Source organism: Apteryx rowi, unplaced genomic scaffold (genome assembly GCF_003343035.1).
Source record: "Apteryx rowi isolate R43461 unplaced genomic scaffold, aptRow1 scaffold_1312, whole genome shotgun sequence".
NCBI classification, from domain to species: Eukaryota; Metazoa; Chordata; class Aves; order Apterygiformes; family Apterygidae; genus Apteryx; species Apteryx rowi.
In genome coordinates this window covers 134-70,161 of record NW_020447545.1, presented here as the reverse complement: position 1 = coordinate 70,161, position 70,028 = coordinate 134, and the positions used below count along the sequence as shown (strand labels likewise).

General features: G+C 39.2%; 6 protein-coding genes across 7 annotated transcripts in view; all 6 read right to left on the bottom strand.

The window, feature by feature from the left end:
• Positions 1-6,522, bottom strand: part of KRT20 (keratin 20) — a 7,574-nt gene extending 1,052 nt beyond the window's left edge. For both annotated transcript variants that reach the window (XM_026056472.1, XM_026056473.1), the window contains exons 1-6: positions 6,088-6,522; positions 3,590-3,672; positions 3,030-3,186; positions 1,785-1,946; positions 1,575-1,700; positions 1,188-1,408 (exon numbers count right to left, since the gene is read on the bottom strand). In XM_026056472.1, coding sequence (XP_025912257.1) covers positions 1,188-1,408; positions 1,575-1,700; positions 1,785-1,946; positions 3,030-3,186; positions 3,590-3,672; positions 6,088-6,522 — 1,184 coding nt within the window. The remainder of the gene's footprint in view (positions 1-1,187; positions 1,409-1,574; positions 1,701-1,784; positions 1,947-3,029; positions 3,187-3,589; positions 3,673-6,087) is intronic.
• A 12,600-nt stretch (positions 6,523-19,122) lies between these two features.
• Positions 19,123-30,566, bottom strand: LOC112961368 (keratin, type I cytoskeletal 23-like). Its single transcript, XM_026056468.1, is given in 10 exon segments — positions 19,123-19,226; positions 19,985-20,016; positions 20,937-21,157; positions 22,440-22,565; positions 22,658-22,819; positions 24,554-24,710; positions 26,168-26,250; positions 30,008-30,457; positions 30,460-30,533; positions 30,536-30,566. Coding segments are annotated over 10 exon segments (1,440 nt in total).
• A 5,274-nt stretch (positions 30,567-35,840) lies between these two features.
• Positions 35,841-39,625, bottom strand: LOC112961372 (keratin, type I cuticular Ha6-like). Its single transcript, XM_026056475.1, has 7 exons — positions 39,170-39,625; positions 38,583-38,665; positions 38,000-38,156; positions 37,344-37,505; positions 37,118-37,243; positions 36,480-36,700; positions 35,841-35,979 (listed from the first exon to the last, which is right to left on the bottom strand). Exons 1-7 carry the CDS (start codon positions 39,623-39,625, stop codon positions 35,841-35,843), a joined length of 1,344 nt encoding a protein of 447 aa, XP_025912260.1.
• Positions 39,626-41,581: 1,956 nt separating this feature from the next.
• On the bottom strand, positions 41,582-46,795 carry LOC112961371 (keratin, type I cytoskeletal 15-like). The gene is made up of 8 exons (XM_026056474.1): positions 46,208-46,795; positions 45,287-45,369; positions 44,202-44,358; positions 43,511-43,672; positions 42,993-43,118; positions 42,632-42,852; positions 42,165-42,190; positions 41,582-41,670 (listed from the first exon to the last, which is right to left on the bottom strand). Exons 1-8 carry the CDS (start codon positions 46,793-46,795, stop codon positions 41,582-41,584), a joined length of 1,452 nt encoding a protein of 483 aa, XP_025912259.1.
• Positions 46,796-53,975: 7,180 nt separating this feature from the next.
• LOC112961369 (keratin, type I cytoskeletal 19) lies at positions 53,976-57,905 on the bottom strand. Its single transcript, XM_026056471.1, has 6 exons — positions 57,444-57,905; positions 55,547-55,629; positions 55,032-55,188; positions 54,611-54,772; positions 54,332-54,457; positions 53,976-54,200 (listed from the first exon to the last, which is right to left on the bottom strand). The coding sequence occupies exons 1-6, from the start codon at positions 57,903-57,905 to the stop codon at positions 53,976-53,978; spliced, it is 1,215 nt and encodes a 404-aa protein (XP_025912256.1).
• A 10,380-nt stretch (positions 57,906-68,285) lies between these two features.
• The window catches only part of LOC112961367 (keratin, type I cytoskeletal 14-like), a 1,869-nt gene continuing 126 nt past the window's right edge, over positions 68,286-70,028 (bottom strand). The window contains exons 1-5 of the mRNA XM_026056467.1: positions 69,973-70,028; positions 69,454-69,579; positions 69,116-69,342; positions 68,463-68,554; positions 68,286-68,332 (exon numbers count right to left, since the gene is read on the bottom strand). The exon at positions 69,973-70,028 is cut by the window's right edge and continues 126 nt beyond it. Of these exons, the coding sequence (XP_025912252.1) occupies positions 68,286-68,332; positions 68,463-68,554; positions 69,116-69,342; positions 69,454-69,579; positions 69,973-70,028 (548 nt within the window). The remainder of the gene's footprint in view (positions 68,333-68,462; positions 68,555-69,115; positions 69,343-69,453; positions 69,580-69,972) is intronic.

The following is a 70,028-nucleotide window of genomic DNA, read 5'->3' as shown; positions in this document are numbered from 1 at the left end:
CCCAAACTAGGCCCCGAGCCACAATTGCTATACATGGAGGGGGAAGTATCACTCTCTGCTTGCCCTGTTCTATACTTTTGCGTAGTTGTCTGCTTTTTTTCACTACAGGATATGGGGTACTGGAACAGCTGAACCTTTGGTGACGGCTCACCTGACCCTCTTGCATTTTTAAGTAGCTTGGCCGCTAGTGACCCAGGTAGAGCAGCAGAGAATCCAGTGCGGGCTGCAGAATGTGCCGTAGACTGCAAGTGAAGGTCAATATGCTTGTGCTGAATGCCTTGCTCTAATGTCACTAGGTGCCTGCAGTGTCTAAACCAATTTAAAAAAATCTAGCCCTGCTTAGCCCAGGCCTGCAGAAGCTACAGTCATTACAGTTATGGAAAAGTCGATACAAAATTGCATCACTGATACCTGATGCATCATTTCTACCCTCTAGTTTTGCTTCTAACTTGTCAGCTTATGGGATGCCAACACCTGTCTAGCTACTTAGCTCAAAAAGAGTAACAGGACATAGCGGTGCAGAGGTCGATGGCTATAAACTCAACTGACTTCCACAGCAGCCTCTCAAATAGAGCCGGAACTGCAGCCTGCTCTGTATCTATGGTAGAGAACTGGGCAACAAACACACCTTTTTTTTCCCCAAAACCAGTTGCCAAATGGCAGATTTTACCACTTTCACCCTTAGTGAAAGTGTATGCATAGGGTAGTGCCACTCATGTTGTTTCGGACATTGAATAGTTCGAGATTGTAGCCTAAAAGACATCTTACAAAAGGAAAAGAGAACTGTTGTAATTATTATTTTGCTATTGCTATTTGTGAGAGAATTTTAAAAATTAGTTATTGTTTTAACATGAGGAAAATTAAACCACATATAGTAATGATTCTGTTTTAGAGTATTAAAGATTCTCAGTTTACATTTTCTGACATTCATTCTTACTGATGTTATCCAGACAGAGAATGCAGCTATATCAGTAGACTATCCCATGTCAGCAGTAACATACTTTAAAATGAAGAAGCATCTGTAACCCTTTTATTATGTTGGTTACAAGAGTAAGTCTTCATCTTTCTTTCTCCTCTCCTTTCTTGGGGTTACTATCAGATTTACTATAAACAGTATTTACAGTTTTGTCTGCTGTCAGATGAAACTGAACTGATAAGCAAAATGCATTTAATACTCAGTTCCTTACCCGCTGTCCTCTCCTTCCAGGAGGCGGCGGTACGTGGCAATCTCCATCTCCAAACGCGTCTTGATATCCAACAATATGCTGTACTCATTATTCTGACCTGCCATGTCAGCTCGGATTTGTCTCAGCTGAGCCTCTACATTGGCAGCTGCTTCCTGTATTTGAGCTAGTTGATAACTATAATGTGCTTCAGTTTCAGCCAGGGTATCTTCTAAAGACTTTTTCTATAGCCGATGAAAAGAACAGGAGATTTTAGGAGATGTATTATTCAAGAGGATACATTTTTATGTTAAAATTGCATTTAGACTGAAAAACCTCACAGTTTCTGTATTTATCTGTGTAATTTTCTGCTAAGCACATCCCTGATTTCAAGTACTGCTGATTATTTACCATGTTAAGGTGGGACTGTAATTCTAGCTCCAGGCCCTGAAAGGTCTGTCTCCGTTCTGTGATCTCTGTCTTTTGGTTTTGAAGCTGTTCAGTATTGATTGCTACTTCCTGGTTCAGTTCGTCTATCTGAAATACAAAAAATGGAAGGACTGTAACCCAGAACTAAACATGCTTGAGGATCTTGCTGATGTTTAAGTAACTGAGCATTACCTGTTTTTCAAATCGTTCTTTGGCTTCTTCACGGTTCTTTTCTGCCATTCCTTCATATTGCAATCTCATGTTTTCCATAATAGTTGCAAGATTGATACCTGGAGCAGCATCCACCTCTACATTAACTGAGCCACCCACCTGTTTGCGCAGTCGGTCAACTTCCTACAACAATGAGGATTGTATTAGCATCAGTTAAAGTGAACTTTTAATCCTGAATATTGGAAGGAAATTCAAAATCCACAGAAACAGAAGTAGTTCTTAATTCTTAAATAGCACCTCAGGATAAGATAACTTAATCACTTCGTAAATATTGTATATTGCATCTTACGTTAGAAATTTTTACTTATTTTGTAGCAAGAAATCTTATATCATAGATAAACATATTATAAAAAGATGATTTCCTCAGGGCCCGATCCATGAAATGACTATAGAAGTCATGGTTCCCATCTGTATGCTTTTGTGTTTAGTAACAACTCATAAAACACAAATTATTCTTAAGGAAAACCTTTACTCCTTAATTTTTGGAGCTGTTCAGCATTTGATGCCTAATAGCTGGGATGTAGCTTAGTGCCACGTAGAGTTATACTGCTTCTGGAAAATGTACAAATGCTTCAGTGAAGCACAGCGCAGTTTTAAGTAGGTGCACCAGCTTTTTTTAAATCTAGGTTGGCTATTTCTAATACAGAGCTTAAAGAACATTTTTTCTGCAGTGTGACAAGGAATTTACAAATATAGAGCTGATACTATGACTCTTAATTACTAAGGCTAGCAATCTCAAAGGGAAGCTTGGGTATATGCTGTAATTCTGATTGTGTTAACATTTAAGAGTCATCTTTAATGTAACATTTCTGTTTGTGTCTTTAACTTAAAAAGGGGCGATAAATAGTGGTTGTTGAACCTTCTTATCTTTGTAGGCCTTTGAAATTATAAATGTAATGCTAAGGGTGTGATTCAGTTTGAGCGTAGACTCCTAGCAGATACCTAGTGCAGTTATCTAACTTGCTGATATCTGCATGAGCCAGAGCTCCTGTTAAGCCCACTACAGACCAAAGAGCGCATAGCATTCACACAGATAGTATACAAATAGGCAACTAAATTTTGATGTGTTAATCTTGAGCTGAATCCCACCCTAAGTGTCATATTCTTTCAGATTAACCATGAAAATTTCATTATTCCTAGTGGGGCTGAATTTACGTATGCCATTGAAAAAATAATCGCTCTGTGATGGTGTTCTGCTGCTCTCACCTCCTCGTGGTTCTTCTTAAGAAAAACTAGTTCTTCATTCATACTTTCAATCTGTGACTCCAGATCAGATTTCGTCAAGGTCAAGTCATCACGGACTCGGAACAGTCCATTAATGTCATTCTGTACATTTTGCAAGAGCAAGTGTTCATTCTCAAACCTGTAAAATAAGGCTTGCTTTGTCACCATCAAAATGCAACTGGTTGAAGAAATGTTGGAATGAATAGCTACTGCTGCTTTAGTCCTCAAGTTTTTCTTTTACTAACTTTTGTATTAGCAAAGGTTTGCCTCAAAGTTTTGATTCTAATAGTTAACTTTCAAGACAAAGTACAAATTTAGCCTAAGTATAGCAAATGCATGTAGAATTTTTCGAGGGAATGGAGCAAATGACATTTGCACAGTGCGCCTATTCTGTGTTACTATTTAACTGTGTTTTGTAAAAGGGATTTTAGTTCATATATAAAATTTTTTTTTCTCCCTTGAAAAATGAAACTGGCTGTCTAGAAGCTTTCATGAATAACAAGAGCATAAAAGAGAATGTGTGGAATGATCATGGAACTTACTTCAGTCTAAAATCATCAGCAGCCAGTTTGGCATTGTCAATCTGCAGGACAAGCCTTGCGTTTTCCAGCTGGGCAACACCAATCTAAAAAAGAATGGTTAAAAGGGATGACGCATTGGTGGTAGAATTAGCAGACAAAGCTGATAGATTCTTAAAAGTTATAGAAGATAACATTGTTTTACATTTATAAACACTAAATTTCTACCAGCAACCAGATTTTTGCTATCTAAGGAATGATTGTACAGGTATATTATATTCTTCTGTGTGTTATGATACTGAGAGAAGCCATTCTAATTGAAAATTGGAAACAAAAGTTCTGAGGGAGGGGGAGAAGAGAACAAGAATCTTTGCACATAAATGTACACTTTGTCCTTTCTTGGAAACCTCATTAATACTGCATGTGGCCTTCATCATCTCACTTAACTTTACTGTCTGTTAGTCATCTAGATTTAAGCTAAATTCCCTTTAAAGTGCATGGAAAGAAATAGTCTTCTCCGAAACGTGAAGTATGCTGCCATAAGATAGGTTTCTAAAAGAGTCAAGATGATCTGCACTCTGGAAGACATGTGTTTTTAAGGGATCAGTAATAGAACTAGCGAAAAGTAAGAGGGGAAGGATTTTGGTAACTGGAAACATAATTTGAAAGACAAATCTGTCAGCTGGAATAACCTGCAAGCAGGTTATTTTTTATAGTGGTAATTTACTGTTTCAAGCAGTGATCTATTGCTTTTCTGGACATTTGGTAGTCTCCTATTCTGAACATTTGGAAAAATGGCCACTTTTTCCCATATAATGATAAATCGTGCACTGGAAAAGCAGAGCTGAAGCCTGTCTTACTGTAGGGTTTGTGTCTGCCCTAGAAAAAAAGCGAAAGGTACCGAAGAACATTAAGTAAAATTAAGCAACTGGTAAAAAGATAATGTACCCTTTTGAAAAAAATTGGGAAGGTGTACCTGAGATCTAGCTTGAGAACCACAGATGGAACTGTTGTATTAAATAAGGGATCTTATAATAGGAATAAATGTATCCTTCATTATACCATAGTTTTAGGAGCCATACATTCTTTGACATATTTGAGAAAGTTATTTTCTTGAAGGTATGAAAATAGACGTCTCTGAATTTTGGCTTTAAGCCAGATGGATTTATCATACATGGAGGACAAAGTCTAGTAGCTGATTTACTGTAAATAAAAGCCATACCTCATTTGATCACCATCATAGTCATAAAACTGCTTCCCCCCTAGTCTACCTTTTCAGATAAGATTATAAACCACGATTGCTTTCTGGATATTTGCAGTCAGAAATCTTTGAGAGATGTTTACACAAAGATATAATATGTTTATCTAACAATACGATCAATTTAAATTATTTGGGCAAATTAGAGGAAATTATACAGTGGAAGAGAGAGTTTTGGATTTGAATGTTCCTCACTCAATTTCTCCTCTCAGGCAGCCATCAAATGTATTACTTTTCAGGCTGCAAGGTAGAAATTCAGATTAGAATAACTACATATTATTATCTCCTCTCTCCTACCTGCCAAAAAGGTAAAGGTCTGAAAATCTGTTATGGAACCTCACAAATGTAAGACAATTTCTGGTCATAAATGAAGAGTGTTCTATAACTCACTCCATTATATCCAGGCAAATAAAATGCTGTAACTTGGGTCACCTTTGTAATAGACCATCTGGGATAAATTACAAAAGTAATTTCACTATTAATGCTAAATTCCTTCCTTCCTAACAATATAAATGATATTATTATTGACATTTGCATATGATATGAGGTGATTAACAATGAAATTGTATTTGTTTTTGACATCATAATAATTGAGACACAAATTATGAGAGATAGCAGCAGCACTTTCCAAACCTTTCATTTTTTTAGAGCCTTAGGTTTAGTCTACTTTGTCAAGCTGTTCTAAGAACCTGTAGAATAATTAAATGACTATGAAGACTTAGCTTATATTTTTCATTCTGCAAGGATACTGAGGAAAGAATTCAATTATATATTATATTCCTTTCAGGAATGCAGTTCACTTTACACTGGGGGCCAGGATGCACCAATGTTCCACCCCTAATGCTGCAGCTGTCCTACTTTGTAAGTTAATTTCCATGTTTCCACTTACTTAGACATTAAATAGGAAAAGATAATCTTTTCGAAAAAGCTCTTTGAAATCCACAGATACCAAATTATATTTTAATATTTAAAGAACCCTTAGTACTTTCGCTAATTAAGCTTGCCCAAAGCACATGTAATAGAAGAATTAATTCAGTTTCCAAGATTTTTCAGGTTTTAGATTACTCACATCTGTAGACATATATCTACTAATATAAATTATGTAAAATCAGTCACCATCTAATTTGTATCCAATCAAAGTAAAGTATTGTTCTTAACTGAGACAATTACAGTTTGAAAAGTAAATTTTATGCAAGTAGATTATTATCTTTCTCCCCAAATATTTGAAATACATATATTTATAGATGATTATATGATTTCTTACCTTATTTCGGAGCTCTTCAATTATTTTGAAGTATGGACTGTGGTCATGACTTATGTCTGAGGTGTTCTTCTCATAATACTCCCTGATCTGCTTTTCAATCTGGGAGTTTGCCCTTTCTAGAGAGCGCACCTTCTCCAGATATGAAGCCAAACGGTCATTTAGATTTTGCATAGTTGTTTTCTCATTGCCAGTAAGCAGTTCGTCATTACCAGTAAGATTAAGTTGGAAGTTATTGCTGAATTTTCCACCAAAGCCTTGTCTGTAGTTGGTGCTGGTAGATATGCGGGTACCATAGCCACCAGCTCCGCCATAGACGCTAGGTGCTTGAAATTGTTGGATGGCTGGTTTCCTGACAGTTAAACCAGTGACACTGGGTGTAGGAGGATAGAAACGGGGGGTTGAACCCCACTGAGAGCTTTGGCTAGAGAATGCCATTTGTGTTTTTCTTCTTTGTCTAAAAGGAAGTAGCTACGTCTCCACAAATTTAGGACAGCTAAAGTGAAGAGCAGCGTATGCTCTGTAAACCTTTGTACTGTATTTCAAGGAGGAAGCACAACGGCTATAAACCCCACCTCTGTTGACACCCAGTGTAATTGGTGTCAGCACAGATAACATGCAGGAAATTGCCCCCACAATCTGTGGGATGTAAGGGGTTTTTACTCTGTTCATCTGTGTTTGAGAAAAACTCCTCAGGTAGTTTGGCTTTCTTTGTGATTATTTTGAATAAAACATAAAACACAAATAAGCTATTGAATGATTTATAACAGTATACGTGCAGCTGTAGTTTGTGTGGTGCTTTTGAATGAACAAATAGATTCTTACACCCATGTGCAGTTTATGAAATTAAAATGAGAGTTGATTATATGTGACAGGGACTTAAAATATATGTATTTACAATCAAGTATATATTTCTGTTGATTAAGCAATACTCTGGGCCTCAGAATGGTCTAGAACAGTGTATAAATTATTAGAAAGATAATAACTACCATGTTAATTTTATAGTAAGCCCAAAATGCTATTCATACTGTAATCAGAAAGTGAACATTGTTGGGAACTTGCACTGAATATGCATTCACTTAGTATTAGAAGCCCTTGCATGTTGAACAAGCTTTCAGTGCAGTCGAAATTAAACAGAAATGGTATTGCTTTGGATAAAGTAGTAAGAAGAAGAATATTGGAGGTCCTCTTTCATTTACATTTGAGATGCTGAAGTCCATGGAGTGATCTGAGGTGTTGAGATCAAGCTTCCAGCATGACTCGCTTCTAGCACTGCTGTGTGGCTGAAATTAAAGCAACACCAGTAGTTGTTCATTAAATAATCCCATCTTACTTTATATACTCAGATGTAGTTATTGTTTGTGCAGGTGTGAACCTTATTTTGGTGACAGCGCTTAGATCCTACCTTGTCAATATTCTAGACAAAAATGCTATCAACTATATATGCATTGGTATTTGACATCTTGGAGATCACCTAGCCTCTACATTCGATAGCAGCTTTTCGGAGTGAGTGGAATCCTTGCAGAAGCCATCATCGTAAGCTGTCACACTCACAGGATTCAAGAAAATGAAAACTTGACTTTCCTGCAAACCTTCTCCCTCTCTGGGAACAGTCTGAAGAGTTGGAGTTTTCTGTACAAAAGTAGTTGCACTATGGGGCGTTCTGTCAGAAAGGAGATGGTATCTGCATTAACAGGAATTTGACTGCCTTTGTTAAGTGTATTAAAAAACCTAACAATCCTATTTCTAGTGGCACCGAGGTTCCTAAACTGAGGATGGCGTGTACTTTTGACAGTTTAAATAGAGAGAGAAAATGGATAGCAAAGGAAGAAGCTGATTGCTGAGGGGATCATTGGTGCTATTGGAAAGTGTGTAGCAGGTGTGCACTGGAACAGATGGTAGGTGTAGTTCCTTGGGGCATTGCACTTATAGTACTTCAGTGTATTGTTAATGCAGAGCTAGTCAGGTAGAACAATTAACACATATTGTTTGTACTGGTGGAAAACAGCTGCTCTGCATACTGATTTCAGACCTTGAGGCAGGGAAATTGATGAAATACTACACTTTGGGGCCTAAAACTGTGTCTTGGCGGTATCTTCAAACTGCTGAGAACCCCTAAGTCTGGAGCATTAGGAAACCAGTATTGGTAAGTTTTAAAAGTCACTGATGCTATCTAGCTTAGAATAAAGTTGCCTACAGATTATTCTAAATAGTACTGGGGCAAGGCAAATTGTTAAGCTGTCATGCTTAGCTATTCTGAACATGAGTCTTCCAGAGCAAATTGATCAGTGTGCAGGGCAGAACGTTTTTTGCAGGAGGATGCTGTTCATCTACATGAATTGTCTTTGGACCTTGAACTTTTTTGGGTGGAACTGATAAGCGTAAATGACAGAAGAACGTTTACGACAGTTAAAACCAAAGTGCACTAGCCAGATTATTTGGACTGTAACTATAGAAACTCAAGGCAGGTCTTTTGTTTATTAAGAATACTCAGACTGAGTAAGAATCAATAGAGTTAGTAGGACAAAGCATACACGTTAAAGCTGTAAGAGGAACACAGCAGATCCAGGGGATCCTGCTACAGGATCCTTCTCTTGGCTCTGCCTTTCACTGCCTGCGTGTCTGGCTGTAATTCCTGATAACTTATTTAATAGTAAACATTCTGCTTTGTTTTCTTAGCATTTATTCAAATTAGTTTCCCTGTTACCTTGATGGTGTTTTTTCTAAACATCACTATTTGAACGTTCCATTTTTTCTTTTATTGAGCAGAAGCCAAAGATTATTTGTTAACTTTCCTGTTTGCCTATAAACATAACAGGTGTCAGCAAACCTCTGGATTGGCTTCTGTGGGCCAAATTCTCAACCTTTGTATTTGCAGCTATCCCACCTCCAAATGGATAAGCAGCTACATAGTTTAACTATCAAAAAAGCAAATTGTATGTGTTGCTAAATTAGTGTCGCATATTTGAAATTTACAGAAGTTGGATACTATTTAGAAATATAAGAATAATATAAAATACTTACATTTCAGATTGATAGTGAAATAAAATGCACTGATACATAAAAATTTCTAAACTTTTCTCTGACTTCACATTACACAGTGATCTGAATCAAAATGGACATCAGGACTAGGGCAGACATTTGTCTTGGCTTCTGGCTCTCCTAGTTTATGTCTAGATGAACCTTGAACATTTTTCTTTCCTCCAAAATCTTTTTGATTATTAAGCAAAACCATTTAAGGCATATGCAATTGGAAGTACAGAGCAATAGTATCATGTACACTTAGGATTTAAAGATATTGGGCTGACTTTTCCTAGTGTTCTTTTTCTTTTCTTCTCCAAATTATTTCCTGACAATTTCTCTGGTCTTACCAGTTTATATACACTTCTCAATCTCAAAGTAAGCTGAAATATGAGCAAGAGTATTTACTAAGATAAGAGCAGATATAATTCATGCCACAGGTGGGTTTTGCTCCTGTTTTTGGGGGGTTCATTGCAGTTTTTTGATTGAGTATATCTTGAATGGTTGTATAAACCACCGAATACTGTGAAGATGAACAGCAAAGGCTGCATCTACACTGGTAAACTAAACAAGGGCAAGGCCCATAGAGCGGCCCGAGAGTGAGGGGCTTGGGACGGCTGACATCTGCACAGCTGTCCTGCTGTCCGTCAGGAGCGGTCACCGGCCAGCAGTACCTCTCCAGCTACCCCCCGGCATTGCCTGGAGGAACAGTACCTGGCACAGGCCAAGTCTGTGAGGGGGATGATGGTAATGGTAGAACAGCATGGATGTCTGTGTGCCGGGGTCTGAACCTGTGGGCTGCCTTATTCACAAAATGGTTGTAACAGAAATTAGTCTGAATAGCTGTTTAGAAACTTTAAAAATATTATATTTTCTGATCTCTGTAGTCTTGATCAGTGTTAAGGAAGTACCATTAACACTTGCTGATGCTTTGGTGGGACATCTTCCCACTCAAGACTCAGTTGTGAATATGCTGTAGAGGACAGCGTAGATACACGCAGAGCATTTCCCTTCAGTGGTGTGCACAGTCTGAATTGTTCATGTGCAGCGAAAATAAAACATTCCTAGCAGCACTAATAATGTGTTTATTCCATGAAGAACTCTCACCTGCATGACAGAAGTTTAGTGTATAGTAGAGAGCAATGTAGATAAGTAATGCGGGGTTGCAATAAAGTGTGCATGCCAGTTAGTATTACTCACCATTACTAACCAGTCATGGGTAGCCAGTCATGGGAGTTCAAGGAAGAAAGACACACCCAGCTTTGCTTCCGCATTTATGCAACTTTTAGGTGTAACATATGCTTTTCTTTTGCCTGACTTTAAAGATTTAAGTCTTTCAGTTCAGGCTTTAGTAATGGTCCGTTTTAATAGTGAACAAATCCAATGCTGCCTATTTATTAGTGCCTATAACTACATTGCTGATAAAAATTCAGACTTTTTGTCATAAGAATTTGATTCCTGAAGAACTCTTATAGTACAGTTCTGAATGGACTTCCACTGTAAAAAAGGTACTCAAGGAAGACAGAGTTCCTTGTTAAATATTCCAACCATATTCCAGTATTCAATATTTCTGTTTCTGAAAAATTCCCCTCCTTCTCTTAATCTATTTGTGAGAAGAAGTTACTTCCTAGATAAATTTATGGTATATAGTGGCTTTACAGTAAAGGGAAAAGTGGTAAGACAAACTTTCAGGGGAAAGTAAGAGTCAATTTGTCGTGTGGGTTTGAACCAATAGCATATTTCAAATTCAGATTTTTCTGCCTCAGTGCAGGCAGTCAGCCCTGTATGCATTGCTATTTCTTTTAGTCCTAATTTGGGAATCTAGAGTGATATGTTTCATAGTATGTTTGTCATAGAAGTCTGTGGCTGATGCACTACAAGAAGATGGCTGTTTGTGATTATGTTTTATTGTTCTCGATCTGTTTTGCACTGGTGTAGCCAGGAGGCAACTGCCATGAATACACATGAAAAAAGGACAACTCTATAGAAATTATTGAAGTATTTATAGCAAGTGTAGTAAAAAGATAAAGGTTATAAAAGTACACAGTCAGTTTTAAATACCTCATTTTTTTTCAACTATTTTCCGTTAATTATTTGCATTGTGGGATGAATAAAAAAGAATACTTAGGACAATTCTCCACCCTGAAAACAAACTATCTTCAAACCATTTGTTAGTGCAAATGCTGCACCCTGGAATGCCTCTGTCTATAAACAGCACACAGTTGTTTTGTGTTTTGCACACTGTGATCCAGGAGTAAGTACTGTGCAGCAAGACAGACTGAGAAGGCATGAGTTCCTTGATCACTGAAACTGCAGGGAACAGTGATCCCTGTAATCTGTAGGAAGATCTCTTCCTTTGCACTTGTAGTTAGGATGTGTCCCATTTTGGTCTCTTTTATCTGGGAGCCGCTACATGGGAATGGTATGACTGATTGAGGTTCACTGGAAGAAAAAATGTTTTCTCACTATTGTCATTGCTTTGATCGTCTTAGGAGAAAGTTTAGGTTCTTCCACAAAACCAGTGGTTGATGCTTTTCCGAGCTACAAAAAGAACAATGACCAGATCAGGCAGGAGAGAAAGGACCAGATGATGTCATTAACTCAACTGCCTTCACTTAAGCCCTGAACATTTGCAGTGCAAGATCTTGCACTGTCTTCCTCATATATATGTATATTTTTCCTAACTTCCATCTCCTTTTTGTCTTTCATCCAAAGAAAATCTGTCTTAATCATCAAAACAGTTCACCTTATTTCTTTGTTGCTGTGAGCTTTGACCAGAGAGGTAAATTGAAAACATTACTTTAAATTGTATAGTACTTACAGAAGCGTGCCAGATCTCAGAGTGGTGCATCAGACAGTGCGTTGGATACATCCTTTCCTAACCACAGGTTGCAAATGAAAGTCAGGAGCTGCCTTTCCTGTCTTTGCTGCTCTCTTCAAATAGAAACAGATATTAGGGCCAATGATAACAGCTCCAGGCCATACAAATGAACCTTCTCTTTTTTTCTCCCCTGAAAGTATCATAAATATCCCCTTTAATATAATCTGAAAGACTACCAGGCAGGACTTTTTCCTTGTAAAAATTATGTGCAATTGAGGTGTCAGTGGACTGAACAAACCAGTAAGCTGGAGAATTTTACATTTTTCCCAGATGTGGCAGCGACCATTGCCAATACTTGCTGAACTTTTGTGAACACGAATTTGTGGTTTGTATATCAAACAGTTAAACCTAGTATAGCACTGGGATAGTTCAGTATCCATATGAGCATATTACATATTTGTATGATACAGTAAGCAAATACAATTTTCATGGCCTTCTGCAGATGTATATACACACTAATAGTACAGCATAAAAGATATAAAGAAACACACTGTGTTGCACACAGTTGTGTTTGTGTAGAATACTTCCCCAGCTATTTTAAGAAACAATCCTGCTGGTTGCAGAGACCTCCCTCATAGCAGGCTTGGAACCCCCCAAACCAGGAGAAGCAATCCTCCTTCTTTCTCAAAGTTTAGTCCCAGTCATGATGGTCATGAGTTGCCTGGCAGTTGCATGACTGCAGCTTTTTGTTTGGGACCACAATGGTGAATCATCCTTTCAGTATATTCTGGTGGCTGCATGGCATCCCTTCTCCCAGGATTTATATAACCAGAGACACACTATGGGCTACTTGCTTTGTAAGGAGAAGCAACCTAGAATATCATCATCCCATTGCGTCGGGTGGTGCAATATGGAGAAAGATAAGGAAAAGAGGGCCACAATACATCTCAGTAGGACCGTCAAGAAAGTAGCCCACCTTTCAATACACAAATACTTCAACAGAAATTTTCAGTTAAAAATTTTTACTTAGCCTCAGGAGTCTCAAAGTATCTCTTAGATAGCAAAAGTAGTGGTTTCTGTGGTAATGCTTAGTCATATCAGTCTGATTTTCATGCCGTTTAGAACAGAAATGTATTGTATATATATGCATTCGTCACTAGAGGCCACCACATACCTTCTTAAAACAGCTACATGTACAAATTTACATATTATTTACTGCAGCTAGAAAATCCATGCTGAAACTTGAGTGTGGTTAATGAAATCCACGTTATATAACGAAATTTTATATATTACCCACTTCTCTGGTCCTATATCTAGAAGAAAAATTTTTTGCATAACTCTTGTGGCCAAACTTTTAAAGTAGTATTTATCTGCACAGTCACAAGCTGTAATTACAAAGAGCCTGGCGTTATGTATGACAGTGAGCTTGTAAGCAATGGCAACACGTATCATCTATCTTTCTACACCTTGAAAGCTGTATTTGTAAGGACAGGAATATTCTTTATCCTTTAGAATGATGCTCCTTGCTTTATGATTGATGCTCAAGTATCTTTTAACTTTTAGATAACAAAAACTTTAGAGATTAATGGAGAGGTTTTGGATTTGCTTGTTTCTTTTTTCCTGCATAGTAGCAATGTTATCTGCAGCAGAATGCTAACATTCACCAAATGTCTTGGTAACTGGTTTGAGACTGTTCTGTGGTGAGATTGACGAAGAAATAGAGCCTGGGCTTTGAAATGGCTTCAAGAATTGGTTAGTTGCCTCAGTAATGTGTTCAGAAAAGGAAGGAAAGAGGTGATTTTTTTTTCTGTACTTGTGGTTTTATAATCACAAATTTCTGTCCACTTGCAGCAGCATCACATATTTATTCCTCTGAAATTGCTCTAGCAGGAGTTGCTTCCTTTTCCAGTTTGTTTGTTTTATGCGTTTTATGCTTTAATTTCTTATAAGAATGATTCAGGAAGCATAAATTTGAGCCCAAAGCTAATACGCTTTCTCTAAAAGTATCAGACTATTAACTTCTGTTTATTTTCTAAAGAAAGAAGTACTGTATCGTTACCATGTCTCTCTTTTGTCAGCGTCACGGGCCTGCACTCGGCGTAACGCCACAGTCAGCTTGCTTCCATCTTCTTTTCCCTGCCTGTTCCAAATACTTATTCCTCTAAATTAAATTTTATTCTTCTCTAATTAAATTACGTTCCTCATTTTTTTTACTCTCACTTGAGCCTAATAATAGCCTATCAAAAGAACTCCTTTTGACTTGTCCTTAGCATACTGCAAAGCAAAAAATTTACCCCTGCAGTCCAGATAGTTATTGAAACTGTCTCCACCACAGCTGATGTTATGATTTTATGCCTTTAAGCTTCTGATGCATATTCAAGCTTTTAAAAGGTAATTTAATATGTTTAGAAGAAGCACAATGCACCGCTCTCAGCAGTAGGTCATGTCTAGTACTTTATCATCTATGAGTTTCTTTAATAAGGAGAGTCCAAAACTCAATTATAAATCCATTGATACTTGTGTTTAATGTAATATTTTCCAAACAATTATTTGATGCCAACCCCTTGATGTATGGCTCAAGTAGGTCATTTCAATATAGTCATACAATTAAAAATGCCTTAAGAATGCAACTTCAAAAGAAACACCTGCAGAATTTTACACTGCGGAAGGAATTATGAGGAAGTGATACATAGTACAGGCCCCAAATTACTTCTCATTTCACAAAGCCGAATGTACACATACAGTCAATAATTATGATGCTTTCGCTGAATAATTTAGGAAGTGTGTGTTGGGGGGGGTGCAGTGCAGGCCTCCCGAGCATTGCTCTTTACTTGCTTTCTGTTTATAGATCCTTCCCTTTACTGAATGATTCACACGCGGGAACCGGCATCTCCCAGCAAAACTCTAGAAACCTTTATAGGTCAGGGTGTGGACATTGTGAAATGTTTTACTGGCTCTTCCACCTATTCTCTGTTTTGATAATAGCATGCAAACTGTGTTTTTGACAGTGTTGTAAATGCTAGTTTTTTTCTTCTGTTACTGAAATGACTTGATTAACTTTTGCTGCCATCCATATTAACAAGGCAAAAATTTTGCATTCTAGAGAAATATCTTGTTCATAAATAAGAAATAAACATGCCGATGTGTGGCTACATCACCAGAAAAAATATATGATTAATAACACAAACCATTACTGCATTACCTCATTGCAAACTTCTTCCAAAGGATCAGCAATTCACTTACCAAAGCTGCTTGTTGTAATATACCTTAATAACTTTTAACATTTCTACAAGTGAAATGAGCCATGACTCATACACATTCTGGAGTGCATTCAAGTCTGTTATAAATCAGGCTGGAGGATTTAGTGCAGGACTTCCTTAAATGGCAGGTGAAACTACAAGAAATGATTTGTGAACACTGATGGTTTCAGCCTCCTTTTATAGACTCCTTAAGTTCATATGTCTTTTTAGTTTGCAAAAGTATTGTTGCATCATTTACTAAGACTTAGAAATTACATTATCTCCTACTGACATTTTCCTACTATCCTGCACCATTTGCCATTATTTCTATATCCCATTCCTGCTTATATGGGAAATAGAAAATGTTCATTTTGAGTGTATTATTTCTTATGATACTTCAAACTTTAAAATTGCAGTTTTCTTTGGGCCTGGATCAGTCACTTCCTTGATGCTGAAACAGCACTTCTGCGTATATTTAGTATCAATGTAGAATAAACTCCAGCTAACAGACTGTTCAAATAGTTTTAAAGCAATAAAATAATAAATATAATAATAATTTTGAAAGCAATACAGTTCTCACACCCCTGAAGATTTCCTTGATCTAAAGATGCTAGAAAGGATGCTATAGGATACATTGGTTTAAAGGTTGCTGTAGTATTTCACAGTGATAAACTGAGCCTTTAGTTAAAGAGGCATTCAGGACACTGAACCGAGACTAAGAGAAAGAAATGCATACATCATCTCTTCTTCAGAGTTTCTCAAATACTACAAAATCAGCAAGGGTATACAAGCGTGGTGTTTTGTACAGGACTAATTTTTTTAGTGCTGTTGACACCTGTAAATTTAAGAACATGATCAAATTATGTGCAGGATCTTGACCAGCAGTACACACTTGAAATGAATCAATTAAACTATCTCCTAAGTGCAATCAGATACAGAAGGGATTGCTGTAACCGTAGAATGGCTCTTCACGGAAGTTGTATTATCTAAGAGCTGAGGTAAGTAGAAGCTGTGAAGTGATGAATTCTAATTCAGTCTCTATCAGTGACTTTCTCTGCAGCCTTGAGGAAGTTGTGTCATCTCTCTTTTCGATTTCTCAAGCCGTAAAATGGAAATGATAATACAATCCACACTCATTATCTTCCTAACTTCATCTCTCAGCGTGTTGTGAGAATTTAATGTTAACAGTGCATTAAAGTGCTAGATCATTAGTATCATTATTTATGATTTAGGGTGCAGAGCTAAACTGGTACATCTGTGCATGCATGACCTAGTTATTAGGACACAAATTCTGAAATAATGAATAATGGCTAAATTTAGTACATTTATTGGGCAACATGTGGCCAGTGATACAATATCATTAGCTATTTAACAAGAAAGAAATCAGCAATTGCATGTAGTATTTTAAAGCCATTGAAAATTCTCCAGGAATAAGAAATAAGCAAACAGAATGTGGTGTGGGTCTTACTTGTGTGGTTAGGGACTAATTGGCTGATTTCCCGTGTTAGAAGACAGCCACTGAATCGTGCTGCTAGAGCCATGCCTGAACGGTGATGTTAGAGCGGACTAGGAGATCAGTGTTGTGAGCTACACTGGTCTGGCCATTACAAATGCAATGACATAGGGGTAAGAGAAGGTTAAAATCTTCAGAGCAATGGAGTGGAATGGGAATTCTGCCCAAGTACATCTTGACTGCTATCATTTGGATAACAGCAGAGTATAACTCAGGAATGCAGAGAGTGCACGTCACTTCTGCGCAAGAGGATGTTGGGACAAAACAAAGCCAATGAATTGTTCAAGAATGTGAAATAAGTATAAGCTTGCTCTATCAAATACTGCTAATTTTTCAGTTTTCTTTCTTCTTTCCTTGTTTAGTACTATGAAAACCTAATGCAAAACGTAAATCCTTTCCTTTGATTTAGAAATAAGGAGCTACTTAGAAGTTTTTATAATGATTCATGTTACAGCAATGCTGGTACGCTCTGTAAAACTGATAAACAAATATAGCTTCAAATGACACAGAAAACTACTCAAGATCACCTAGACACCTTCTGTCCAGGTGCCATAAACACCAGGTCTGGCTTGTTGGATCTGGTAAGCTATAAGGAAGGACACTGTTAATTAGCCAAGAGTTACTAATCCTGTATTACAAGTTTTACCCAATTTGAAGAAACCATTAGGTAATCCATTCACTGCTTTTGGGATCTCTTTGTGCAACAAGGGTGGAGAGTGGGGGGAGGAAAGGGGGATCACGAACTGGTCCTAACATGCCAGTAAGAAAACATTATATCACAGAGATAGACTTTATTTTTTAAATCTGCATTTTCTTTGAAATGTTCACTCTTTTGTGAGCCTTGTTTCAAAGCAAAGCAGGTAACGAGAATCCCTTATGAAAATCCCTTATGAGGACATATGAAAGAGTACAATGACAATTTTGCTCATTAATGTGAGACTGCCCAGAACGTATTGTTCTGTATGCAGACATTAACTTTGGAACGCAGATCTGCACAGGCACTCGTTATGCTCCGTTTTGGCTCTTTTCCTTCATTCTGCTTTCCAGTCTTCCTTGTATAAGAACTCCTAATGATAGTTCTATTTCTCTTACTCAGGTTTTATCATTGCATATCACTGGAAATTTTCTCTTGGGGTCTCCTTTTGAGTTGGTGAATGGGCTGATGTGAGAAAGGGGAAGAAGCTTTGGGCCTCATTTTTAAATGCTGAAGTCCAAAATTCCTAAACTTCAGAAACAGGTTAAAAAAATTTGGTAGTCTTTCTCCACACTATTAGGCCTTGCTGGCAAAAGACATGCTTGCAATATTTTTGATGATAAAACATTATGAAAATAGTGTATTTTCTTAGAAAAATGAAACCCTTGGTACTGAAAATATTTCTGTTTTGGATTTGGAGCTCTTCTCTCCCTTCTTTCTCCTCCCTCCCAAGTCATTTTTATTTGAAACCGTGTTATGAGGGAAGGATTCATGAAAAACGATTGAAAAAGAATTTGTAGTTTGTGAACTGTCTCCTCTTCCTACACTGACACCTTAGTATGTGTTGCATGTATCAGTTTATCCTGACTATAGAACCTGTCAGCTAAAACAGTGAACGTTAATATGAAGGCAAATAGGTGAAATGGTGTTTTGAATGAAATAGGTCACTGAGAAAATATGAGAGTGTCTGCAAAAGTACTTATAACCTTTAAAGAAAAAAAAGTAAAGATACTTAAAGAAAATTTCTCTAAAGCTGTAAAAGAAATAAACGTTTCTAGTGTGCATATTTTAATAAAGTGTACTTTATAACAATACTACTAATAATGCTGTTTTAAATCATGACATTTAAAAGTTGTACATAGGAAAGCCTAACAGTCTTGCTCGTATAAATGCCAGGTATAGTAGTGTACCACTTTGTGTCACCTCTTTTGTTCTTATTTATGTCCTTCCAGTTTCATGTGTGCTAAAACAATAAGGCTTTTGTAGTCTCTTGGATTCAATAACACTGACTATGGGCTGGCACGTACTTCATAAAAAGCAAAAACAGAAATTCCAAGCAGCAGTACAAGTAATGGAGAAGAATTTATTGGCTGCAGTGAGGTGTATGATAAGAGACCTAAGACCACGAGAAAAGTAGAGAGATTATTCATTTTAAATTATAGTTAATTTGGAGAGTAATAAATGAATCACAGGTGGAGGTTCATGCCGTGGTGAGGTGTACATAATACATGTATTACCAGCTCAGCCAGTCATTTTCATTGAAAAGTTTGTCTTCAGTGTTTTGGTGACTAAAAACTCTTCAAACTAACAATATCAGCTATGTATGGCACTTTTCATTATTGGACTGCAAATCATTTTACGAAAGAGTTCATTATCCGTATCCCCGTTTTACACACAGGGAGACACTCGGAGGGATTGTCGCAGGCTGCGCATCAGGCTGTTAGGAAAGCCAGTTAGCAGAACGTTTAACTCATGCTTGCTGGTGGATCTCGTTGATGGTGGAGGATACCACCTGCCCATTCACGCTGTCATGTACGATGGCTTTGATCTTCTGATTGGTCAGCCCCGCATGTTCTGCAAGAAAATGAAGGATTAATCATGCCAGAAGCAATGCTGAGAAGAGATGGTGCAGAGAAAGCTTCATTTACACAATTTACCAGCTACCTCCTCAACTGATTTGTCTTTCTGTGTTTCCCTTTAAGTCAATACTTATTACTGCTCTTTGCAAAGTGTACTGCCAGAAAGTTACCCTGGCCTCGTCCAGGTCAGGGCAAATGAATAATACCAGGGCAAATGAATAATACAGCTACATTCCAGCCAGTGCAGTCTAATTTCAGAGCAGATTAACCTGCCTGATTAAATGTCTGTAGGTCATACTCACTCCAGAGTATGAATTTCCAGACATGCAGATTTTCTTGTTGCCCTCAAGCCCTGACACCGCAGGATGACTTCCATGTGTACAAAGCCAGCTTTCTGTGGCTTAGTAGAAGCTGTTTTAGTCACCAAATGGAGTCACTGTGCCTCCTCGTGCAGCATGACAGCTTTAGGCTCACTCTGAGTTTTGGACAATGTATTTCATTGGCAGGAGCCAGTCTGTAGAGCAGGCCAGAAGCCGACGGCCCCCGCCAAATGTGCTCTCTGAAATGCTGTCCTTCACTAGAACCGCGAATCACTTACATTATTCTGAAATGCAGCCTACCTGGGAATTAACTGTTACATAAACCTTTCATAGTTCCTTTGTGCAAAGTTAAATTCATTCTGAGTTAAATTTGATTAGAAATGACAAAACAATTAAAAGATTCACTATAGAGAACCAAATAAGGGACTTTTACCTTTAGCGTTTGATTCAGATTTTCTTGTTGTCCTGTAAAGATAATGAAATGGAGGCAAAATAATGAGTATACTCATCTGAAGTAGTTATTCATCCCCTTCATCTTAGTGATATTCTAAGGAGACCTTATACCAATATGAAAACAAATAAAAACAAACAAAAAAACAATGACCTTTTTGTACCATGAGAACTTTTCTTCTTCAGTAGTCTCGGATACAGATACCCTCGCCTGAAACCCTTCCCTTATGCTTTGATTATTGCTTCTATTGTGGAAAGTTGCATTGTTCCTCATATGTTGTGAACTTCTCAGGTTGGTCCCATTTTGTCTTCTGAGAAATAGCCCGATACTTTGTGCCACGATGTCCTGCCTCCCTGAGACTTTTAGTTATAAATGCTGTTAATCTTCCTTTTCCTGATTTTGTATAAATAAGACATGCTCTGTATGTAAGATGAGAGAATAAAGAATTGAGAGGCCTGGAGATTTCTGAATGCAGAGATTCAGACAAGACAGAATGGGAAACCGAAAAACCCATCAGCAGAGGGGCGTACGATAGATTGTGTGTGCTGATATTTGTAACTGCAGATGGCTGACCAAAGATGATCTAAACTTGTCTCCAAGTTTCTTTTTGATCTAGAACTCATTTTGAAAATATAAAATGACTATGAATCTTACTGAAATTGGCAGTTTTTCCTGAGCTGAGTTAGGCATGATGTGGAATGTAGGAATTCTTATTTTTTAAGTTGTTAAGTCAATTTAGGTAATCAAAATTACATTCCCTGTGTACTAAGCAGCTAAGGCTTTTTATCATGATCCATCGCATTAAAATACCAACCCTTCATATAATGCTGTGGAACTCACAAGCTTTGATTAAATGTAAACAAACAAACAAACAAAGAACCTGAATATGAGAAGTCTCTTCTCATCTATACCAGTCAGGGCAGATTTGCCTTACCCGTCAACATTCCCCTCCAGCAGCAGGCGATAAGTGGAAATTTCCTTCTCCAGACGAGTTTTGATCCCCAGAAGAACCTTACATTGGTTATTTTGATGCTTGATGTCTCGGCGAACCTGGCTTAGCTCTTCCTCACATTTGGAGATGATCTGTTGCATGTTTTGAAGTGCAAGAGCATAGTAATTCCGGGTGTCAGCCAAGGTGTCTTCCAGCATGTGTTTCTGACAGAGCAGATAATACCAATTCTATGATTATTATTTATGTGATAGGTATAGTGCAGAAATGCCAGCAAATTTGATCTCTAGCTAGAAGATTACAAAATTAAGGCTGTGGTCATTTAAACACTAACCACTTGCATGACTATTCATGTAAAGACAGCAAAATCATGAAGCTGTGTTGTATGCCCCTAATTATATGCAAAATTTGATTAATTTATCTCTTCCATATTCTTTATGTTCAAAAACAGTGCTCCTGTAACTCAGTGTGTCTTTAAGGAAGTTTTTGAATTGATTTTTGCTCCCATCTGGCATAAGCTCTGATAGTGGTAATCAATGTTACACACAGTCTTCACAAAAACATACAAAAATAAATGACAGCAGTAATATGATACCACTTACATGTCTATTAGGCTTTTCTCAGTCAGTAAATATTATCATCAGTTTGAAAGTTGTCCCTAAAGGACAATACAGAAATAAATCTTGAGTAAAATCCTGAAATGCTAATCCTCTTTGTAGGTATAATAGTGCATTTGATCGTCAAAAGTCATATTTGTTTCAGAAAGGTGAAATATTTGCAGTTTGGTTCTGAGAATTTCGTGGTGAATACTTGAGGGACAATTTGGCAAGATGGAAGACGATAGTCTTCCAGTAGCTTATGAAGGGGCAAATGTATGCTTGATGAAATGGTTTATCAAAAATATTCCTGACCTTTGATTATTTTTTAAATCATGACTATCTCTCTTAGTGCTTTTTAAATGACGCTATTGTATTTTGTAAATAACTCATTTTCAACTCTTTTGTCAGTTTCTGCTTTTATTGTACAGAATTGTTCCAAACTCTCCAAGTTATGGATGTGTGAGCTTTCACCTGTAGGAGAGCTGAGAATATTTTTTAAGATTCCTCATTAACATTCTTCACGGCTCATATATTTCCTGCATATAATAGGGGTTATTAATATGAAATTTGTATAACTATCTGTCTTCTTGGACATTCTTTCCTTCTAGATCGTCTAGTCAGCTGTCCTGTCTCTTCTTTATCTTCTCCCCCTATGCTGGTGTAAAGGGAGACATACCTTTTTTACATCTTGGTGATAGTTGCTCAATCTATTTTGCAGATTCTGGCAAAGTCAAGTACAGACCAAATTCCAGCTTCACTTACACTTTGATAACTACAATAAAATTATGCTAGGTGATATGCTGTGGATATAAATAAAGAGTTGGTCCAAGGCAGTTTTGGAGAATGTATGAAATAACAATGACCAGCCAGAGATGTCTGCAGCAGATACCTTACTCATCTGTGCCTGCAGCTCGATCTCCAGGGATTGTAAAGTGCGTGTTAGATCCTTGATCTCGTTCTCACTGCTCTGTAGCTGTTCTGGATTAGGAATTGCTGCCAGAGACATAGCTGCACTCTGTGGAGCGAAAGCAAGGGGAAAGCTTACTGATGCTGCTCAGTCGCATACAGCAACAGGGATCTTCAAAATGATCAGAAAATAGCTGTTACCTGTTCTTTGTACCAACTGTCAAGGCTTTTACGGTTCTTTTCAATTATAGCTTCATAATCTTCTCTTATTTCTGCTAGAATCTTGGCTAAATCTTCTGGTGGTGCTGCATTTACTTTTACATTGACTTTGAAGTCCTTTGATGAGCAATGTGCATCCATATCCTACCCAGAGGAGACAAGCAAGGTTATTTATGAGAATGGAAACAGAGTTTTCATTCCTGTCTTGTCTTCTTCACTTCCATCCTCTCAAAATGCCCAACATATTTTTTTTCTTTATGGTAGGATGATTGTTATATATATTCAGTTGACACAATTTGGAAATTTTATATGTGGATAATACTGTGACATGAGTTAAACCGGTAACCTACAGCTGTTTCCATGGCAGAAGTGTGCTAGAGAACTCAATAAAAAACATGTGAGAAGATGTTTCTTAACTTCTGTTACAAAATTTCTGGAAGATATATATGTAAAGAAGAAGCACTGACATTTTAAAATTATTTATCTGCTAGGAACCTAAAACCTTTCCTGCAAGCCTAACAGTAATTTTGTCTTACCCTCTATGTTAATATTTATGGAACCATAACTAAGTTTACAGGAGAGTCAGTTCTGTGTAATTGTTAAAGGAATAATTGGATTAAAACATATAATTACTGTGTAAACAACATAATTACAGAACAAGTCAAACAGGTGTGGTAACATTCCTTTCGGTGTAGCATAATCTTATGTGCTAGGTACCATTTTCAAGAGCACCCAGGCAAAGTATCATTTCGGGGTATGACATCACGGCCTCTGAAATGCAGATCAACTGGACATACTGATGTTTCTGTTGGTTGTCCTGCTTCCAAGAGCTGTTTTATTATAGCTATTCAGTAGTCTACAGAGTGATCAGCCAAAGAAAGTCTCATCTACTGCTAGGTAACCCTTGGATTTCTGTTCTCCTTTTTAATAATCCGCAAATACGAATAGGATGTTTGGTTCTGCATTAGGTAATAACTGAAAACAACATCAGGTCAAGCAAAATGAAAACAGCACGTTGTCAAGCGGTGGTAAAATATGTGTGGGAATAGCAGAGACCACTGTGCTATAGCTTTGTAAGAATCCGGAGCAGAAAGGTTTTTTGACAAGGATTAAATACTGTCTAATTAATTGTGCTTAGATTTTTGCAAGAATAGGTAGTTTTACTTGACTTCACCAACCTTTTTTTTTTTTTTGATCCTTTGAGAATTCAAGAGCTGTGTTGTTCCCTCTAGCAACAAGTTTTAAAATTATATAATGTGTCTTAATATCCAGATGGATATACTCAGTCAAAACTCTACCTAGCCCTGCATCTTATTTCTGGCAATGGCCAGGAACAGACACTTACGGGAAGTGTTTAAGAGAAGGCACATTTAGTCTGGTCCACCTGAACTTCCAGCTTTTTAAGAAAATCTTTCGAATTTGGAATTTAGGGATTTTCCCAAGACCTGTCCACAGAAATGATATATCCAGGGTCAAGGGGAAAGTGTGCATTTAAACCTGTCAGTGAAACTCTAGAGCACCAAGTAACATTTCCTGTTTATCTGAAATTTCTGTGTATGTATATTTAGGTATTTCTGAGAACATTTCTGTTAGATGTGAAACTTATTATTAGCTATGTATGATAAATGGGTGGTTGACTAGAAGAGAGTTTGTTCTGGGAGAAAATACAGTAATTTATTCTCCTTTCTGAAATCCCAGTTTAACTGTTGAAATAGAACACAAACTTCATGTCTGATCTGATTCTCATTGGTTTCTTTTGAAACATGATTGGGTTCTGAATCATCTATCCCATTTAAAGACCGTGGATCTTACTCAAAGTTAATTACACGGTAGCAAAGATTTGTATGATATGATTTTAGCAAGTGGAACTTTTTTTACCTCCTCATGGTCTTTCCTCCTGAGGATGTGCTCTTCTCTCAAGCCTTCAATTTCCATTTCCAGATCTGTTGTAACGATGGTGAGGTTGTCAAGCTCCTTGCGCAAGTTCTCAACATCAAACTGCACTCCCTGCCTACGAGACTTCTCTGCTTCATACCTTTATCAGGAAAAAGCAGATAAAACATGCTTGTTGAAAACAGACCACTTCCAGCCTCCTGTATAAGTAACACCAAAGAGAAGTGGATATGCTTAAGTCCTCTTAGGAAGGAACTAAGGAGAGCAGAAAAGCAAGGAAACAAATTCTCCTTCTAAAATACATTCTTTGATAATTCTTGAATAATTTTAACAGTAAGATGCTTTTCTTTCTTCCTCACAACTACTCCTATATGATAAGGAAGAATGAACTTTTTCTTTTATTTTCTTGTTTGCATTTTAGCATTCGTCAGGTTGTGAAAGATCTGAGAATGGGATTCTCAAAAACTTGCTAATAAAGATGTCAAAACAGCATCCACAATCAATGTTTTCTGTATTTTCTTTTCCAGAATGATCACTTTTCAGTCCTACAGAAAGGAGGAAAAAGGTCACAAAAGTCAGTTATTAACAGATGTCTATGACCTCTTGCAGTTTGCCAAGGTGCGGCAGTCAGAAAAATACTGCCACATCTTCCCTTGGGCACAAGGAGCAATGTTTCTCTTCAAGCTCAAAATCTCTCCCTTTATTTCATTTTTTGTAGGCTCTATTGATGTCTCTACATTCATTCATTCAATCAGTCAGGCTCATTTCCAGAAGTGACAGTCATGTAGAAGGGCCCTTATTGATAACATTCCAGTCTGTTGCAGCAGATGCACAGTTTCCTTTTTATGACACTATGGAAAGACAGGCACGGCTAGGTAAGGCATACGGTGTTCAGAGTCTTTCAGTTTGTTACAGTATTACCAAAGGCTGAGAGGTGTTTTAATAGCTGATTGTCTGTTGAAAATAAGACAGCTGCTTGTGACTTCTAAGAAGTCTAACTTACAAAACTGTAAAATCCTTTCCCTTGCAAAGATTTGCCTGGAAGTTTACCATTAAAACGTTTTGGCTTCTTTGACAGTTTGAGGACTCTCAACAGTGTACTGAGCAATGAAACTGTGTACTGATAGCCAAGGAAGTACTGGCTCATTTACTGTGGCAAAACCTCCGAGAGTCCAAAACAGAAGATACTGAAGGATAGGGATTTCCTGTGGAGCGGGATGGAAGAGAGAACTGCAGGAAATAGGAAGATTTGGCTGGACTGGGGAAACGTATGGGGCAGAGACGGATTAATTTGTATTCCCAGTTGATAATCTTTAAATACCTTTTGTCACAAGTATTAAGTGTCTGCCCTAAAACCTGCTCTTCAGGACCTGAACTAAGTATCATAAACAGGGTGACTCAAGATTGTTCGGCAAACGTTTGTGTTTTTAACATCCTTCCTTATCTTTTTTTCCTTTGTATTTGTTCTGTATTCATTTTATTTATCCAATATCACCAAAAAAAATCAGAAAAATCAGTTTCTTACTGGATTGTCAAGAAAAAGAATTATTTTGCTTAGCCCTCTTTCAAACTTAATCAGGAAACCAAAGAACAGCTTACTTGAGCCTGAAGTCTTCAGATGCCATGTTAGCATTATCAATTTGTAAAAGGATACTGGCGTTGGTGATCTTGCGATCCTCAATCTGCAAAACACAGAATCCAGCAATAGACTCAGCGATGTGATAAAGTGACGGTGAATAACCTTTGCTGCTTGGGACTCCCTGCTGGTTGTATGAAAAGTTTAGAATAAGCTTTTCAAAGCATCTAAATGATAGCTGAAGTCTCATGTTAAGGAGAGTAGGTGAATAAAAGAAGCTTAGATTCATGATTCATTTAGATGCTTCCACAATTTTTGCCCATAATCTTACTTTTCTCTTTGTCTTACTTTTCTGGAAATGATGTAGGAGGAATCATCTTATTGCTAGCCAGGTAGAGAATATGAATAATGTTACACACGTTTTATTGTATATTGTAGAATAACAGTCACTCACTTTCTCCTTTTTTGTAAACTGATTTTGATTCTGTTTAGCATTGCTGGAAAAGCAGCCTTAGTCAACTTTAGGGCAGATTTCAGTAAGAAACATTAAGCTGTGTCTGAGTACCATTAAAATACTGGAATTAATCATGTGGTAAAAATGAAGCATGTGTATAAACACCTTGTTGAATCAGGGCTGTAATGCAAAGGGGTAACAGTGATGGCAGCAGCAAGTCATGAGCAGGACCCCTCGTGTCCACCACACGCTTCAGTATGTACTTGCATGGATTGTCATTTTGAGAATAACACTGGCATCTAGCTGTCATGATCCATTCAATTATTCACCTGTAACTGTACTGATACTTCCAGCAACTTGGAGCTAAGTATTCATAGTTCTGATGGTGCTTTGTGATGTTGAAACTTGCCCTAAAAAGGGCAGGAGAAAGTGCATCACATCTTTCATTCAGCGTACTCAGTGTGCACTGAAAAGATTTTAAGTCCTTGTCAACATGAAGTAGCTTTGATCCATAGATCTGAATACGAAAAGCTCAGTATTCCATTCGAAATCTTTGACAGTACTCTAAAGCCTTATTTGTAATTAGCAGGAACTAATAATTGTGGGATGTCATGTCTTTTTTTACTGAAGAGGAAAAGAAGCGTGGTTGCAGTTCTAACAGCTGCCTTCACTCAACGCTTACATAGCTTACAGAGCAGAACAAGGAGAGTTATGGCCACAGAGAAATCACTTGCCATTTAGAGAGCTCTCAGCACCCTTAAGTAAAACTTTCCGCACCTGAATGAATCACAGAGGAACCAGGAAATGACAGAATCGTCCCGAAGTGTCAAAAGTTGACCTCTCTTGGTAAAAAAAGTAGGTGTCTGTGGAATGTATTAACTAATCAGGAAGACAGAACAAACTGTTCATTCTTAAGCAATTACCATCACACCTTGGGTATTGCCTTGGGACAAGATCACGGCCAGCTGAAGAGGTGTGACAATACCCTAAGTGTATGGCTGCCTGGATTTGTTGTCAGAGAACCCATCTTCAGAGAATGCTAAATTTCACTCTGGAAGGTAGTAACTGAGAGGCAATGAGAAAGCACTATTTGTGTTCTTAATTTTGCACCATTTCATAATAGTACAACTGAGCAACACGCATATATATAAATGCTTCATGACTCTGTGGAGTCTGAAAGAATAAAGAATACAACAGAGCAGTTACAGTTGTCATTGTTTTGTCAACTGTTGCACAATTTTGATTGCTATGCCAGTTAACAGTGCTTTTGAAATGTGGATGTTTATTTGTTTAGAATTACACTGATTTTTTCAGTATGTCCATCACAAATATGGCCACGTCTCTAATGTCAAGTCTTAGGTAGAATCAGCAAAATGACAGATAACTCAATTAAGAACTCACACTAAATACTATACTAAATGCACTCAAATTACTCAAATTCCTTCTTGAAACACTTCTTTTTTTCAAAAAGGCTTCCTGCACTGACTTGTTCCTCATCGTATCTTGTGTCTTAGGGCGCAACTGCACGCATACTGTCTCCCTGAATGTTTTGTAAATTAGTTTGCATATTTATCAGTGCAAGATGTTTGAATATGACCAAATAATGTACTGGCATTTACAGGAAGACGGAGCCTAGAAACTGGGCTGGGAGTCTAAGGAACTGGTGCTGTTTTACTTCATACCTGGATTAGAAAGGAATTCGGGCCGGAGCCAGACAGCTTGCTGCACCGTCTGTCATGCTCATCCTAAATTCAGATGTCCAGGGAAAAGTGTCGTCCAAAATGTAGGTTCTGGATGAATTTATTTGGCTCTAAGTTTAGATAGCCTCTGCATCATGGGCTTTCTGGGTTATTGGCTATAGGATCCTAAATTCTGTCTAAAGCTCATTTTATGTACTAAATTAGTCTCCCTAGATCTCACGTTTTTAACTAGTGTGTTAATTTATTTAGGTTTAATAATTATATGTTATATTTTTGCTCATTTTACTGGCAGACATGGCACTAATTGTAGTAATTTATAGAGAAAGTTAAAAATTCTAGGTTAAACAACTGAATTGTACCCTGTAAATTATCCTTTAATAGCCCCTTCTTCCCCAGTGTGAACACCGCATTAAATACGTACTGGCGGGGAAGGCCATGGGTCTAACAGGTGCTCGTAATTGTTGGGCAGCTATTTAAGCGGTGAGTGTTAGAAATAAGTGTTTCAGGTACAGCCCATTCAAAAGTGAGGGCTTTACCCCAATCAGCATTAGGCTTCTAGTCTTCCTAAATCTTTCTGATTTATTAATTCCGGATGAATGTGAACACATTTATATTGTTGGAGAACAAATATTTATCCCTGGATCAGTTAAAAAAATAAGTGCTGAAGTGACAGGTCTGGAGATTGATGACCTTTCTTTATCCTTAAAACAGAAATAGGTGATGACAATTCTGGCTCTCCTTGCACATTGGCTGTGGTCAGAGTGCCTCATCTTCTGCCTGGAGGCAACACATTTAACAGTGAGGAGGGAGTCTGATTAAGTCCCTGACCTCAGTCAGCAAAGGTGCCAGATAATGCCATTTTCCAAGCCCTTTTGAAAAAAAAATTCTCAGGGTCTTGAGAATGCCAAGTAACCGTATTACAAAAAGGGGGGGAAGCTACAACATCACATTATGGAATAGCTTTGCTTTTTGCCTCATATGGCTATGTAAAGTTAATTGCTCTGATTAGTCACAGAGATGGTTACAGTGCTAAATATGTTCATTATGAATACAGATTAATATTATGCTTAAATTTGAAGATACGTGAGTTTGGAAGAATGAAAGAGTTACTGTTGAATGTTAATATTAACTACTGGCAAGAACCAGAAATTCTCCTTTTAATTATAGTGAAAACATCCATAAGGAATTTGTTGCTGCTGTTTTCTTAATTACAATGAAGTATTTTTCCATCTGGTTACATAAGCTCGTTGGACCTAGAACTCCTGTAGTTCCATTGTCTGCTGCCTCAGGAATCAAAGAAATGAAGCACAAGAGTACGTCTAAAGACAGCATGCATGAAAGAAGGCAGTCTCTTCATTTCGCCTGCTTTGTAATTTGCTGAATACATGTGCAGTCAAAAAGACCAAATTCTGCCAGACATAGTTGCTCAAACCACGGTTTCATGTACAGAAATGAACACTTGGCAGCATGTAAATCTCTTTATACTATCGGTCTTTGCAGAATCCCCTCTGTCTCCTTCCAGCCTTTCTTTCTTACCCCATTCTCCTCCTTGAGAACACAAAGGATGTTTATGCCCAGGTCCTGTAACAATTTTCATTAGTATTTCTAACATTTAAAAGTTTTTTTTTCATTTCCTTTAAAGACTAGCCATCAGCATAAATGAGTACCCAGCGTGTAGAATGACATAGACCCTTATAGCTCTGACTTACCTGTCTTTGCATGTCAGTGATGCTTTGCTCGTATTGGTTGAAGTCATGCCTCTTGCTGTGAGACTTTGTCTTGTGCCACTCTTGGATGCAGCTTTCAAGCTGAGCATTAGCTGCTTCTAAAGAGCGGACCTTGTCCAGATAGGCAGCCAAACGGTCATTCAAGTTTTGCATGGTCTGTTTCTCATTCCCACCCAGGAAGATGCTCTCCCCATGGTGCTCGCCGAAGCCTCCCCAAGATGCCCCTCCTCCAGTAGCCAGCCAGAGGGGTCTGGCAGAGGAAGAAGGGATATGTGTGCTGCTGGCACCACCATCTGCACTTGAAGGTCTGTAAGAGCTTCCTTGCTGGGCCAAACCACACCCTGAACTACCCCTGAGGGACCCAGAAAAAAACTGAAAAGGGCCTTGGCTGGTACTCATGTTTAGCTCAGTTATGGATCTAACCCAATGTTTCACTGACTAGCACTCACTGAGCAGCTTCTTAGCCTCCCCTGAGCAGCTTTATGCCTTTTCCTGTGGGAGTTCCCTTCGATGAATGACTACAGCAACAAGATTGTGTCATCGTGAAACGTGCTTCCTCTTGGTCAACTCTGAAGCGTTTATGAGCCTGCACACACTGTTGTTATTATTTGGAATCGCAGCCGCATACCAGATTGCTTTCCTTTTGGTTGGTTTTTTTTCTTCTTTTCATATTATAATAGTGAGGTGTGGCTAAAAGCAGTAGGTGTGGAACAGGATCAGCTCTGCCTCAGATTTTTTTCTAACCCTGTAGTAAATATATTGTATTTTCATGTTTATGAGGGGAAAAATACCTTCGACTGTAGAATATATGAAGAACTAGGGCAGGGACGGGTCTCCGAAGACACTTGTAATTATCTGCCTTTTTTGGTTCTGTAAATCTCAGGCTTTAGAATTATAGCAGTTTGTGAATCTTGAAACACAGCATTTCCTATCAAGCAGTCATTAACATACCTGACAGCTTTAACCTGTGTGAGACAGTGAGGCTTTAATGAAGTCATCCAAGCTCTATCTTTTAACTAAAACTCCAGCCCAAAGTGAGTAAGGCTTAGCTATTCCAAGGTTTCTTCTTCCCCTTTAGCTGCCTATTTCCCATTGAAGTATATGGGAATTAGATACCTAACGATCTTTTCTACTGATTTTTTTTGTGCTTCAAGGTGCAGGTCAATTTTCAATTTCAATAGTCATGTTGAAATAGGTAGTAATGCAGGAATTTACTGCTGTTATTAGTATTAATGCTATTAAAATATCTATGTGTTTAAGATGTAAAAAATATTTGGAATATGAGTTTGTAACAATACTCCAAAGATTCAAGTGATTAGTTGAAGTTACTGGAGCCTAAAAATTGATATTGCAAAAATTGATATGTGCAATTGTGTGGGTTGAGTTTAGGATTCAGTTTTAGAAATGTGGAGATGTTCAGACTGAAAAAACACTAACATTGTTCAACACAGTACAGTTCCAGAAAATTATATTTAACTAGTAAAAGAATCACAACATTAAAAACAAGATATTATAGGGGACACAAACTGCAATTTTATAATGACAAAGTGTTTCTTCCATATAGATACTATTTTGGGATATTTTTTCCTTCATTCTTTCCTGCTAGAGTAATTATCTATTACCCTAATATACTGTTTTGGATTACATTTACCTCTAGTAAATGAACCTGAAATGTTACTGTCAAAGCATTTATGTGTAATTGTTTTCTGTGCTCTGTTATATAGGTACATAGATGATTGATATTGCTAAGCAGTCACTGCTTCTGTAAAGTTTAATCATTTTTAGAGAAAATATATTTTTTGTGGTTTAGGCTTCTGCAAAGATCTTCTCATTCCTCTGGCAGATGGACCCATCATCTTCTTTGTAATGATGGTGAAAAGAAAAAAGGCCAGCAGAAAATCTTGAATTCATTCCATTTTGCTGCCTTCTTGTGATTCTCACACCAGTATGGTAGATTAAAATTCATTTGTATTATGTGTAAAAGCATTTGATCTTATAACACTTTCTGTGAAAAAGATGGCAAGAGAAATCAATCTTTTTAGAAGATTATTAATGTCCTAGCTAGACTAATTGCACACAAAGTTTGGCACCAAGAGTTAGGCTAACTTTAGGGGGAGACTTATTTCCTTTAAGTCAGGTTAGGAGTTAACACATAGTCAATGAATTTAACTAAGCCTAAGTATGGCTGTAATCCTCAACAATTCCAAACAATTTGGATATAAACATAATGGAGATAAGTCAGTGATTACACCCAAAATAGTGATGTAGTGATCATTGTTTTAGGATAAATGTGTGAGGTATGATGCTGAGATAATACACTCAAAGAGAAACAGGACTACGTGCTGATAAGCTGTCATAAGTTATGAATGGTACCCTGGGGTTATTGAGTTTACATTTTCTTTTTCATAGTAGTTCTACAGCAGGATTGATGGATATGATAGAGGAAGAAGATTTGGGAGGAAGTGGAAAGCAGTGTGTGACAGCGACTGGGAGTGGGCTCTCTGAGAAGCGGTACAGCATTTCTTCTCTACAGCTGTTGAAGGCTCAGCTCTTTCACAGGATCCTTTTACTTAGCACTGTTACTGGTTCTGAATGGTAGGGTCAGACTGACTGTATAAAATAGAAATACATCCTCCTGCAAAAAGCTTGAAGAAAGCTCTTTTTCTGTGGTTCTTTTTTCAGTTGAAAATTTTCAGTAATATTGAATAAAGTATTGGTGCACTTCATCTTTTCCTGGGGAGGCAAGAAAAGATGCCTGCTGATCCTGATTTACTGAATTGGGCAGGATTTGAGCTCCTCCTTGTGGTTCTGTGTCAGCTCTGCTCTTCTCAGCAGCTGTTGATTTCTTTTTACCAATTACATTTCCATTTAGTACCTCTTCCTTCTTATTCCCCATACACTTAATTGTATAGAAATGCTAACATTTTTAATTGTTTGGGGAAATTTATCAGTGAAGATATTACTATCCAGTAAATACAAGGTGTGACTGCTACAACAGGTAGCATTAACAGCTAAATTTGAGTATCAGCACTGTTTCTTGGTAGTAAGAAGAGCTTGAAGTACCAGACAAAAATGAAGATGTAACTTGAAAAAAAAGAGATTATGTCAAGGCAAATGATATCTTCCTGTTCAGTTCATCTGACAAGTGATTAATTCCAGATGGAGTTTTTTAGCCTGGCAATTCAGTAAGCTAATGTTCTATGAAATACTATCTGAATGCTAAAATGAATCCTTTGTTTCACATGAAATCACTCAGTGCAAGTCAAAACTTGGTTTGAGGCTGACAGTTCATGAGAAAAAATAGCCTCTCTCTTACTCCCTAATAGCTTCACTGAATTTCATGCAATTATGAAAAACAGAATTGTATTTTTTCTAGCAAGTTATACAACAGCAGTCTGGCAAATGAGAAGTGATAGTGTCTCCTTTGAAGCTCAGCTTTGCTCCAGAAGTATGTCTTTGATACCAGTGGCAGATTAGTAGTTTGCCATTAATTTCAATGGAAAAGATGCCACCTCGTATTCAAGCATATGTGTTGAGGATCCACAGAAAAGACCAAAAAACTTATCTGGAAACCAGACATGGCTCTTCTCTGTTGGGTTGCAGCTATGGGGTTTGGTTTTAGTCAATTATTTCGTTCACAGAATACAGAGTGAAAGTAATGATCAGGGTGAGAAAAGGAAACGTCAGGAGGTGGCACCATTAGATGACGGCTTCTTTTCTTTGTTTCATATAAACCGCTTTTTGTAAGCTGGGGAGGTGCTAGGCAGGTCCAGCTAGGGGGACCTGGGGAACGTATAGTCCTGAGTTGCTCTCGTTGGGAGGGGTGTTTTTGACCGTCCCATGGCCGCTGAGCCAGTGGGCCTCGACGCTGCCGCTCAGGCATCGCAGCTCTGCTGCCTGGCTGCTGCAGCGGGGTCCTGCTTCTGCCAGGCTGCTTCTCCGAGCAGCACTCTAAGACCAAAGGACCAAATCTAGGGAAACCAGATTGCTGTTTGTACAAGCCAGTTCTTGAATTCTCAATTCTAGCTTAGGAATTACTGGTATTCTCTTCCCACTATTTTGGTTTGGGTGTTGGGGCATCAAGGCAGGAAGGTAATAGAAAATTCCAGATGAAATGTTGTGCATTTCAAATAAACTGAGATAGGTGGCAGCAATGATTTGAAATTTAGGTCAGTAACTAAATTCTGTTGCTTCCCAACAGAACTTTTTAATGTATATGTCTGAAATCTGAGTGTTGTTTCAATGCAATTGTAAGAATTCTTAGCTGTACAGATAAAATACAGTCACCAACAATTTCAAACTCTAGTTACAGTGATGTGTCAGCTCTGGCACCTTGTTCATTTTCAGAAGTACCAAACACATCATAGGTGTTGAAGGCTCTGCCCACCATGCAGTGTTGTGTCTGTAAGTTAATGTCCAGAGCCTGGAGAATGTGTTTTAGCCAAATAATCTCTGACTGGCAGGTCTGCAGCTCTTCTCCACTTAAGATCACTTCCTTACTCCATTTTTCCATCTGACATATAAATAAAATAGGAGGAAAAAATTAGACAATGATAGCACTGGTTTGGAATTTAGGTTTTAATGGTAATTACTTTTTTTGGAATTATGGTATGATCAAACAGGCTCTAACTGGGATCAGGGTCCCATCACCTTTCAGATAAGTATTCATGAAATTTCCGTGATAAAAACATTGACAGGAGTAGTAATGATGGAAGCTAAGTTTGCTTCACCGGAATAGTGAAGTTTATGGAGAGATTAACAAAACAGCTTCTGCTTGCCTGAGACGTTGTAATACAGCCAAACATAGAAAATGCAGTACGTGGGACACCTTGAAAGCAAAAAAGTTTGTGGATGAAGTTCAGCACTTTCAAGAGAACAGATAGATTTTTAACAGTATAGAATTATCCCCTGCTCTCCATCATGGTGGGCAAGGATACTTAAGACTGAAATTACATGTGTTGGGGAGCAAGGAGGAGAAGGAGCCTCCTGCCAAGCCGTAAGTGGTGTAGATCCAAAACACGAGGGCAGTGGTAAGGAGGGAGCAAAATCTGCAGGTGGTGCAGCTGCAGAGCAGGGAGGACAGTTAGGTCCTGACTGTGATTTCAGCAGTCGCCTTGACCAAATGGGCCTGAATCTTCTCCCACCAGCTCTGCTCTATGTAATTATCTGTGCTAAAATCTCCTATTTCTTTTCAAGATAAGTTCTAAAATACTAATTTAAGCTGGACTTTGCGTTTATATCTCTATTCTTGGAATTGTGACACAAATTGTTTAATAACTGAAAATTGTCAGGATCTTGGTTTTGCACCTTATCTAATAGGTGGATTTCAGTATCGAAGCAACAGGAAACAGGGGTGAAAGCAAGAGCCTTTCTTTCACAGGCTTCAGGAAAACAATCACGGGCTGTTTCTGATCCAGTTTTGGTAAGACCTCTGCCTGTAGGGAAACTGCTCTGGTCTTTACACAGGAAAATCAAATTAACTGTGTGTTTAACAGCTAGTTTAAAAAGCACGTGCAACAAACGCCCAAATGAATAAATGCGAACGTTTTCAATGCCTGCGGAGATTTATTAAGAAATTGGCAAAGGAGCTTCCTTGCACCTGAGAAGCTGCCAAGTTTACAGGAACCAGATCCATAACATCAGAGACATTTGGAAAGCAGAAACATAGTTTGGAGTGCTCCGGTGCTAAAGCCATGCAGGAAAATAGAGCTTTACTAAAGAGAATGCTGTAGCACGCTTAAGCATATTGGTAGGACCACTGTATTTCCACTTTCAGGTCGTGAGTGGGTTTCATCGTCACATCTTGTTGTTTGTTTTAAACAGGAGGGCAATGCTGGACTTGTTCATGGGAAGAAATGACTCTTCCATCCTTAATCTCTTCTGTGATGGTGCGGATTTTTGTGGTGATTGGAGATACTGGTGCAGTCTCCGTTAGACGTGAGAAACAGGGAATTCTGCAGGGAGGAGGAAGTAAACATGCAAACACTTAGTAGAAAATCGAATATAATTTAAAAAGATTGTGAAGGGAACATCAAGAGATGATGCTGTAATTTTTGTTGAATCAAAATCATTTAATTAGTTTGGTCCTTTGATTACTTCAAAGAAAGCCCCAAAGTAAAAATAATAATCACTCCGAACATTTTTTGCACACCTTTAAAGAAGCAGTAGAGTAAGGCCTTGTAAAGCAGCAGTTAATGGAGCTTACAGCCCTGAAAGGTGGAGCCTCTGCTTTTTTAAAAAAATAAGGAGGAGGGGAAGGATTTCCTTGGATATTCCTTTTGCCCGTTCCTTTAACTGGTGAAACTTTTTTGAACTCCACAGAGTTACTCTGGTCTCTACTGGCAGAATATTAAGTTGTGTGCTTTTGAAACTTATATTTTTCCTAAGTTATTATTAGCAATGGCTTCCTCTTTCTGAATATAGCTTTGCCAGTAACCTTTTGCATCATACACACTTGCAGTCTTCTCCATCCAGCAGGCGGCGGTAGGTGGAGATCTCACACTCAAGACGGGTCTTGACATCCAGAAGAATTCTGTATTCCTGGTTTTGCCGTTCCATGTTGCATCGAAGTTCAGCTAGCTGAGCCTCTTTGCTGGTGATCAGGCTCTGGAGCTGTACGAGCTGGGAGGCATATCTGTTCTCTGTTTCTTGCAAAGTACATTCCAAAGTAGATTTCTGAAAAAGAGAAGAAAAGAAAATGAACGTAAAAGCAAGCCAATGATGTCAAATCTCAACAGTATCCATTCTGACCTTTCAGGATAGCAAAGAGACTGGAGTTGGTCTAATCACATATCAATATCAATTTTGTGCAAATTTATGATTGCCGTATTTCCCTTATGCTACTTCCATTTCAGCCTCATTCAATGATTATTAATAATTATTAAAAAGTTGTTAAGTAATAGGACAATTTTTCCTGGCACATGCTTAAATAAAATTGTCCTCTCCTTAATGCTGCAATTACTCAGCTACTTACATATAGTAACCTATAAGCATCTCTTTAAATGTGATTGTCCACACATAATAGCCTAAGCATCTTGTTTGTTTGTGTAATTAACATATAAGAAGGGATTCTGGATGAAGACCCTTACACACCATGCTCAGCTGGGTTTCCAGCTCAATTTCTAGGCCCTGAATGGTCCGCTGCAAATCGGTGATCTCTGTCTGGCAGTGTTGCAGCTGTTCTCCACTGGAAATCACTTGTTGGTTCAATTCCTCCATCTGAAATACTAATAAAAACAAAGAGAAGAAAGAGAAGATGATTCCTCTGCTTTAGAGGAAAGTCAGAAAATTGGTAACTTGGAGTCCATTAGATACGCACCTTTGTGCAGAACCAAGACTCAACATCTTTACGGTTATCTTCCACCAAGGCTTCATATTGGCATCTTATTTCGGTCAGCACTTTATTCAAGTCACATGATGGGGCAGCATCAACCTCCACATTGACTCTGGTGCCAAGCTGAGAACGCAGTGGGCTGGCTTCCTGCAGAAGCAAAGGAGTAGATCGAATGCTCTCTTAAAATTGTAAATTGCTTTTGTAAACGGGATGCTTTTACTCATCCTACTGTAAAGCTAAGTGAGATTAAGTTAACTCCTGGAGAGTGAAATTGCCAGTTGGGCCAACAAGAATAGCAGAGTTTCCCTGTGTCCGTGATAGGAAAGGTGTTAAAGAGACACACCAAATACAACAATAGGCTCACCCCCGACACAGATTTTCTTTTTAAAAATATGTATTAAAAAGCGACTACAGATTTAATTATCATGGGGAAATATACAAACAATCGTACTACAAGTCTTTTTGTTAACTCCCTCGTCATCTTACACATTTCTCCATGTATTAGTGTTTTCTTCATTGCCTTCTATCTAATATATTCACTCCTGTCTGCCCTCATATGCTATTCTGTGCTGCTGGTTAGGCTCAAATTAGTTTATATTTGCTGCTTTTAGGCTACATATTTATTTATTTATTTATTTTACCTCTTCATGGTTCTTTTTGAGGCAAAGTAGCTCCTCCTTCAAGGTTTCCAGCTGCATCTCCAGGTCAGCCCTGCACAGTGTCAGCTCATCCAGAATTCTGCGCAGCCCACTGACATCAGCTTCCAGAGTTTGGCGAAGAGCTTGTTCACTCTCAAACCTTAAGATGTGATGTAAATAAATGTGAAACACTGGGATGTAAGCACTGGGCAAAACCCAGAAGACTGCAGTTGAGCCTCCTTTTAACACTACAGATTTGTGTTAATGGTTTTCATTTTTTTAATATTTTTCTCCTTTTTTCCCTCTGTAACATTTGGGGAATCCTCAGATCTTTCATTCAGAGAAGCTGGGGTGCTGCTTAGTGCTATCCTTCTGAAAAGTACTATCACGTCCCCTGTGCAAAACACTCATAAAACATTTTTGATTTGTTCCTAAGAAAACTTAAGTCAGTTTTGTCAAATGACAAATGATAAGTTATTAAATCAGATATAGTCCTTAGAGGAAATGCAGAAATTAGATGGCTTTTAAAGTGAATGAAGGAAGACAGAGGCAATCGGCCAAGCTCTCAGGTTCAAGCTGGACTTACTTGGTTCTGAAATCATCAGCTGCCAGCCTGGCGTTGTCAATCTGCAAGACTAGTTTAGCATTGCTCGTCTTGGCACATAAAATCTGGAAATAAGACGTAACACTGAAAAACAACTTAAAAAAAACCCTTTCAAATACAGAATAGCACAATAATAGAATTAAATATTTCCTATGCCCAAATTCTGTCCAGGACTGCTCAGGCAGAAAAGATATTTAAAGCACACAATTCCTTACAGTTGGATATATTTAGAAGTTACATTGCTGTGGGCTTTTCTTTCTGTAACACAAATAATATATTATGATCCTCCTATTTTTCTGTGAAGAGAATCTTATGCCATTATTCATCTATAGTTAAAATAATGAGACCTCGCAAAGGCTTAGGTGGATGAATATTAAGAGGAAATCTCAAGTGAAAAATGACCTTCAGAATAAGAGACAATAGAAATATGATCTCAGTCTATGCATTTCGCCATTTTGTTTTTCAAAGTAAAAATGGTTTAATAAAAATTTATTTATAAGCCACAGTTCCCAACGAACAATTTCCTGCTTCAGTGAATCTAACTTGTCAATGAGTTAAAAAGCCTTTACCTGTTGCTGTAGGTCTTCAAGGGTCTTGTAGAAAGCCTGGAAGTCAGTGCACACATAGGGAACTTGACAGTCGTACCAGTCTCTGATCTTGCGCTCCAGGTCAGCATTCTCCTGCTCCAGGTGATGCACTTTCTCTAAGTAGCAAGCAAGGCGGTCATTTAGGAACTGCATGGTTTCCTTTTCGTTACTGTTGAAGATCCCTCCATCGTGCCAGCCAGCAAACCCTGGGCCATAATAGCTAGTAGGCAGAAAAGAACCAGATAAGCATGTTTCTAGGCCAGAAGGTCCCAGTTTAGCAGAGGTGTCTGAAACTTTTATCATGCCATATGAGAGACCTGGAATCCTGGAAGAACCACTAGAGTGTACTGAGGAAATCCTAGTGAAACCACCACCTACACCACAGGATCCCTTTGCAGACCCTGAAGAGACAGTCTGAATATAGTGCTTGGAAGTCATGGTGTTAGTAGCTAAGGTTAGTAGACCTCAGATTAGCTGGAGAGCCCAAGTTATGAAAGCCTGGATGGCTCGTTCCTCAGCTGAGCGTTTTTATATCCTGTGCACTGGGTGTTGGCAGGTTGCAGAAGCCACTTCTCTTGGGAAAGTTTATACCAGTTTTCTAAACAATCTCATTAGTCTGTTATTTAGTTGTTTATAAAAAGTCAATTTCCTCATAAAAAGTTGAGATAAGTTAGGACTCACCAGGCTAATTTTTGCCACTCCAATATTATTTTTCTTGTGTCATCAAAGGGACATTTCATCATGTCTTAAAACAAAATTTGTTTATGGGTATGAGTAAGTTAAGTAGCTGCACAGTTTGTTTGTTGCTGTCCACAGGAACACGTTCCCTGCCGTCAGTTCAACGCTGCTTGTACGGAAAGCTCCAAAATATTAGAGATTGTGGTAGCTCCACTGTTAGTTGTTCCATTAGGACCCACCGATAGCTATTTTTTGCTGTGCAATTTCTGTCTCTTCCTCTCTGAACAATATATTTAGAAGTCTGATTTCTGGATTAGGAGAAAGGATAATTTCTATTGTTTGTTTGGTTTTTCTTTTCTGATTCCCTGTGATGTTGCTTTGCTGGAAAACAGTTTGTAGGAAACTGTTCTCAGTTCTTTTCAGTGTGAATAATAATCCTACAGAATATATGTTTCCTAACAGCGATGGGTTAATGATCCTGCAGGCTCACTGATGGCTAAACTGTGAGGCTGGTGCTAGCAGTGCATATTTATTTTTTCTAAAATGTCAGAAAACAGAATAGATAAAAATATTGATGACTATATTTGTGTGTGTGTTCAGAGAGCAGAAAGGGACTCTTAGTCTCTGCATGGGAATTAAGCAGGTAGGCAATATTCCAGACATCTGAAAAATCTGGAAGTAACGCTGCAATAGAATCTAGTAGGAGAAATGAAAGGGGAGCAGAAGCGTGGGGATAACCATTAGAAATTTCGTAGGCGCAGAGGTTGTAGTGAGAATAAGGACGTAGATGAGAATGACATGGCTTCAAAGAGCTTGGAAGGAAAATATAATTCTGGAAATGGTACCATTTTTGTAGATACTATTCTGTGAAATAGTGCAGGGTGAGTGCTAACAACACATTTTCCAAACAGTTTATCTTAGCAAAATACAGCATTTATGTAAATGTTTTATATGCTTCTGAAGTTGGGGTTTAGTAGTCTCTTAAATCTTTATAAGCGTCTCTCTTCAATTACAGTGGTGTAGATTTACAAACTAACTTATTGCTTAGAAAAGGGCAGTGTTGCTAATGCAAAAGCTGCAGTAACGATGCGTGCTGGCGAGTTCCTTCCTTACGCACAGAAACCAAAATAGTCCCAGCAAGCTCTGCGTGAGCCATTCATTTCACGCAGCCCCTGCTTTGCCCTTCCTGCTGAGCTCTGGGAACCAGCCTTGCGCTGCGGGAAGCGCGGGACCCATCGCTCCTGGTCCAGGTATCTGGTTTGGGTTGCAGGAAGCAGTGTAGTAAGAGGTGCAACAAAAAGAGTGTATATGGCCACGGGGATGGCAGTGCCGTACTGACTATAAAAAAACAACATAAAACCGAATGTATTTGCACAAGCAGGAGAGAAACTTTATTATGTTCTTTCATAAGAGCACTATATAGCTGCTGACAGAAAACAGGCTCTTCATCTCTGAGCTGCAGAGCCAAAAATCATGTAAAAAGGGAGAGCAAATTTAAGGAAAGACACCAAGCTGTTGCACATTATTGGATTAAATTCTTGTGATTTGGCGAAAGTAAAAGGATATTTCTGTTAGCATTAGCCAGTGTGTATACTGAATGGTTTCCTTGTCACTTTGTAGAAGCTGTTTCCTGAATTCCCTCTCAAGTGTGTACTGTTTTCATAACTGGTACAGTACAGATGATCTCATTTACAAGAGGGCATTCAGTATTTCTTTTTATGGGAATTTCTTTTCACGAGTAGAAACAACTTTTCCATCTATTGAGTCTTCCATGCTGATGCGAACTCTTCCGCTGCTCAGATGTGCTGTGGTAGGAGAAAAAAAGGTAATTCAAGCAGGGAAAAAAACCCGCACTGCTAACACCCTGAAGAGCTGTGTGAGGTTGGATGGTTGTTTCCTGACAAGATTTTTTCCACATATCAAAGAGAGTCTTGAAATAGGAGAATAAAAGATATAAAGGAGGAGTGCACAATTTCCTCATGAAAATCTCATGTCAAAGTTGGATGTATCATGTTTATGTTATATGACAATATAACAATATAACAGGAATTCAGGAATCTCTGGGAGATTTCCTCATTTTAGAACTATATTAGGAGTTCATGTAATCATTTTGGCAAACTACTGATTTCAAAAATATAAAATATTGTATGTTGATCTCTAAATGGTAAAGAATGTGGCCATAGTGGAGAGACTGTGATCTATATCTGTGAGAAGAAATCCCAACCAGAAAAAGATAGGCTCATTTAATTCTGTTTTGTCAATTCATTCCAGCCCCTCTTTACATCAAAATTTTTCTTACCTTCCTTAGAGCTCCATCCCGACATCCTGCAGAAAAAAAGAAATGTTTAATTAACGACTGCCACTGAACCTGTCCACTGATCACTGATCGCTGATTTAGGAAGTGGGTTGTTCATTAGATCTTCTGTTACTAATGTTGTTGTTAAGGCCCTCTCATGTGCTTTGAAGGCCCTCAGTAGGAAATATGAATATACTCAATAGGAAATATGAACATCACTCAGACCAGTGCTTGTTCTTGATATGTCTACATGGACTTTTCCTCTTGATCTGGAGGTTTAGCTTGAGTAATAGCTGCTCTTGGGATTTTACTGGGCATCTGCTTTGACAGTGCACAAAAGGCTATGTATGCTATGTATCAATGTAATTTAATAATCTGGAGTCAGTTTAGCAACCACAAATTAGTGCTTTACAATATGTCATGTTATTAACCTTATCTAATCTGCATAGCATTTGCATAGAGTAACATACTGAGAGTCCTGGCCCTCCAGCAGCTGGCGGTACGTGGCGATCTCCTGCTCCAGGCGGCTTTTGATGTCCATGAGCATCCGGTACTCCTGGTTCTGGCGCTCCATGTCGCATCGGAGTTCACTCAACTGCTCCTCGACGTTGGTGATGAGGGTCTGAATTTGTGCTAGTTGTGCACAGTATCGTGATTCTGTATCTCGCAAGTTGGCTTCCAGTCCAGCTTTCTAAAGCAGAGCAATATTAGACTAGGTTATCATGCAGATTTGTCCCACAGAGAAACAATTTAAGGGAAGGGAAGACAGAAAGGGAGGAAGGAGAGAGTGTGCTGGTTGTAACTTGTGATGTGCCTGGAACGGCTCCGTACCATGCTGAGCTGGGACTGGAGCTCTATCTCCAGGCCCTGGAACGTGCGTCTCAGTTCTGTGATCTCCGATTTGCTGGTCTGTATCTGTTGTGTATGTGTGGCTACTTCACGGTTCAGCTCATCAGTCTGAAAGAAAAAAAATACTGTGAAAATCAAATACAAATTGTATCAAAATTAAAAAATATGTATATTTTGAGGAAGGGAAGGCCCATCCCATCTTCCCGAAAATACTGCATGGAGTCTGTTGTACTCTTCAGCGTTTTGTGTATTATCCTTCTGAATTTATTGTTTCAGTTTGCCTGGGAAGAAGCAAGTGCTGTTGCTGAGTACTTCTGGAATGATGCTTGAAATGCTAGTGCCAAAAAGCAGCTTAATGGTGTTTAAAAGTGAAAAGACAATGGACCTTTGAGAACTGGGTATGCTTCTCAGTACACTTCCCTGCTTGCTGAATGCGGAGACTCTGATCAGCAAACCTGGGGTAGTAATAATGAGGCAGTGCATCAGCTGAGTAACTATACCTGAGTGAAGAACCAGGCCTCAGCATCTTTACGATTCTTCTCCGCCAGAGCTTCATACTGTTCCCTCATCTCTGATAGTATTCTGGTCAGGTCGATTCCAGGAGCAGCATCCATTTCTACATTGACTGTTCCACTTAGCTGATTCTTATATTCTTTCATTTCCTGCATGGGCAGAAGGCAGAGGACACAGAAAAGATTATGCTCTATATTCTCATATACTTTCTGCCATCAGGAATCCACACAGTGGTGTGTGGTACTTTAGTTATCAGTGCTGAAGGTAGGACACACTTAGAAACATTTACCAGTTTCTCTCTTTCATCACAAATACTTTTACTCTCTGTGTCTGTATATACACACACACATAAACACACACACGTGTGCATGTGTGTATATATATATACACATACATATATACACACGCATGTATATATACAGGTATGTTCCTTTTACACAGCTTTATTATCTCAGTGGCCTGTCACATGCTTATGCATGTAAAACTGAAAATTCATAGTTCTGAATAGTTTGGAATTAGAGAAGTGCTTTATAGGACACAGTTTGGATTCTTTTGAGATCACAATTTTCTTAATCATTTAGCTGTAAAACTGTCATTCTGGTTTGTTTTTTCCCTGAAGTGGGAGGGGTAAATTCTAAACGGAAGTAATTTTCTCTCTTGATGGTTAAGGACTCTCACCTCCTCATGGTTCTTCTTGAGGTAGGCCAGCTCCTCCTTCAGCGTTTCAATCTGCATCTCCAGGTCAGCTCTGGCCAGAGTCAGCTCATCCAGGACTCTGCGCAGGCCGTTGATGTCAGACTCCACGCTCTGGCGAAGGAACAGCTCATTCTCGTATCTGCAGTTTTGAAAAGAAACAAACGTTGGAACACACAGGAGTTGGTATTCAGTGGAGCTGTAAAACTATGACATTTTATGCTGAATGCAGAAGGAACAGGAGGATGTAAATAAAAAAAATACATTAAAAGGAAGTTTAAAGGGAATACAGATTTTTTTTTCCACTTTCAAGTGTGACATTGGAAAGAACATGGATTGCCATCTGATTTTATTCCGGAGAAATACATGACCTTTTCAGTTTGCAATATCTAATAGTTATTATCAGCACTGACAGAGAAGTTACCATACAGGACAGTCCATTTTCAGCATCTTCTCAAGTCTGGCGTGAAGGAAAGCATAGATTGCCCAGCTCTGCCTAGGGCACTAGAGGAGAAAATACAAACCTGCAGGTACATTGCTGTAAGAGAAAACAGTTGTGCAAGTATCTTTGTCACCTTTTCAGCAGTGCCTGATGGGCTGTTCTGAGTCCCTGAACTGGGTAACACAGAATCACTTTGTCTTTCCTTTCTTAATTTCACATGCTATGAGAGAGAACTACCGCAAGGAACAGCCATCTCTTCACACCATTCTGTTCCTTTTAAATGAAAATTCCAACCTGTTCCTGTTTTCTTTTCCCGAGTGATTTAGCCTAGTAAAAGTAGTCAAGAGCATTCCCCAAAACAAGACATGAACTATAATTTATTATGTAAACATCTCAGTAATCTGGACACTATGTTCCATCAGGTTTCTTTTCCCATTTCTTCCTTCATCACAGCAGTTCTTCTGCCTGGGTTTTTTCATCATAAGTTATAGAAGAAAAATATCTGTCCGTAATTTTGAAATGTATCCTTTAGTGACTGAAGAACTTTTTTTCTAGACAGGAAGTAATATTAAATTTCAGAAAGCAGAGAGAATGAGGGAGAATACAAATGTGCTCCAGCTAAACTTACTTCAGTCTGAAGTCATCTGCAGCCAGCCTGGCATTGTCAATCTCCAAAATGATTCTGGAATTGTCAATAGTAGCTGCAAGGATCTGGCAGTTGGAGATACAGAAAAAGATTCCTGTGAATAATGGTGAAATACCCCTGTTCCTGAGCACCTAGTAGGTAGTTATTGAAGCTGTAAACCATTGAACAAAGCAGAAAAAATTAACCTCTGTTGAGATTTCATTAGTTAAACGTGCTTTTTGCATTGCAATAACCATTTCATTTTATTATATTGCCTTTTGGTCACATTGTAATTCTTATGGCTTTTATGTGGGAAAACCAAAAAAGCTAAACTCTCTTCCACATTCCAGATGCAAACCAGATATCTGAGACACCTCTGCTGTAGCCCAAGAAAGGGCAGTTATGTCTGTGTGAAATTAAATACATTGTTGTTGCAGTTTCTGTGTGTAACCTTTAAATCTTCTTTCTTTACCAGTTCATAAGTACTAAGTGGATTAGTGAGAAGATAAGCAATGTGTACAGTTCACATTTAACGTAATTGTAAAATACGTTTACACAATACCTGATCTTATCTTTGCCCTGGAGAATTATTTTTCCAGACTATGGGATCTATGTATCATATTTTTGCTGTTTGATTATTCTATAAATATACTGATAATTCTAAACCCACTTTGCCATGTTTTCTAACTTTTAGTGCAATCATTTTAATTTCAACAAACTTCACCTTTTCAGGATGACGCATTTGCTTTATAAATTAGGAAAAAAATACTCTTTTCTGCTGGAAAGCTTATAACTACAATATATTTGAGTTTGGGGAATCATTTTTTTATTTGTAGTTATTTTAATTGGTTTGAAAGAGCTGGAATGTGCAATTTAGCAATTCTGCTGTATTCTTATAACTCCCTATAGCTGTGAGTGGCATACCTTGTCTCGGAGATCTTCAATTATCTTGTAGTAATGGCTGTAGTCCCGCTCTGGGCTGGTGGGAGCTTGCTTCTGATACCAGTCTCGGATTTTGACCTCCAGATCAGCATTTGCCTCTTCCAGTGCTCGTACCTTGTCCAGGTACGCAGCCAGACGGTCGTTCAGATTCTGCATAGTTATCTTTTCATTTCCAGAGAGAAGGCCATCACCACCGCCACCAAAGTCAAGACCTCCACCAAAGCCAGCTCCTCCACCAAAGCCAGCACCTCCACCAAAGCCAGCCCCTCCACCAAAGCCACAGCTTGCACCCCAACCAAGGCCACTTTGTAAGGCGCTGCCTCCTCCGTAACCTCCTCCATAGCCGCTACCTAAACCAGAGCACAAGCCACCACCATATCCACTTCCTACGGAGGAGACATACCGAGCTGAAGAGACGGAGACACCCCTGCCACCAGATCCTCCATGTATGCTGGGAGCCCTGCAGGATCCTCCCGTTCGGATTGAGCAGAGGCGAGAGCTGCTGCTTCCACCACCCCCAAAGCCACCACCATAGGTAGAAGAAGAGCTCTGTCTGAAGGAAGTAGTCATGGCAGCTGAAGGGAAGGACCTAGTGCCAGTTGCTCAGCTTGGTCTAGAGGGAGAGCGCGAGTGCAGGGGCTGCCCTGGTGCTTCATTTATATCCCTAGGCAGGGTGTTCGGAGCCAAACCCACCCTGCAATCTCCCTCCGGAGAATCCCCTCCCTTGGGGTGAGGCTACTTCTGATGACATTCCTTACAAACGGAGCTGGCTGCACATCCCAGAGGCTAGGGCTTGTTTTTTTTCTTTTAATTAAACAAAAGGGATGATTCAGGTTACTGTTTTTTCTTTAGGCTATAGTTCTGAAACTTGCAGTTTATCTCTCTCCCATTCAAGAATGGAAAAACAGAGTAAGTTCAACCACACCCACTTAGCCATCTACAGCAATTGCCATGCCTAAAAATGAAGTTCATTTTCAGTAAAATTCCACTTTCATTGAAAAATGTACTGTCATCATTTCATCCCACCATTTCTTCTTCATTTTTATCCATATTCTTCCCGTTACAAATTTGGAATTGAATTTGTCGTGTTCTTATTCCTGTTCTTTGCTCAGAATTAATTTTTAGATTTTGGAATCTGAATTTTTAGTAAAAAAATTGTATAAGCATATCATTGCTTGGGGGATAATGAACATCCATCAGTGTACAGGGAATATAAGATTGAAATAATTCAATTAAAAGAATAAATGTCAGACTAAGTTACCATTGCTTTGGGGAACCCTAAACAAATTGGGTTTAAGATGAAACTGTTCAGATAGCAATTGATGTGTATAATGCCAATACGCAGTAGGAAATGGAGTAAATCTTGAAAATAAGGTTTAAGACCCACTTATGAAAGTGATGTTAATCCTTCATTTAAACTTGGAGTTTGAAATATTGGTCTGTTTCAATCCTAATAATTTTCTAGTGAAATTCAAAAGTCAGTAATTCATAATTTGTTAATTAACATGATTTAATACTGCATAATTATGGGAAACCAGATTTTGGAGATTTTTACAGAACACTTAGCTGTTTGCTTGCACCGGGGTGTGTCGGTGGGAGAATGTGCGTGTGGCTGGTGTGGCAATAGCGTGGGCTTTGAAGGAAGAGCCCCGTTCTCTTTGCACAGCAAGGTGACGTTCGGACAAGTGGCAGCTGACAAGCAGGGACATGGTGACTCCGTCTGCGGTTCTCAGCGGTTTGAGGAAACTGAGGGTTGAGAGAGGTGGGACAGAAGCAGGGACAAAGCAGAGATGGGCGGGACGTTTTCTGGTCTTCAGCTCGGAAACACCAAATTTATTTTAAAATAAAACTTGGAAATAAAGAAAAATTATACATTTGCTAACAAAATAAAGGGTTTTTTTCACAGTTTTTGACATAGTGATAGAAAAAGAAATTAGAATACAGGGTGGGTGTTTTGAGGTAAACTGAGGATTGTATCAGTTGCAGCAATAAGCTGAGGGGTTTTCTGCAGTTTACAGCTGACACTTTAATGCAATCTCAGGGAAATACCCAGCCTTTTTGCCGGGAAGAGGCAGGAGTGTGTGCACTGGGAGGAAAGATGTGCCAAAAGTCTGGCTCTGATATGTGGCTTAACAACCTGCTTCTGGAAATGTCCACTTGCTCTTCAGCTATTTAGAAAAGACAGGATATTTCAAAGTTGTGGAAACATGTTTCAAACTGAACCTGGCCCTTTGCCATAGCAGTTCAGTTTTGCCATGGGGAAGATTATTAATATTTCTGAGTATCTTGCCAAATCTGTACATCTCCAGGAGTTCATATCTCAGGAAACAAGTTTTGACAAACTCTCCTAAAGATAAAAAAAAGTTTCTTCCAGCCCCCTGTAGTGTGAATGTGCTGCAGTGTGCGTGCTGCTAGGCTGTTTCGCTCCAAATGGTCCCATAATAAGCCAGATCAAATTCCATTTTAAAAAAATCCAGCAAAACCACTTCTAGAGAACATCATAAACTTTAACAAGGCACTTTGGGGATTTTTCATTCAGTCTTATTTCATTTAGTCTGTATAATTTCTTTGAAAACTTGTTGGCAGAATACGCTTCGCTGCTTTTTAAAGTGCCTCGTGCTGTATTCCAGATTCTTATCAGATGAACACACCAGGCAGCAGATACAAGCTGGGGGTTTTTTTGTAGAATATTAACTGTTGGGAAAAAATAAAAATAAATCAAAAAGCCAATACAGATTATTGTCCTATAACATAATTCAGAAAACCACAGTGGTGGGGAGTCTGTGGCTTTTTCAGCTTTCTCCGAAGCATCAAGCTCAGATCCTGAGATTGTGTCCCACAATCAGCAGCCTGGGAATGCCGCGTGCAGCCCTCGCTGGCCCGAGGCTCGTCCCTGCCTTCCTCGTCTTCTTCTCTATTTGTTCTTCCATATTAAACAACAAGCTCTGAATAGTTCCTAGTATTTTCCCATATGTTGTCAGTAATATCTTCAAACCAAAGCAGGATCCAAGAAAAAGTTCCTCAAAGAAACACTGTGAAGATCAGAGGTAGTCAGATATGTGTTACTTATTTGCAGCTTGTGCCAGCCGCTGTACTTCAGAGATACTTTCCTAATCAGAAAAAAATGTAATTTTGGGGAGTTTTCTTATAAACGTTTCTTCTGAACATTTTCTTTTGGTAAAAGAAAAATTATAAATTAGTCTACATTGCCACACTGACTGCTGAGAAATGCTTTGTGTATTTTCAGAATTCAGTAACCTTAAGTTATTTATTTATATACAACTTAGTGTTTTATTACTGTCTCCAGGTTGAGCACTTCATATCAAAACCCACATGAATGATATCATGTAATAATAAATCAAAAGTGTTTTGATGAATCTAATTTCATATTTGAATTTGAACAAATACTTTATGAAAATGATCTGTCTTTAGCTCAGTTCTAGATCTAGTTATAATTCTGCTTACAGGCATATTAGGCATATTTTTCTTTTTGGTTATTATTTCTCCATTTTAGCCATGTTCTATCATTTAAAGTCATTTACATTTCCCTAAATTCGTGAGGTTTGGAATGCTTCAGGGTTCATAACCTCTTATGGTTTGAAATGAACTTCCCAAAGTTCTTTTTTTTACTTGGTGCTATCTCTGTATCAGTAGAGATTTGGATCGTTCTGTGCGTTGCTCATTTAGCTCTTTTCTGCAGCTGGAGCACGAAATGAACTCTACAGAGTTTTCTTCTCATAGTCTGTGCGGGGAAACTGAACCTTATCACTTGTCAAAGTAAAAAAATGGTATTTCAAGCTTATGCCTTTGTACTGTTCACACTGTCTTCACACAAAGATTTCTTATCTAATGGCTTGACACGCTGAGCTTGTATTTATGGGGCATAAGCTCCTTGGTTTGTCTTGCTTCCGCAGAGGTTTCTAAGGAGACATTTTCTGACATGCCTATGCTCTGCAAACTCATTACTTCTGTTACTGGATTAATGAAGTTGACACACTGTAGCCTCTCCTTCCATGAAGACAGAGTTTCATTCAAGAAGCAGCTTGTTTATCATCTCGGTCTTTTGCTGATAAAACTATCACTCAGACATTACATACCTTTAGAAAATCCTTTTTTTCTGAACCAAGCTCTAAATTATATTCTGTGGGTGATTTTATGTTAAACGTTTCTCCAGAAAGCCTTCATTGCCCTACAAATTTTGGACAAAATCATTAAAATTATAAACTAAAATTCGAATTAGGATATCAAAACATAAATGATAGCATTTTCAAGATTGTTTCCAATCTCTGAAGCCTCCAGTTACTTTAACAGAGTTTATGAATTCATTCAATTCTTGGCACTTTTAAGCTCTTAAACACTTTTAAACTTTTAACCTTTTAAACTTGTTTTTCCTAAACATGCATTTAATTTAGTCTTTGGAATTTAAAAACCAAAAATAACTTTTTGGTTGGAACATATGTCTCATAAGTGTCCTTATACCTTGTATTTTGCATTCTTGGAGAATAAGAGCTTGTTCTCAGACTCTTAACATTTGCAGCTATATAACATGCAAAATCTGGACCAGTAATCACATGTTTTGACTGGTTTTGTGACAAGAATTTACTGCCAGGGAATGGGCTTTTGTCAAGATTATAAAAGAGACCTGGAGTTGTTTGTTGTTTGATCTGAAAGGGATTCCAGGCCTAACCGCTGGAGGGAATAAATTGGGTATGAGATATTTATTAGAAAGTGTGTCAGCAGTGTTGAAGCATTTAATGCACAAGAGCTCTCTTCTCCCTGATCCTCCAAAAGCAGATACCGTGTGCAAGGGTGTATTTCTGATGAACCGCTTTCATCTCACTTTACTGCCATTGATCCCTTTTGATTCTGTACCTGGTTCCCCCAAAGCGCCTTAGTCCAGCTCTTCTTTCCATCTTAGACTCTTCTTCTCTGTATGTCTGTGTTGGTTCAAACTTTTCATGACTGTTTTTTTCTGTCATAGTTTTTCAGTGATGCCACTGTCTAATGTTACCTTGCCAGATTTCCAGAGGCTGAGCTGGGATTGTCTGTGTCAAGACTTGAAAACTGGTGTTGACAGGTCCCCTGAGTCACGGCTGAACCAAGAGTGGGCACCAACGTAGTGCTCGCCCCTGTGATTGAGAAGGATTGCTCAACCTTGGTAGAGGTGATCCAAAGCTTTGGGATGGTCCTCGCTATGCCGATGTTCCATTAAGCTGTAAACTCGTTATAACAAGAGTGAAATAATTTATTTAGGGGAGAAGTGATGAAGGACTTGATGGTGTCTCCCTGAAACACAGGCTGCAAGAGGATCCCCGCTGCGAGGGTCTGGTATCGGGGTGCTTGTAGTCAGGGCATACTGTCATTTCGATTTTGCCCTCGGGTGACTAGTTAACTTTATGCCTCTTCCAATACCTGGAAGTGGGAATGTGATACTTAAGCTATAGCCCTGATTTGGTTTTAGCACAAACCCTGAAAAGTTTCCTTTTCCTTGCTTCTAGAGTGCTGGTTGGGAATGAAATTACTGATTTGTAAGGGCTAAACTAAAAGTGTTTACGTTTTGAATTTCAGCTATGATAAGTATCCTTTCCATGGTTTGGGAATGAAGGTGGCTAAAGATTTGTTACCTAATTGTATGAACTGAGGATTTTATTTTTATTTGAAGATCAATGTATCAGAATAGAAAGTGAATGAAGAAATCTCACACTAGTTTCTCACTCCAATTTGTTTCCATAGGGATATCGTCAAACCATTTTAACAGCTTTGTATTTTACCCTGACAAAATGTCTCCCAGCCCTTCCTTCTTACCAAAGCCACCTAACATCTCGCTGTTCCTGCTCTTCAGAGCCCACAGCCGCTGTAGTTAGGAACGTAAGTCACCCCTGCATCCCCCACGCTGAGGAGCTGAGATGCGGTTGCCTCCGTATTCAGAGCCCCTGCCAGCAAGAGAAGTTAGACAAGGAGGTCGGGGATGGAGCTGAAGCCACCCATGTGACGCTGTGAGCATTAGCCTGTCGGGGAGGTTGGCTAGCTGTTTACTTTTTCTGATTAAAATCAAATTGCAATAAGCATATCACAATAAACAGAAAGAAGTTACGTTTGCAAGAAACAGATCATTTTTATTAGAGTAGATACAGCAATTCAGTACATGAAAGAGCTAGAAATGACTGAAAACCTAACCTAATTCAAAACTTAATCAGCACTAAATGGACCAATCTGCCTAAACTTTGTGTAGTCAAGATTTTTCTGTGCTTTAACATGCTCATTTCCACCAGTTTATAGTAATTCCTCTCCATTTTAATTCCTATGTGTTGGCTTTTTTTTTCCATTTTTAAGGTGACATTTTGAAGACTTTCAGTACTTTTTTCCATCTGCCAGCTTGTCTCCTTTGTCTGCAATAATACGGAAAGAAAGATCAACAATTACTGAAGTGTAACGCACATGAGAATACTCTCTGCAATGGACACTGAGCTTCTATTCTGTCTCATCTCTCATTCCCTTCTCCCAGAAATTTTCCTCTTCATAGCATTGATTTGAATCGTACATCACTTTTACTATACAGCTGACACTTAAAAGCTCAAGAAATATTTTACCTACATGTTCACACAATACCCCTGAGCTGGCCAAGCTCAAATTTCTTGTATCCTTTCATCTGGGGGAATGATGATTCATTTTGTGATGTACTTAACCTTTACTGTAGCATAGTCTGAGATTTTTTTCTGATGTCTAGCATCTTCTAATGACTGTAATTTGTTAAATTGTAGCCAGAGTCATCATTTATTACTACTTAGATTTTTTTCTGAGTCAATGCAGCAGTCCAGTCTCTAAAATTGACACAGCTACCATAATGAATGTATTTTTCTTTTTAGAAAATAAAACTTGACTCTTCAAAGTTTCCCTAAAGAGAAAGGAACCTTACCAGCAGTTGCAGAAAGGGAGCTGAACATCCTGTAAAACAAAGAGATAATAGATGAAAGGAGGGGTAACACATTGAATGCTGGGTGAGAGAAGGATATATGAAAACAAAATCTCTATCAGGTACATTTTATACACAGTCAGACAGGAGATGTTCATCTCCTTGCCACCCCTTTCAGCTCAGGAGAGGAATTGTTGAAAGAATTTTTTTTTTAACAGCTGAAGTGGGAAAAGACATTTCTGGAAAACAGGGAATAAAGGAAATCAAAACCTTTCAACTCCTACCTCATTTCTTGTTCTGGGCTATGAAATATTTTCCTCCTTGAGGCTATATGTGAAATGACAGAGAGCTATGAGCACTTAAATGGCTGTCGGAAATTAGCTAAGCTGCTCTGCATTCAGTTCTCTTCAGAATATTTATTTCTACAGTGAATCCTATGAGGAAGAACTATTTACCTGGCAACAGGATGTTTGTGGGAATTTGGTATTAATCCATATATTTTTTAAAGCGTCACTAACTGCATTATGTTCCCTAAATGCTAAGCATGTGATTAGTTACCACTTTAACTGTTCATTGTGTTTGGTCTCTCGTACTGTTTGTCAGGGCGTCCCGCGGTTTAGAAGCTCTTTGAGGTACCTACTTAACGTAAATGGAAATTGTAACATTTCTAACTCGAGCATGGTCCAGAAAAATTAATTTGTTAAACATTTTAGAAAACCCAGGAGTATTGGAAGCTGGGTTTGCTGCGGTGCTGTGACACAGTTATCTAATGAGCACCATGGCATGGTCAAACTTTATGAGCCTAAGCACAGAGGTCTTCCCAGTGAGCAGAGGTACTTACTGGCTCTCCTGGCCTTCCAGGAGTTGGCGGTAAGTGGCAATCTCTTGCTCCAGACGAGTCTTGATGTCCATGAGGATCTTGTATTCGCTGTTCTGGCGCTCCATATCAGCTCGGAGTTCAGCCAGCTGGGCCTCGATGTTGCCTATCAGGGCCTGGATCTGCGCCAGCTGGACACCATAGCGCCCTTCTGTGTCTGCCAAGGTGTTTTCCAGCGCCGCTTTCTGAGAGCAGAGAGTTTGGAGGGGAAACAACAAAGAAAGAAGTTGCTGCCAGATACAGGATTGCTCATGGGAAGGGGAGTATGGACATGTTTCAGTGTGTATGTGTTTATGCGGTGCGTGTTTGGACACACCATGCTGAGCTGGGACTGAAGCTCTATGTCCAGCCCTTGGAGGGTGCGTCTCAAGTCAGTGACTTCAGACTTGCTGCTCTGCAGTTGCTCGGTATTGACAGCTACTTCACGGTTCAGCTCTTCAGTCTGAAACAGGGAGAACATTACATGAGAAATGCAAGGCCTCTCACTGGAGGTCATGAGGCTTTCACAGTACTTTTCTGTACGTTTTACAAATTATTTTCTTTCTTTCATGGATCTTTTGGTTAATATATTGTATATGTGTGGAGTGTTTTCTACCTTGGTGTGGAACCAGGCCTCCGCATCCTTCCTGTTCTTTTCAGCCATGTGTTCATACTGGTCTCTCATATCCGCCAGGATCTTGGACAGGTCAATGCCTGGAGCAGAGTCCACTTCAACACTGACTTGGCCAGCTACTTGCCCTCCCAGGGCACTCATTTCCTATGTTAGCATGGCAGAGGAAGACAAAAGGGGGTACAATCATAAACTGAAAACATTTTGCAACTTCCTTCCTTTCTTTAGGGTCTAATGCCTGACTAACTACCCTTAAATACTTGCAGAGGGTGTCTTTAGTTACTTAGTCTACACAGAAGTCTTTTGTTCACTGCTGGAGAGCCCAAGGCAGTCCTGAGGACTCCACGTTCACACATGGTGTTTTTCTAATGTCATTTTCAGATGTGTGTCTTGGGGTTTTTTTTACCTCCTCATGGTTCTTCTTTAGGTAGGCCAACTCCTCCTTTAAGTTTTCAATCTGCAGCTCCAAGTCAGTTCTAGCCAGGGTCAGCTCATCCAGGACTCTGCGCAGGCCGTTGACGTCAGCCTCCACGCTCATGCGAAGAGCTTGCTCTGTTTCAAACCTTAAAAAAAACAAAGCAAAACAAAACTACTGAAGTTAGCTGATAAAGGCAGCCCACTGTGAAACACTTTGTACGTTGTAAATGTGTCCAGTTTTGTAGGACTGAAAACCTAACATTTAGCAAATGTTGTTCAGTATTAAACTGTTCTCCACATGTATTTCATGATATAAAATTGTCTGTAGTGTAGATGAGGCTTTCAGCAACTGCATAAAGGGTTAAATTGCAACGACAGGATCAAACTACTGTTAATACACAGACTTTTATTGACATTTCTTTGCTTTTTCACAGCCACTACCCTGTGGCTCAACAAGGGTACTCACCCGCACAAGGGACCTTTTTCCTTTCAGAAAATACTCACTTGGTTTTAAAGTCATCAGCAGCCAGCCTGGCATTATCAATCTGCAAGACAATCTTGGAGTTGTCGATGGTGGCAGCAAGGATCTATGAACAATGAGAGTGATTCACTGCTGAAGCTGAAACAATTCTGTTACCTTCTTCCTTGATACTGAAGATAAAACAGTGAAGATTCTGTTTCGTCTGTAGCTACAGCGAATAAAAGTGTACTGCATTTCGTCTCAGCAGCAAAGTAACAGTGAAGTATAGCAAATATATAGCACAGATTTATCGCAGTACTTTTTGCTATAATTACCATTTCTGGACAGGTTCCCTTATTTTTTGTCTGGCCTATGAAGTGGCCTGTCACCGTATGAATTCACCACAGTGAGATGAATCTACATGTTCTGTGAGCCAGTGGGTAGGTGATGTTTTAAGACTGAAGCAAGAAGACTCTTTCCTGATAGGATGCAAAGGAAGCAAAGTCTGCAGAGCCTTCTTGGCAGAACTTGTTCTCATTACACATTTTCTTGTTAGCAGTGATGAGTGATTGCAAGGACTGTATCATTTTTAAATAGATGATATGTTTGTGTATCATAAACAATATACATTCATACTGCATTTCTGTAGTCCTTGAATACATTTTTGTTTCCTAGACTAACCACTGTTCAGTGTTCAGTGACTCTTCTAATACACCATGAACAGCCGTAAAGGAAATTTTATTTACTTAAGAGTAATCCTGGTTTATTTTTATCTAGAAAACGTGTCTTTTCATCACTGACTTTCAAAAATCAGGTCATCTAGAAAAGCAGCTGGAACAACATCTTCTCTCCCCTAACTAAGGGGAATAAAAGACAAGCGGGAAAAGGATACTAAAATGAGAAAATCTAATTTCCAGTTCTGCTTTTTTCTGGAACTCGATTTCTGAAACCAGTACCGAGTGTGAATGGGTTAAAGCAAGGGAAAGTAAACTGTGGGAGGGGCCATGAACTCCAAGCTGAACCTCAAGTTTTCTTTCATTTATTTACATAGTTCAGTCAGCTACTATGTATGTTTTCAAGGTGTGTATCCTCTTAAAGTAACCTGTTATCACATACTCATGGGCTGCTGGGGCAACATAGAACCTGCATTTATGTATGAGATTGATTACGTCATGTCTGCAGCTGTCTTTATCCGTAAATCAAATGTTTGAGTGCTCTTATTTCCATTCCTAACTCAAGGAAGTGAATTCTACAAGACAAATATATTGATGGTGATGAAGTCCTGAAATGTTCTCTTCACATTTACAAAATTGAATTGGACCAATTTTTATTTTTACTGTTAAAGCAGTGTGTATGTGCCAGTCCAAAGTTTTGTAAGCTATGTGGCAGAGACAGGCAGGTTGCTGTTATAGTTTGGTCTGATTTAAAAGGCTTGCTTTATACATACATACATACACACACACATATATATATACACACACACCTGTTAATTCAGAAAATAAGTGAATACTTTCCAGTAAGTACTATCTGCTGAAGCTATTGAAATATAGAAAAAGTTCTACACAAAACTCTGCAAAATTAAGTGAATGCTGTTAGAGAATTTACTGCTGTTTACTGGACCACTATTTAGATCTACCTCTGTCTGCAGGGTCCTCAAATCCACTCATCGCTGACTGTTTAAAAGCAAGTATTATCAGGGAACTAAGCACTGAGGCATCTCAGACTGACTGCTGTATACATTCTCTTAGCTAACATCTTAAAAAGTAGATAAGTCCATACTGAACATGCTCTTTATCCATCCCTGCTGACTCATTTGATGTATTCATTTCATCTTCCTATCCTTTTCATAATCCGCAGTCCCTCCTGGCTGTTTTTCTAGTAAAGATTTTCTCTGAGTGTTTGTGCAAACTAAGCTGCTTTTTAATAAATGTTAACACCTACCTTTTCTCGAAGGTCTTCGATAGTCTTATAATAAGGACTGTAGTCCCGAGCAGGCCCTGGTCCTTGTTTCTGGTACCAGTCTCGGATTTTAATTTCAAGATCAGAATTTGCCTCTTCCAGTGCACGCACTTTGTCCAAGTAAGATGCTAGGCGATCATTCAGATTTTGCATAGTTGTCTTTTCATTTCCTGAAAGGAGGCCATCACCACTGCCCAGGCAACCACCATATCCACCACCAAAGCCACCACTGAAGCTACTGCTAAAACTACTACCATATCCACCACCCACGCCACTTCCTAGGCCAGAGGAGACAAACCTAACGGAAGAGACTGAGACACCCCTGCCACCAGATCCACCATGGATACTTGGGGCCCTAAAGGAACCTCCGCCAAGACGGGCTGAGGAGCCACCAAGTCCCCCTGACACAGAAGAGGTAGTTTGCCTGTAGCTGTAGCTGGCCATGATAAGAAGTCTCAAGGACCTGACCCAAATTACAGTTCACAGAGTTTGTGATCCTGGAGCAGGAGTGCGCGCTCCTCTCCCCCACCCCACTTCTTTTATGCCTGGAACAATGGGAGTTGTCTCTCGAATGTGTTATCTGAGCCCCGTGGAATTTATCAGCCCTAAGCCTTCTGCCAACACCGAAATTCCTCCCATTGGTCAGCTGCTGTCAAGTGGGCTGTGTTTCTTTTCCAAATACCTTGTTACATGGGAGCTGATTCCCTCCCCCCAGCCGTTTCCTCTTGAAACAGAAGGTGGGATTCAGAGAACGTGTCTCCCTGCTAAGGGCAGCGTTCATAAATCTAGAGTTGTGGTTCACCTGTATGGAAACGAAAGGGCTGGGAGCCCACACCTCTGCTGCAGTGTACACTGTGTCCATGGTGAAGTCACACGATGGCTTTTGTCACGTAATCTCGGGAGAGGGTTTTAATACAGAGGAATGCAGGTGGTAGACTGATAACAGAGCCTGAAAGGAGCCCAGATGGTAAACAGTACGTGTGGGCCTTGGGAAAACAGCTTCCCACCTCATCCAGTTTTCATCATTTCCCTTGTGAAAAATCCTTCTGTCAAGAATAAGATTTTCACCATTTGTTTCTTTGCTCTTGGTTTCTTTTGGGTAGCAGTGGAAGACAGATACAGAACATGGCTTATGTGAAAAACTCTGTTTTTATACAGAAATGAGAATTCAACCATAGTTGTAGCAGAAATAAGCCTTAAACTTCCTGAGTACTTCTGGTGTGAGCAGCAACAGAAACAAGTGCCTGATTATACATTCAGTCCTTTCATTGTTATTGAAAGAGGAAAATAAGGAGAAAAAAACATAATCACTTAGTCTTCTGGTCTTTGAGATTCATGAAAATGTTATTTCTAAAATGTTTAAATCCTCTGTTATCCAAAGTGAATTTTCAAAAGAAGGTTGCTTTTGCTATTCCAGGCTCCTCCATGAGCATCCCTCACATATGAGTGGATATTTTCTTCAGTTCTCTTTCTTTCACTTGTCCCCCCTCACTCCCTGCAAACCTCTGGGATTCCCCAGAAGATGCTGTTTTTAAGAAAGGGGGAGTGAGCTGCTTCCCCAGCATTCACAGCTTTCAGGAAGCAACCAGGCCGGGATGGGAATTCTGCCACATAGATGTGTTTCCGCTAAACAGAACACCTGGAGCACAAGACGCCAGGCTGCGATGTTTCAATGGGAAATCCATTTAATACCAAAAGAAGGAAGTAAGCACACACCACATGAAATGCATACTCTGTATGAAGGCCTGTCTAGTCTTGATACACACATAAAAATGCATCAGATATTTTAAACGACACACTAATGCTGCACTCACTTTGTACTGAGGGAAATGTCAAACTGCAGGGCAAATATGGGGAGTGTGAAAGAACAAATATACAAACTGGAAGTTGGCCAAGACACCTGTATCAACAACTCCATTTATCCTTCTCCAAGATTTTGGGCACAGCTAGCGCACTGCAGCCTTCCCCGCTTTGTTCTAACTAACCAAAAAATGGTTGTAACGTATGTACATGGTTAAATTTGGACCTTCTCCCCTTTTAGTGCTTAGAAAGCCCTGAACTGTCAGTGAAATTAGAGCAAGTGCTCATAGTGTTTATGATAGGGACACATGTCCATAGAGAGCTGCATTAAGCCACAAATTTATTTCATAGAGCTAGTAATTATTTAAATACCAGGCAGTAATGATTTTTTATCATTACTTAGTGATGGTCCAGAACCTGTTACATATAAATGAAGAGCTCATAGTCTACTATTGCCCTGAAAGCTGTTAAAAAAATCCTTAGAAAACTTTGTAGACTTCTTGGGTAAAAGTTACTTGAGCTTGCAAATGAGAAATTTTGTTAATAATAGAAACTGTTCAAAATCCACTAGGCTGCTAATGGGGGGGAATATATCTGATCACTTTATTTACTTCCAAATACTGCAAAGAAATAATTATTGAATAGAGAAGTATGTATTTCTTTATCCTGTAATTAGGCACTGAATTCCTGTTCTCCCTATATACTTTTAAAATGTATTCATTTTGCCATAACATATACCAGCCACTTTTCTTACCTGCTGTCATTAGCCTCCTGTATTAGCTTTCTGTGCTTCATAACTCTGCATTTGTGTGGACTGATACTTACCTTTTTTCCAGGTTATATGTTGCTTTTTCACTTGTAAATGATGGAATTAATTTGCCACTTAACAAGAATTTAGTAATTTTAGTCAAATGTGCTTTATTGTGAAAGTGTGGCTGTCTAGCTCTCTTACATACTATTCTTAAGGAACTCTCAAACATGTTTCTATAGCTATATTCTATGTGGGTAATCTATATCCCAAAATGAGAAAGAGTCATATCCTAGTGGAGCAGCTTCTTCGCTTACAAAACTTTCTGCATCTGATTATTAGGCTGTATCAAAAAGAGGAATTCTGCAATGACTCAGGTACAGAATATATCATTTAATATAAGTACTGCCTATCACCCGACTGCTGCTGCAGCACGGCATGGCTGGAGCAGCACATCTGAGTTCTGTTCTTTCGGTAGAGACTGCTGCATTCACACAACTCTCCAACTTGCGCAGTAAAAATATACGGCCTTTCTTAGAGGTGTGGAGGATAGTTCTGCCTGCCAAAGACACGACACACTGGTCGTTCCTTCCTGTAGATCTGAATGTCCCATTCAGCCTTGGGTAGGAAAAACCTGCCCAACAGGAAACTGTTCCAAGTCCTGTGAATAGTGTCAGAATGTTAGTGTCTGCATGCAGACAAAAAAAAGCTACACAAGAACAGTTATTTTATTGTTAACACTAAAGCCCCTAGTTAGAGCATAGAGGACTTAAGTCCATGCGCTTTTCTTCACTGAACAAAAATGCAAGAGGCTCGAAGGATATATTCTGGTTTGTGTGATGCAGCGAGGAGAAGGGGACATCCTTTCCCCTAGGTAGTTCTTTGTTATTCCGTAGACTCCCTTGTCAGGTCCTCAAAGCAGTATATTTTGAGTTTTTGCAAAATAGAATGCACATTTATTAAGTTTGCATATAATATTATATGATCTGGTTCATGGAAATCAGGGTCTGGAAGGCCTCTGTGTTCCATGTGAAAAAATTCCCAAAGAACGGATTGCAACTCTTCTTGGCAGTTTGGGATTGCATCTGAAAGGGAGTGTCATCAGCGGAAAAACTTGAGAGACACTGTCATATGGAATAACTATTTCATCTTATTTATTCCACCAAATACATCATAAGCTACTAGACTGTAGCAAAAGAGTCCCTGATGCAGCATTTCTAGTAAGGCTGTGTTGTACATTCCCAGAAAGATTCTGCTTTTTCTTTTATGTATCTCTTTGACCTCAGTGGCTGCGTTTGTTTTTGCTAGGACTCCTCCGAGGTGATATCACGTACTTAAATGCTTGGAAAAGCCTTTTTGGCTTATGGCAAAGTCTTTGCTCAGGAAAGAAGGTGCTTTTGTCAATATGCTCAGGTCTTTTCTCCCACTGCAATAAACTTAATTTGTTGCAGGGTTGGTTACCTATGAACTCTGAAAGCATTAGAACAGCCTTTCCCTAAAGGAAATATAAGGAGCGAACAACACGGGGAATTTTGTGTATCTACAACCTATCTGAGAGTAAGGGAGACTCCCTTATTAAAGCCAAGTCATCCAGTGTGCTGATGGGAAAGGTCCACACCTAAACTCCTTGCTGACACCTGGTTTGTTCTGCTTTAGCTTTAGCTACTCTGCTTTACTTTTCACTACTGCTCTTAAAAAATTGTATGTACTTTTTCAGGGTATTTTTATGAATTCTTTTTATAACCCCTTTTTTTTAATTGCCCTTGATTGACACTAGCATATACTTCCCTCTTCTCATATCCTGCTAAATTTGCTTCCAGGGAAGTTCTTAAATTGCTAATGTAATTACAATTAAATGAACTCTGTGAACATTTTAATGTACATTGGTAGTGCCTGCAATTTTGCAGGTATTTCAGTGAAAGAATCAAGAAAGTGATATTATTCTGAATTTAGCATGTAATTCTTTAAGTGTCCCTTCTGGTAATTCTTCCTTTCACAGCTGCCTCCATCAGTGAAAATGTGCTCCTTGAATCTTTTGTCTGCACATTTTATGTCTTCATATCTTCTCCTGCTCATCAAAACTTTGGCTGCCCCAAGCTACTGATCATGAAATACGCCTTCTTAAAAATCACAGCTCTGTAAGTTTTTCTCTCCTATCTAGAATTTGTCTCTGATATTTAAGTAAACCGTGATCCTCAGATTCATTGTGTACATATTCTTTTTTGAGAAAGTAGCGAGTGATGGATTGTTACGGAAGAACATTTTATCTCAGCTGCAGATGTATTTTGACAATACGCCCCTCCCTGCAGCAGGGGTGCTCAGAGTCATTGGACCATGGTGGGGGGAGCACGAAAGAGGGGCGCGTACCTTTTAGTTGTTGCCAAAAAGCAGCTCCTTGCTATCCCATATACACTGCTGTTGTATTCAATGTATTAAGGATCATAGGCGTGAGACATTTGAATCTCTTTAACTCAGACACTGATTTTCCTTCTATTTTTCTTTAAACTTCCTTGTGGCAAGAACCAATGATATACGGAACTGATCTGAGGCTGTTTCTGAAATGACTGTGTGTTCAATGTCAGCCTAAAATACAATTCTTAGCTTTCTTGCTTTCATATCTCATCATTAATCATTTTTGTGCAAATCCCTGCAGAGTTTGTCTTGCCACATGCTCACTAATTGTGCTAACAGATTCAAAGACAAGAATGTTTATTGTGCCAAAAAAGGCAGGTTCTAGCACATACATGTAAAACTGTTAAAAGTTTAAAGAGAGGGTGGATAGAAGCAGGGCTGTATGCAACATTGTTAACTTTCTCAAAATTACTGTTTTTGCAAATTAGAGGGAATGTGATTAGGTGAAGGCTTTACGGTATGAGAAATGCAGATTGGTGCCCAGATTTCTGTACTGAAAGATATAAGAAATAAAGTCATATAAGGGTTCAGTTTTAAAAGAAGTTACAGGACAACTTTCTCATTTTTATCTGGGTGTCTGAGCTGAACTTGAAAGGTCTGGATTCCTGTTCAGCTACAAGCTTCTTTATTGATATTGGGGCATAAAATTTAATTTCTCAGTGTTCCTCATTTCCTCATGATATATTTCAATAGAGTATTATGAGGAAAATACACAAAAGATTATGAAGTACTCAAATACTTCAGTAACTGGGAGCAATATAAATACTTGAAAAATACACGAAACTGGATGTGCTGTGTACTTTTGGAAATCTCTCAAGTATTGTCTCTGTTTCCCTAGAAGTGTAAATAGCTTTAAACTGTGGAGTTGATTTATTTCTCAAACCAGAACTATAATGATAATGCACATCAGCGTGTGAAGTACCCAAGGAAGAAAAATAAAATGGATTAAAAATTATACACATTGATAATGTCCCCCCTGAGCCTTCTCTTCTCCAGGCTGAGCAGCCGCAGCTCTCTGAGCCTCTCCTCGTGTCGCCCAGTCCCTGGAGCACCTGGCACTTCCGATCGTTCCAGCAGTTTGCTCAGTTTTCAGCAGGGAGACGGGTATGGGCAGCTCGGGCAGTATTTGTGTATGTGCATGGCGTTACCTTCCTGGCTGCTAGCTGTAGCTGAGATCCAGGGTTTCCCACCGGCCTCTGACACTTCAGCTTTAAATCTTCTCATTTTAAACAGTAAGATCTGTGTCTACTGTCTAGATAATGTAATGCATCCAGCTTTAATAACTGATAAAACTGTAAGATTCTGCTGACATGGTATCTAACAGCATTTTTAACAGAAAATTTTCAGCAGTTATTTAAGATCTTTGCATGTGTGAAATCACTCTGAACTTCTTGGTATTGCCATCATGAAAGGACTTCAGCCTTTTCAGCAGTCTGACTGACATTAGGCTGTGGGGAAGACTTGAACTGAGATTAGAAATACTGTAAGAAAAAAAGAGGTTGACAAGGCAGTAAGCACCTCTGATCCCTGGCTCTAGTGCAGCCGGGGCAGTTCAGGCGCAGGAGCACATGCCAACGGAAAGGTGTTCCCCGCAGCCAGTCTTTGCGCTGCTTCTCTGAGCGTGGGTTCATAAATAATGGGCTATTAACAATAATTGCAATGTGCATAAACTTCTCTTAAGGCAGTATTAAGCAAGTTATGCGGGTCAGCTGCAGTGTACCTGAAATTGCATGTTTGCTGTGTCAGTCCTGAAAGAGTATTTGCCCTGAGGTCTATCATAGTGTGAGAACACTTAAAGAAAATCAGAAGTTTGCTGGGATTTACACTCCAAAATGTTTTGTGTAACATGAAACTTAGTAGAAATGTGTTATTTGCGACACAGAAAGAATGGATTTTTCTATAAGAATTTTTGTACTGTCTTAACTTGACTACTGTTATTTTTTATGATTATGGTAGGCTAGTAAATACCAGACGTATCACAAAAGCAGCTTTTTCTCATCCTTTCCTTTTGTCTATTTTTTTATCAGAGGCACAGTGAATCACGAGATTTTCTTTGATTACTTGAGATAGTGGTGACAGGCAAGGGGGAAGGTTGCCTTGGAAAAGGCTGTCGGGAGTTCAGTGGAAGGCCCTGCCCAGGCTGCTGCCTGCAGAGCCCGGCTTAGTGGTCCCGTTTCCTTGTAGCCAAGAGTGCAAGAGACTCGGGGCAGCGCGTGCCCACAGCTGCAGGAGCTGGAAGCAATGCCCTGTTGTGCCTCTGCCTACATGGACAGCTGCCCTGTGAAACGGCTGCGTTTGGCGTGGGTCTAGATCCTGCAGGCATATGGCACTCCTGATCCGGAGGAGGTCTCTCAGGGAGTTCAGTCACCGCTAGTCCACGGTTCTTGTTGGGGATCTTCTCTGTCCGGTTAAGTTCGCCTCTCAGCTGTGATGTTACCCACGGGAACGGTTATTATCTTGCCCTATAGCTCAGGCTTCATCTGACTTCCTGAAGATTTTATATTATGCAGCTGGAGATGATTAATTTCCAGAATTAAGAAACTCAAACACACCCAAAGATTGTAATGCAGAATACCTTCGGTTGCCCTTGGGAATAGGAAGAGTGCAAAATGTCAGTATCTCCACAGTCCCCCCTGCAGGCCTGAATTATAAACACACCACCACATAATTAAGGCTCATTCTTAATGAAATTCTCCGCCTCTTTAATGGGTAATATCAGGTTCACTGTCTTTCTATGACTGTCAGCTACTATTGCTGCTAAATGAGTTGAACACAGAGACAAAACAGCTTACACACTAATTAAAAACATGCAAAAACAGTCCACTAGGTTTAGACTTAATCTGGATTTGCTGATTTCATATGGAATTACCTCAAAACCTTCAGAGAGCATTACATAAAACAGGTACTTATTCTCTTTCTCTTTCCTGTTCTTCATAATGAATGAATTTCTATCAAATCAGCATCTTTATCAAATCAGCATCTTTATCCTTTTTAATGTCAATCTATTATTTTACTTTATTGCCCCCTCTGGTACTACAATATTACTCTTGGGAAAAAAATGATCTATTTTATTACCGTATTTTTCCTTAAAAATGTCAGATTACTTATGTATTTTGTTAGAAAAATTTTTCTTCCATTGTTTTTTAGCAGCACATTTTCCTTGTAGAAAATGTGACCATGAAACACATTTTAAGCTGCATCTTTGTATAGTTGTCTCTGTTTGAATCAATGATTTGATTTCTCAGCAGGTAAGTATGATAGCCAAGTAGGAAATGGTGCTGTCATGGGCAAAAGTAGCAGCAACCGGGATTTTATAATATTCCAGAAAATACATGTTGCTTCTGCAGGTGATGGGCAGGTTCCTTAGCTGTAGAGACAGGAGATCAGAGCCTGTGGGAGGGCAAGGAAATACACCCTGGGGAGGAAGGCGATGTCAGGTTTCAAGACAGGCTGTTGTGTCAGTGGAGGCAGAAGAAAGAGCAGGTAGAGATTTTCTTTTCCAGCAGAATTATTTGCAGAGTTTAAAATTGTTCCTTTGTTGGCCTAACTGTCTCCCAGGGCCTGGACTTGGATTTGATTTTGACACCATATTAAAGAGTTTCTGTCACAAATCCAATTGTATATTTTCTGTGTTTGCCACTAGAGGATGCTGTACGAACTGACATACCGCTTCATCAGCTTTGAAAAAAGCCTATTCCTTGTAGCAAAGTAAAACATTCACATGCCTGGAAACTGCAAATGTTTCTGCCAGATTTCAGCTCACCCCGTCTTGCTTTGATGGGCTTTGGTATTACGACAGGCAGATTATGCTCTGGTGTATCCTGCCTTAAAAACACCAGCCAGCAAAGGCCAAGGAAAGCCAAAGGTGGTGGTACGCTCAGCTGAGCTGTGGCGGCAGCCTCAGTGTAGCTCATTACCATTAAAACGACGTGCAGGACCTGAGGGGTGGCACACCCAACCCGAGCTTTCTCCTCTTTCCCACTTAAGACGGGCAGCAGAGCGGGGCAGGAGCCTCCATATCGCTCCTGACGGCCAGCCAGGCAGCAGGCAGCACCCTTGGGGGCTCAGCAGCGTTCTTTCTACTTAAACTGCAGTCAAGTAGGTATTTTATCCCAAAGCACATTATAGTTAGGTAATGTTGAGGTTTAGATCTTTTTTTGAGGTAGTCAGAACTGGTCGATCTGAGAAGTGCATAGCGTAAGGTAGAACATGAGCCTGTATGAGCTTGTGGCATGAGAGTCCCTTTGTGACTCAAGGGAGAGGCATTTTTGCTTTGACTTTGCAAATCCCTTTTGTTTTCTAGGGAATGAGTTCCTCTCACCTCCTTTTTTTTTTTTTTCCTGCTGTGTTAAGAATGGATTGTAATCTATAGGCAGTTTGATGCCTTTCTAAATGGTAAATTGCTGTCTGAAAATATGAAATTTTAGCTAACCTGAATCTGTTTGCAAACCAAAGTGCAAGTGCAATGTTGTTTGACAGAATAAAAAATGTTAGTGACTTGTGTTCAGTTCAGGGAACAGCGAAGGCTTGTGGGACCCACCCTTATTTGCCTGTTGAATCACTCCCCTGATATGTGGCAGACCTTGTTCAGCTGCTTTCTCAGCACAGTGCGAATGAAAGGCTGAAACCCAGATGTGTAAGTTTTGAACGAGAGAGTCATTTCACCAATTCTTCTTCCACTGTCTAGCCCACATCCTACTAAGTATGTTATATGAAGTGGAACAGTTTGAGTAAGAGCAGCTGAACCTCTCCTCCCCGCCCCCATCCAGAGTACTGCACAACCATGGAGCTAGAACACTCTCTGTATCTCGATCTCCCAACACGTCAGGAGGGATCATCCTAACAACTGAACTTCGTGTTAGAAGGAGAACTTCTCATTCTGACTTGTTTCATGGCTCTAATCCTTCGCTTGTATTGAACAAGAGCAGACAGTCCTCATCTGAAAGTGGTAGAGAAGGCTGTCTGCAGATGATTGATTTTTTTTTTGTTGACCCAGAGGCAAATATTTTCAATTTAGCAAAAGTTTCATGAAATTTCGGTTTTAATTATTCCAAATGATTCTTTCAGCTCAGCTGCTGACCTGGAGATTCAGCTGCTTGCACATCCCTTGCCATGTACACTATGAAAAAGGATTTTTCCCATCCTTTTTTCTTCCCCATAGGTGTCACTCTTGTGTTCAGTATGAATGTATTTCTTCTACTCCAGATAGTTTTTCCAGACATCATCTGATTAAGTTAGGACAACTTTCTTTGGGACCATATTAAATAATATACACAACCTTAATTTCTATGTGAATGTGTCTCTCACTGGTTCCACCCAAATTTGAATATTCATTAAATTAATAACAAACCAGATAACTTGTTGGACACATATTTTTCTTTGCGTTGCAGAAAAGTAAAGTTTTATTAGAGATACTGTTATCAGCAGAAAGTAGATCACTAACTTTGGTGCAGATTAATGACTATAAATTACAGTGATTGCATATGAAGAACAATACAAAAAGGAAGAAGTAGATAGTTTTAGAAGAGTCCTAGAGAGGAGTCATCTTAGCTTCATGAATAACTTCCGTAGAGCAATCCATGTGTTGTGGAGGCACGCAGTGAATGTGCTATGTGTGTTATCACCGTGTACACCGGGTTGGTCAGACAGCGGTAGGTAGATCGGAGAACACCAGCGTCATTGCTTGTATCCTAACACACTCTTGACTGCCCTGTGAAAAGAAAGAGGAAACCATTACTCTATTTGATGGGGAAATCAAGTGTCTCCTGCAGCACAGATGTTTCAGATGTATCCATTTTATGTAAATGTCCATCTGTATTAGCAAGAAGGTGGAGAAGAAGCTTAGTCTGTTTCTGTAAGTGAAGCTAAGACACCCTGAAGTTAAGAGGTTTGATACTGGATGGTTTAATACCTGTTGCAATGACAAATACGGAAACCATAACACAGGGAATAGTATTTACAGGCAAATAGAAATGAAGCACAAAATGGGAAAGCCATGGGGAGAGGATAAATTAGGATCCTCTTTGGAAGGGGTTTCTTACCTGTCTTCTCACCATACTGACTATGAGAGTAGGAAGTAGAAGAATAGGAATGGGAGGATCCTCCCCCTCCTTGGACAGCTCCTTGAGACGTCCTGTGAAAGGGAAGGGATTTTAATGAATGGAATATAACGACATTAACAAACAGACACACTGCGACATACTATGCAGTGGGTGTAACAGCTAGACTTTTTCTGAAATTTGGAAACAGTTCTTTTCATCTTATGATTCCATTCCCTTCCAGCTATATTTTCTTAGAAAGCTGTAGAAGCAGAAATAACAAAGGACTATAAAAGTAAAATACTTCTTCTCTCCCATTCCCACTGTGATTGTTCATCTGTTGAAAGAAGGAAGTGCATTACAGTCTGGTTGTGCTTGGTGATTCCTCTCATGAGATTTATTCTCTGTAATTATGCCAAGAAGAATTGGATAAACTGTAAAAGCACATCAGTAACTGCATGCTTTATTTTTTCCTCTGTGTTTGGTCTGCTTATTAAACTTATAAAATACACATTTCAATGCAGATACTGTGAAAAATGTGTTGTGTTCAGATTTCAACAACAGACTAGTAGAACATTGTACTCTGTCTTCTGCAAGTCTTGATAGAGACAAGACTGTGATGAAATTAAGCCCTTATTTACGAACAGAATACGTACGTAAGGTCTTGCTGTCCCTCCTGCAGCAGTGCCCGGTACTGAGCAATCTCCTGTTCCAGGCGGGTCTTGATGCCCAGGAGCATCTTGTACTCTTGGTTCTGACCCTCCATCTCGCACCGAATACTGGCCAGCTCCTCCTCTACAGAGTTAATCTGGCCTTGGATTTGTTGCAGCAGCAAGCCATAGCGAGATTTGGTTTCTGCCAAGGAGTTTTCCAGAGAGCTTTTCTGAAAGTGGAAATGGGGGAGCTTAGGACCGGAGCACTACCTCTCCCTACCCAAGGAGGGAGTGTCCCGCTCAAAGGAGGAAAGGGCCCTCAGTGATCCTGCCCCACGTACCGTGCTGAGCTGTGCCTGCAGTTCGATCTCCAGGTTCTGCATTTCGCGTCTCAGTTCGGTGAGCTGGTGGCTGCTTGTCTGGATGTCCTCATTGCTAGAGGTGACCTGCCGATTGACTTCTTCCATCTGCCAGAGTGAGATACCAAACACACCTTCTGAGCGAGAAGACCCCCTCACGGAGCAGATCTGCTAGCTGAGAACTAAGATAACCACAGTGCCTCTCCTTCTAGTTCCATCTTGCTGGAAGGCAGCCCAGTCACTGCTCCTCAGATCCTGACTTGCCACCCAGTCTTTGTACATCAGACCCGGCCTGCTCCCTTTCTGCTGCTGGAGTCCTTCCCCAACACCTTTTTCCTTGCAGTTCCCCGAGGTGTGCAGGGGCAGGCTGGTGTTCCGCCCAGCAGCCTCTTCTGATCACCGGCAGCCAAAGGACTCCTGTTCATGTGAGCAGCCTCCCCAGTATTGCATGCCTGTGTTTTCCCGCAGAAGGAGACTTCCACTCTGAGCATTGCTACATACCTTGACTTCATACCACTGCTCAACCTCTCTGCGGTTCCTCTCAATGATCTGCTCGT

What these genes read in the sequence shown, in the direction of transcription:
- LOC112961369 (XM_026056471.1), bottom strand. Translation starts at nt 57,905, where the DNA reads ATGGCCAGCTACAGCTACAGGCAAACTACCTCTTCTGTGTCAGGGGGA. An exon ending in TCGAAGACCTTCGAGAAAAG is followed by an intron (nt 55,630 to 57,443) that starts GTAGGTGTTAAC and finishes CATTGTTCATAG; the next exon opens with ATCCTTGCTGCCACCATCGA. An exon ending in TTCAGTCCCAGCTCAGCATG is followed by an intron (nt 54,201 to 54,331) that starts GTGTGTCCAAAC and finishes CTCTGCTCTCAG; the next exon opens with AAAGCGGCGCTGGAAAACAC.
- LOC112961372 (XM_026056475.1), bottom strand. Translation starts at nt 39,625, where the DNA reads ATGACTTCCAAGCACTATATTCAGACTGTCTCTTCAGGGTCTGCAAAG. An exon ending in AGTCTTGGTTCTGCACAAAG is followed by an intron (nt 37,244 to 37,343) that starts GTGCGTATCTAA and finishes TTAGTATTTCAG; the next exon opens with ATGGAGGAATTGAACCAACA. An exon ending in CTGGATGGAGAAGACTGCAA is followed by an intron (nt 35,980 to 36,479) that starts GTGTGTATGATG and finishes TCCTCCCTGCAG; the next exon opens with AATTCCCTGTTTCTCACGTC.
- LOC112961371 (XM_026056474.1), bottom strand. Translation starts at nt 46,795, where the DNA reads ATGACTACTTCCTTCAGACAGAGCTCTTCTTCTACCTATGGTGGTGGC. An exon ending in GCAGATGACTTCAGACTGAA is followed by an intron (nt 44,359 to 45,286) that starts GTAAGTTTAGCT and finishes TCAAAACTGCAG; the next exon opens with ATACGAGAATGAGCTGTTCC. An exon ending in AGGCCTGGTTCTTCACTCAG is followed by an intron (nt 43,119 to 43,510) that starts GTATAGTTACTC and finishes TTTTTCTTTCAG; the next exon opens with ACTGATGAGCTGAACCGTGA.